The sequence below is a fragment of the Semicossyphus pulcher genome, unplaced genomic scaffold (genome assembly GCF_022749685.1).
Source record: "Semicossyphus pulcher isolate SPU_LCO1_2020_fin unplaced genomic scaffold, fSemPul1.0.p SCAF_7, whole genome shotgun sequence".
NCBI classification, from domain to species: domain Eukaryota; kingdom Metazoa; phylum Chordata; class Actinopteri; order Labriformes; family Labridae; genus Semicossyphus; species Semicossyphus pulcher.
Window position 1 is genome coordinate 15570018 of NW_027211748.1, and position 52052 is coordinate 15622069.

Below are 52052 nucleotides of genomic sequence, written 5' to 3' on the forward strand. Positions count from 1 at the left end.
TATAATGATCCATAATAACATGATAATTATTTATATTTCTTTTTAAGATTTTTTTTGGGGTCATTTTGCCTTTAGTGATAGGAAAGCTTGAGAGAGACAGGAAGTGTGGGGAGAAGAGTGGGGAATGACATGCAGCAAAGGGCAGAGGGCGGTGAAACCTGCAGCCGCTGCGTTGAGGACTGTAGCCTCTGTATATGTGGTGCCTGCCCTCCTGATTGAGCTAGCACCCCATGAAATTGACCTGTTGTGTTGAGTAAGGCTTTGAATTTACTTTCCTCTAAAAATCTTCAAATTTGAACATTTAAACTGAAACTTTCTGTTTGGAAATAAATCTTAAAATGTGATAATCGTTGTAAAAAAAATAAACGCCTAACTGCTGCTGATAAAAGACACATGATACCCACGTTGATCCCCGTCCCTCCCTTAATCCTCTTCACTCGGTAAAAAAAGCAAAATAAAAGTCTTTAGATCTTCTCATCAGTGTCACTTTTACCTGAAACTCAACACCACGGCTTGGCTGCACTGAGGACACAACACATTCAGCACATTGTGTGATGAAACGTAAAACCTTATATCAAGAGATGGCATCTAAATAAATGAGGTAACTATCAGGACCACCCTGATGGATCGCACGGTAGGTGGAACACTTTAATTCATACAAACAAACATTCCTGAGACTTACTAATATAGCAAACAGCCAACAGAGACTAACAGGGGTGCAATTATTGCAGCACGTTATTAGACAGGTATGTTCGAACTGTTTGCATGCTGTCGTAAAAGTAACAGGAAGCTCAGGTTATCCCAGAAAGTTATGACACCTGAACTGTGTCATGTTTTTGTTGTGTTGGAAAACATGGTGGAAAAGGTAGACAGTCGTGCCAAGAGTCAGTCGAGTAAAAAATTCCACCATCTCTCTCTAGCTTAATATCGACTCATTTTCATCTGCCCTCTGTGGTTGTTTCTAAAAATACTGAAGGTGAACAGACAGGGCGCTCACTGTGCCATTCTAATAACAGATAAAAGATTAAACACACAATCTTGGGCGAACCCGGGAGGTGTGTAATACCTTGGCTCCGTCGGGAACAATCACACACGCTCATCTGTACCCAGACAGGCGTGTTTGTACGAGACAGAGTGGCTGCATTTTAAGTGTCTCTTGGCACCATCACTAATAATACCTGCTCCGCTCCAGGTGGCTTCGCGTGCTCTCTGACACAAGCACACACACATTTGTATGAACAAAGACATGCAAACTATGATCACACGTGTTCTCAGGGCTGTACGGCGGTTTGATAGCAGCTGTAGGAGTCAGGTGGAGGTTACCTGCCTTGTTCAAGGATCAGATTGTTAATATGATGCAACTGACACATTGTTATTTTCTCCTTTATCACATCGGTATGATTTATGCCCCTAGTCATGCTTGTTCTGTACATGTATGTGTGTGTGAACATACTGTATCTGAGAGCTTGCAGTGAATGCAGGTCATGGCCTTGGGAATCTTTTGCATCTCTATCTTCAGACCGGCCTGAGGTGAATGCAGCGTACGTCTCACAGTTTTTATTTTCATACAGAGCAGCTGAGCGAAACACAAAAGGTAACTCGCTGTAATATTATAAGAAGCGATGTGCCGCTCGTGAGGAGCATGCCAAGTTCACAGCAAGCAAGGGTTGTTGTGCAGGTGTAGTGGGGAGCAGGTTAAACGCCATAATGCTCGTTAATATCCAACACATAATTTCTGCAGGTTAAGAAGCAGGGGGCAAAGTATGGAGGCAAATTGTGGCCAAAAGTTTTTTCAATTTCAAAAACAAAATTGTGATTAAAAAAAGAGATAAAAAAGTGTGTTTTATTTAGATTAATTATAAGGTTTAATTTTTGACATTTATTAAATAATATATATAATATAATAATAATATATATATGAAACAACAACACAATATATATTAACATTTAAAACTGATGTTACTAAATTACCAAACACCAGTTAGGTCATCATAATATAAATAAACATAAAGATGTTTTTTCTACTAATTCTAAACTGCAGTAATACTTCTTACTGCATGACACAAATTTTATCCACAAATGCTTGTATGAGTAAAAAGTAAATGAATACCTTAATTTGATCCTAAAACTCTATTGGTTCTTAGCCCAAAGGCATAATCTAGCATTAGAGCCTCTGCATTGAAACCCTGACCTTCTCTTTGAGCTTTACTGAAAACAATGAAACCAAATCATACTGAGAGACCTCTTTTTAGATGGAACTACTTTCTGCTGAGGAACTGGTCCCAATGAAAAGGATACTGACTCTGGAGAGAAATTTTGCTGTTGATTTCATTTTTCATTTTTTAAAGCCGTAGCAACACAAACAAAGAATAAACGGATCATTTGTTGTATTTGGTGACATTTCAGAGACGCCAAAAATTACTTGATACTCCTGTTGGTGAGAAAATGTGCTTTATATTTGGAAAGCATGGTTGTTGTGCTCATAGACTATAAAAAGATGGACGACATGACAGCTCCCTAAATATTAAGCCAAAACATTTCGAGCGCCCCCTGCTGACTGGCTGCAGTATAGCTCATAAAGCCCGCCTCCTCCATGTTAACAGATGGGACATGAGTCAAACTACAAAATCAAAATACATGCCACATACATTTTTTAAAACATGATTTCTGTCATTATAGGTTTTCTTATTATGCTGATTTACATACCAAGTGTTTATTTTTTCTGACAAGTTTAATTTTAATTAGTTATTTGATGCTGTATAAAGGATGATTTAACAGCTCTGTTGAGCTGATCTGTTCCTGATTAGCAGAGTAGAGGAGGAACGGTGAGAGGAAACTTAACTAAAACAATCACTACAGTCAATGAAGCTGTTTTTTCCACTAAATTAAGTGTGTGTTTTGGTTAGCCCAAGTGGCTGCGGCGGCAATCTCTACTGCGCAGACTCTGGCTCCAAATGACGTCACCATCGCAAGATGGCAGCGCCTATCACGGGGGCTGTTTTGGCTTCAATTTTGTACAATGGGAGCAGATGGAGACGCGTCGTCCATCTTTATATACCATCATTGTTTGCGCTTGTCCCTTTAAATCTGACTTAGTTATATTTCTCTGTTTGATTAGTGTAATTTCATGGCCATGCCACTGGAACATGCTTCAGGATGCTTTTTTGAACGTTAACGGTACAATAAATGTCTCTTTATCCACAGTAATTTTTGTTTGGTGTACAATGAGCTGCCATTCTCTTCCTGCACTAACATTTATATTCCTCTGAATTTACTATATTTGGTGTATTGAGTGACTTTGATGCAATATTGATTTTATTTGATTTCTAGTAGAGTGACAGTTTAACGTTAAACTCCTGCTTAGAAAAACATTGTGGACTACGTACTTTTCCATGAGTAATTAGTAATTATCTGACCTCACTCACATGCACACACACTCTTAGAATAACACCGAGGAATATGTGCAGCTCTAAAGTTTCAGTTCAACAGTCAATAGCTCGCGCCCAGTCTACCATTTAATTACCTGTACAGCCGAGAGTCTGAATAGTCTCTGTAATCAAAGTGACATTAGCCCTTTACATGCTGCACTGCACCACTTGATGTTACCTCACCTCATTCACTGTGTTTATATGTGTGTGTGTGTGTGTGTGTGTGTGTGTGTGTGTGTGTAGGTGTGTGTGTGTGTGTGTGTGTGTGTGTGTGCTACAGTGAGGGCAGCGGGGGGTTGCAATATTAATTTTCAGCTCAAATAAACCTGCATGAATACACCTCTCACACACCTCCCCCCTGCACCACTTAGTCTATACGTCATACACATAAGGGCACACACACGCACACACACATTCTACGCTGTGTTTATGTGCTCGTTGCAGCATTTATTTTTAGACCAGAGGCAGGATATTGAGTTTCATTAAACGTCCCAGACCCCTTTTCTTTTCCTCCCCAACCTTTCCTCCACCTCTTGCTCTCTCTCTCTCTCTCTCATACACACACACACACACTCAGTCCCAGGGGCAAGGTGGTGGTGGTGGTGCTGGTGTGGTTTCCTGCTTGTGTTGTGACGTGAGGCAGTTCTGCTCGCTGGTAGAAAGGCCTCTTTGTGTCTGACCGTCCCTGCTCCCCCCCCCCCCCCCCCCCTTTCCCCCGCTGACAATTATTTTCCCCTCCAACCCTCAGCTGACAACTTGGTGTGTTAAGCCTCTGTCGTCATCCTTCATCCTGATATTTGAGAAAGGAGAAAAGAGGCAGAAAAGAGAAGAATGAAAGAAAAAGAGGCAGCAACTGCAGGTTTAGATTTCAGCAGCTGCATCTTTCATTTTCTTGACTCAAAGTGTGACGCCGGCTCATAGTAATGCCCTCAAACTGTTTGTTCTGAGGCCTCTTTTCATAGTTTTATTTGCCATATTTACCAGGCCAGACCAGGCCACCCAAAATGATACGACTTTCATTTTAATTTGTGTTATTTCACAATTTCATTGTATTTATTGCGAAGCCGTCAAGGCGAAGACCGCAAGGCAATTTCCATCCCCACACGACAAGGAAAACATTTTGCATTTTTGTAACGCCCAATTTTGAATCACCAGCCAGTTTCTACAACAAATCTGTCAGCTGAGTCCAGTTGCTCCATTACACACCGCTGGCCCCCGCCTCATGGGGCCCCCACACAAATCATCTCATGTGGCTTTTGGGGCCAGAGCAGCAGCAGCCGTGTCAACAGCCATACTGGTGCAGTTTGAGCAAAGGACAATTCTTCTGTCCTCGCAAACATTCACAACAGTTTTCTTCCACAGAACATGCATCATCGCCAAGACAAACTACCACAGATCATTAGCCCTCCATGCCAGACCTCTGTCTTTTTTTTGCTGTTTTTCTCACAGTGACTTGCAGCAAGGATTTCCCCCCTAAGTGACTCTGGCTCTCTGTCTCCCTCTTCAGGAACAACAGCTTCGACTCTCATGAGATCATGCAACTGATATATGCATCATGCACGCATCATCATTTTCTTCTGATTTCACAGCTGCAGTCCCATCCTTTCCTGCAGAGCCGAGGAGAAACTCCCCGGTATCCAACTCAAGCCTGTGCTTTTAAATGCGCTCCACCATGAAGCTGCCACACTCATCATGTTGGTGAGATTGCGACTAAAGATCTGTGAGTCCTGCAGCACATGCAGCTCCCCTGAATCCCACAGTGAGAAAGGCTTTGGCTCACCATGAGTGAATTTGAGTGATTGCTATTGATTTTGATTTCAGTCCACAGCAAGCTGCAGTCAGTGAACTGTCTTTCAGCAACACATTTGGTCTCACCCTGCAGGAGACCATCCAACTGTGTCTCTAGCTGGTCCAGAGTAGCAACATATTTCCAGGAAAACCCTGAAAGAAAATTCAATTTAATGCTGCTTTCCAATTGATATTGTTGTGTGCATACCAATATTAGCATGGAGGCTGAAAAGGTTGTAGTGATTAAAGCATTGCAAAGATGGGGGCACAACATGTGACATGTGTTACATAAAATGAGCACCAACCTCAAACGATAGAGAACCTGATTAAAAATGGCATTCACGTTTGTGTCCATTGATTCTCAGGGCATCAGAAACATATGATCTGTCACGACCTTTGGGCGTCTAATTCAGATGCACAAGGCTTCCTTTTGTTTCTTCAGCGGTCTGCTTTGTAAGTTTGGTAAAGGTTATGTCAAGACAGTGAGAAAAGGCAGAAGGAAAGGACCCAAAAGCAGACGGTAACAGGCTGACTTTTGTGATACACAGGTTTGTTGCCCATTGAAAACTTCCTAGCAGGTGATGGCAGGTAGGCAGAAAGCAGGCAGGTTGGTCCAGGTAACAAACACAAGAAGCAGTAGAGATGGGAGGTTTCAACTCTTTTTACTAAGTCGAGTTTGTGAGTCACTCACGAAAGAGAGTCGGGTTTTCGAGTCAGTTACCCAAAGCTTGAATCCCCCACTGGCCCAAGCGCCCATCGAGCATGCACACTTCCGTCGCCCGATCGGGCTAACTTCCCGTTTTAGCACTCTGCTAGCATTAATGAGATTAGATTTAATCATGCAGCTCCTCTAGACCTTCTGAATGTTTTTGGAACTAATTGATCAATTTCTGATAGTAAAGCGAGTCTGTTCGTGGGGTTCGTGACGCTCGTTTTCCCATGATTGTGTGCGGAAAAAATGCCTTTTGTGTCCTGCCGTGTTGGGATAGCGTACTGAGTGGGTGATTCAGTGAGTGATTGGTGTAACTCGAGTCAGACCTTCAGCTCAGGGCAGGGAGCGATCTCCGGGCGCTGGACTAGGGGTCTAAGTACTAAGTACTGAGTTGAAACAAGCACCAAAGTGGTTGTTTTTCTCACAGGGCTCGGCTTATACGGTGGTCTCACCTCAAATTGGCAGTTTGCAGTGGCTAGTAGCGGGTAGGAGGGGTGAGTCAGTGAACGAGTTAGTGGAGATAAGGACTTGTGACTCTCGAGCCAGTAAAAAGAGCTGCTTGTTTCGAACGATTGACTCATGACTCGCACATCACTAAGAATCAGTAGAGTAGAGCATGCAGGAGGAGTAGTCTTCAGTAACGGTGACTGTTTTTGGGTTAATATCACTGTAAACTGTACAAGGACGTTTCCATAATTCAACCGTACTCGTAGAAAACATAATACTGGAAACTAAGGCGAGCAGTAAAGACTATAAAGCAGCCAAACAGTTTGTGGGTTATTGAGGGTTACCTAAGAGTGGGACATAACAATTCACACATTCACTCTTCCCGGACAATGTTGGGGAACTTTCAACAGTGCATGTGTGAAAGGGGCTTCATTCACAGTCTCCTGTGCAAAGGTCTTCTGGTTGCTTCGCCCATCCATTGCCTGAAACCACTGCCCAAAAAGGACCGTCTCTATTGAAGATTTAAGATGTGGTTAAAAGCATGGTCTCTCTCATGCAAACGCGGCGTGGTACCTGTGTGTGTGCAGATAAGCCGAGGGCAGAGGCACAGGAACATTTCTGTCTCCTCATTGTTGCACACATATCCCAAGTTTTGTCTGTTTCTGCACTTTGTTAAGCTTTGTTTTTATCCATAAGCCAACTTTTCCATCCAAGTGTAAAAACTTTTGGTTTGTATTTTTTGATTAATTTCCATCAAAATATTAGACGCACAATGTGAAAATGTGCACAAAACCAGTTGGATGGAAAGCAGCTTCCAGGCACACTGAGCCCTAGTCATAACAAACACTGTGTCACAAAACAACTGATGTCTTAAAGTGTTTTCGAGATGTCGAGCCATGAGTGGAAAACCATTACTGGTCAAGCCAAGAGATCAAAACCGCTTTTGGCAGTAATTTCAGGTAATTGCTTTGCACTTTACGCCGAGGCCACTGAAGAACTCGAGCTCTAGAGAGGTATTTCTTCGCCAGAGATCCATCTTTCATTCTTCTGGAGGTCGTGTAATGTGATGTCGAGACGGCAAAGGTCTGACGCAGTGAGAGTTTGAACATGATTGACTGTCTGTGTCTCCCCCTCAGTGATTTATTACATCTGTTGACCAGGTCACAAAATGAGCCCTCCAACTCATTTAGCGTAAATAGGACTCTTACCAGCAGGCACTGACAGGGGAAATAATGGCTTTGTCAATGTGGCATTAAAATTCATTTTATACTCTATTACACCTTCAGCTTACCGTCAAGTGGCGAGCCTTTAAACAGGATGGTAAATAGCAGCCAGCACTTCTCTCCCGGCTTTTATCCCAAACATTTTTCATCATAGTCGTTGTTACATTTTGTAATCTGAAGATTAATTTCCTGCAGGAGCACAACATTCAGCCAGGTGAAATATTAATCATGTACTAGAAGAGTTGATGTTTTATTGAGAGGCAAGTGAAGGTTTGATGAAATCTGAAAGTTCACTAGATAAAACTAACACTTTGAGGTGTTGCTCAACAGACAGATTAACGCTTGATATGCCTGAAAGATCAGCGTTATCTGTTCTCTGCTGCTCATGCTGCCGTGTAACTGAGAGGGAGCTCTGCTTTGGAAACAAGTGAGATATCTTGGTTGAAATGATGCCCAGAGAAACAAGACAGGTGCTATTTGTCTGTCATCAAGTGTTGGCAGTTAGAGTAGGGACAGCAGGGAGGGGTGACGAATGATGATTTGAAGGTGTGTGTTAACAGATGTCATGACCTCAATCAGAAGACAATGACCTCCACCGCAGGTTAAAAAAACACATGAGCAACCTCCCTGTTAAAGCTTCTACATTACAGCTGCACTATAGTGATAATAATTATATTATCCTCTCAGCTCAAGCTTTGACTTTCAAGTCATTGGTTTGGTTGTACACTGGTGCAAAAGGTCACTGGTTTTGTTCACTATTATGCCTTGTACGTTTGCTTACTGTTCAGCAAATGGACAAAATAACAACTAGTTGGCGGACATGTTGGGTCATTTAGAATCTGGACAATGTTCTTTGTTATTTTGGACTTTCACTTGCAAGGACCACACCATCAACAGGATGCGATTTAACAATTTATTGTTCAGTGAGATTGATGCCGAACCCCCTCAGGGTGCTGAATGCGAACGAGGAGGAGAGGGGTAGGTTTTAATTATGGAAATGCTGGAAAATGCTGAAACTTTGCTATGTAGCATCAAGAAAAGCCAAGTACATACTCCCTTCAGTACTTCTTCTGAAGCTCCACCAGCAAATTGTTGAAGGGAAAGGACTCCAACGCCTATCCAATAAGAGGCAATATGGGGGGATCTGGAGTGTCTAATGCCCCAGGGTAAGCTAGCCACAAGCACTGCTTGTTGCTCTTGGCTGTGATCAAACAATATATTTCTGGTTTCTTGGACCCCAAGTGAAAAATTGCCTGCAGTCACAAACATTGAGCAATGGGTCTGTTTTCATGTTTAAGTAAAACGTGTTGGGGTTAAAGTCAGGCCTCTGTGTGTGCCAAGTTATAACCCTAACCATGTTTATAGCCCTTTTTACATTGCAATTCTGCCACAGCGCCATAACGAAGCTCCGTCATTACGCTGCCTTTGTGATTTTACATTGGACCAAAGCAACGCAGCTGTAAAGCCGCCCCACTGTGTGTTTTTACATTGCGTTCCGGCGTTGCGTTACTACCTCAGATGCCAGCTCAGAGGCAGAACGACTTCACCCCACCATTTTGCCTCTGTGCGTTTTACATAGAAGTCGAGGCGTAACAGAGGTGTAATAATCCTGCGTTGAACTGGCAGTGTAAAAGGGGCCTGGACCAAAAGAACAGAAAGTCTTATGATATAATTAACCAATTGTAGAGAGTATTAGACGGTCCTGCTGAAACATTGTTACAATCCTTTTGGTAATCTTATCTTAGGCAAAAGTCCCCAATTTGATATTCATTACAGTCGATCGGTTTTGGAGTTTTCTGTCCAGCGAAAACAGAAATGACTGAGGTTAAAGCACACTCCAGACGCAGTGAAGGGCTGGGAGGGAGCAGAACAGATTTGTACTTTAACCTCCTTTTTAAACCGTACATTATCACTTTCCAGCGTTGTGTTTGTGGCTGTAGAGAGATTACACCATCACTGAGAAAACTGGTTCATTCATTGTGTTGCTTGCTATTGATTTATTTCACAATGCTGGCTCTCATCTTACTCAATGTGCGCCATGTGCTTTACACCACAAAGAGAAGTGGTTCAACAAGAGAGATGAGTCTTCAATGAGACTGCAAATCGGAGATGGTGTAACCACTGAATTAAAAGCCTCGACTCAACCGACTCAAGTATGACGAAGCCTTTGATGGAGGACGAAGACGGAAGGAGTGATGAACTGAGCAGAAGGAAACATTAGCTCTGTCATTGGACTTATTTTTCGCATATTCAACAAAAGACAGATAGCCGTGGTAGACATGGATCATAACACACTCAACAAGATTACATTAAGCCTGTCTGTTGGCTCTCGTAGCACAACGAGCGGGCTCTGTTAATGTCCTGATCAGAGTTTGTTTGTGGAGACACTCAGCAGGAGATTGGCTCTATTTATTTTGAATGAATGAGGCGAATCCCAAATAATAGCTTTTGTAACACATTTAACACTGAACTGAATATCCACCAGGCTGTGACAGTAAGGCTCTACTGGTTACAAGGATGACCAAAGAATTGCAGCCTGAACTATAGTCATACATCTTACGTGTTTAGCAAGAGTTTCCTGCATTAAAAAGCTTACTGAATGGTTAATGGACTACATTTAAATAGCACTTTAGTCTTCCAACCACTCAAAGCTCTTTTATACTACTGTCACGTTCACCGTTTCGCACACACTGATGGCAAAAGCTTCTATGCAAAGTGCCAATCTCCAATGAGGAACTAAATACATTCTTACCCAATGGCTCTGCCTTTGGGAGCGATTTGGGGTTCAGTGTCTTGACCAAGGACACATTTTTACATGCTTGTAGCAGTCAGGGATCACGTCACAAACCTAAGGAGAACGTTAATGGACGGGGTGAGGCTATACATATCATTATGTGCAACCTATGGCAACCACTTCGGCGAGCTTCGAGCCAGCTGTAACTGTCATTGTAATTTTTGCAAACTCACTACTGCCTACTAACGTTAACGTTACTACTACTAATTACTACATTTCAAGCTAGCTAAGTTTCAACAAGTTGCCAGTAAACGATGGCAGAGACATGTTTTGTTTTAGCAACGAGGGGGCAGCTGAAAATTTGCATAGTGGGCAGGGACTATGCTGATTCTGGAATATTTAATGAGGAAGAAGGAGGAGATACACATACTTAACACATGACTGGAGCTGGTCTTTGATACCTATACTAAAAATTAATTTTCTTGCTTACTGTACTGATCAATCCTTTCAACACCTTTGGTCCACTTCGGTGGTCATGTTGGCTTACCTACTGTTCATGGTATCCCTCTGATCTGTAATCACTATCATGGAATTTGTTTTGAAAGGTCCCAGCTTTCTTGAACTTTTACTAGAGGTGAGATTTGCCATTGGCAAAGTAATGAAAGGTACCTGGGGCACTGATTTAGAACAGCAGTTAAATCGTTCGTCCAATGTACAGAGGCTCAATCCTCGATGCGAAGGCCCCAGGCTCGACTCCCACCCTCAGCCCCCTGCCACGTGCCGTCCCCACTCTCTCCTCCCCTGTTTCTGACACTATCCACAGTCCTCTCTCTAAATAAAGTCATATAAGGCAAAAAACAAATATTGGTACCCATTTAAATGTTGTCAAAGCCACCTTTATCATCTGTTTTTTCAGATGTTAAATGGGCCATGTTTGGTGATGACTACCCAACCAAACAGGCACATCCATGGGTTATTCCTTGTTGTTATTTGGGGATTAAAGCCTAAAAGACTTTGTAAATGAAGCAGACAGGAGACATATATTTACAACTCAGTCGAAAATAGAGTTCATTGCAGCACAAGGAATGAAAGTTTTACTGAAAGGTGCAATTTAAATGATAATACTTGGGGCATGTCGAGGAAACATAAAAACCTGCTTTCAGAAAAACAATTTTCATGAACAAATCAACAGAAAAATGAAGCCAGAGAACTGCATCAAACAAAATGAACAGAAATGGAATAGTTGATTCTCTGATCTGAAGAACAAACACAAATAAACATTTGTATTCTGGTTATTATTGAAGGTCAGTTCATTTCAGGGCAAAGATTTTCTCTTTGGTAGAAAAACAATCAACCATCTAATTCTCTTCATAATAATGTTCAGATAGAAATATTGACTTTTCAAAGATGTGCAACTTGAGCCTCTCCACAACCCGCACGTGACTTTTCTTTGCTCTTGTGACAGAATCGTTTAGAAAGCCTGGGGTTTGCTTGGAACAAACAGGTGAATAAAATGAGTGTTGCACTTGCTCATACGGACAAAAAGTGATGGAAGTGCTTATATGAATAATGGAAAACCGAGCATGAGAGAGAAATCCTCGGCACAATCTCACAATCACTGCATGAAGTGGGGTGACTGATTGTCGGTCTTGGGAAAGTTACAGATGGGGACCCACAGCACAGACACAAACAGTCCCAGAGCTACGTTGAACAGGGTTTATTGTGACAAATTCTTTCTTGAAAGGTGTTTTTGGCTTGTACAAATGAGGAGATCCTGGGTTGCGTGAGTGGGGGGTTGTTGGGGTGATTCAGGGGCTGGCCGGGTTGCAGAGTTTGAGGTCCTGGAGCTGGGCGCTGGCAGTACGGAGATCACGCAGGGTAAACTGACGATCTGGTTAAAAGTGGAAGACTGAGCAGGGGGTTTATCCTGTGTGAGTGTGTAGGTGGCTGGATTGCAAATGAGTGGCAGGTGTGCAGGCGTGATTGGCAACGAGGTGTGTGGATCCAGGCCCAGCTCAGCGGATGAACACACACACACACACACACACACACACACACACACACACAGAGAGAGAAGGAGAAACAAGGGGAAAAGAGACTAGAGGGGTGTATGAAGCGAGATTAGAGGGTTAGTCGTGTCTGTTGAGTTTAAACCCGGGGTTTTCAGTGTCACAAAGCTGGCTCTCTTTCAACCTGGATAAATCACCATGGTAACTTACTCTGCAAAGCTAACCTAGTTGGGACCAGGTTATGTTCAGAGTTTCGGCTTAAAGTAATCTGTAAAGCGTCACCCTTTCATTACTAACTATTAAGATGTACTACGCGGGTAATATCGATCCTCAGCTGAGGTTATGTGTAAATGTAAACTTTTGGAACAAGACGTTACACATGTAAAGACACAGAACCAAGCCGTGCAGGTACCGGTGCACATACTGTATGCATTGCATCATGGAGCCTATGCATTCTCGGCTTGCAGCCGTAGGTATTTATCACAGATTAAATCAAATAACTTAATTCTAATTCTATTTTGCAACATCAGGTACTAAAGTCATCACCACACATTTTTCATAAAGTGAAAGAAACCAACCTGACTGCAGTCCCTGACTGTACTTCTAAAATCATGTGTATCATTGTTACAGTTTAACAGTTGCATGTGTAATTACATTAGAAATAAACGGGAGGCACTGAGACCATTCGAGTGCTGAAATAAATACATTAATTTATGTATTAAAAGAATACATTTCTTCAGCACTCCTCTCTTGCCTTTACACAGCAGCAGTGTTGGTTTTTACCGTTAATAACTTTTATACTCATCAACGCTTCTCATTTAAACAGTCTGACTGAAGCAGATAGCCGGTGATCGCTCCTTTTTGTGCAGAAGAAGCGTCAAATGACGCGTAAAACGCCCCTTTTTCTGTGAGCGTGCACCGAGCCTGAAACTAATGTGCAAACAACACAACGGTAAGCTAAGGCTCATTCCATTTCTTTAACAGGATTTTAGTCCACAAACTATTGGAAAAGTAACTTGGTTTCTTTGGTTAGTTTTTGAAATACAAAGACAAACAAAAATTGTCAATTGGAAAAATTCAGAACCATCCAAGAAGCAATATGTGCAATTCCCTTTATTTTCATCAGAGGAGGTTGTAACAAAAACATCTCTCTGAATAAAAATGTTTATGACGGAATGAATGAATTAACAGACTCAACACTTTAGTCTCAATGTCATTTATCATAGCTTTAATTTTAAACCATTTTTTGTCGATTGCATGATTACAGTTTGGCAATTAGAGAGGTAAAGGTGCTGTGCATTGACAATATAACACTATATAATATACACTATATATTATTATTACATAAGATGGACTCTGGCTGAAATGAGGCAATGAGGGAAGCCCTTAGCAGACATGCATCCATACATTTTATTTACTGTTTTCCCGTGATAACGAGTTAATTTCAGTGGTTTTCTTGAGATCTCCACTTATTTACGCTCACAGAGTGTAACATAAACATTTGTGCAAAACCAACTTACATATTCATGGACGCACACGCGATAAAAAGAGTCCGTCGGCGATCACTGATGTGTCCGTAGAAGGTGCAGTGAACAAGCCCAGGCATGTCTCCCTCACTGCCGTGTTTAGGGGGAATGCTGCATTCAGGTGCGCTCAGAAATGTCACCTTTTGTAAAATGCCTCTTCCGTCAAGCGTGAAGAAGGGTGCAAGATGTCTGCGGTATGGCACTTTTTGACCACTACAATAAGAGTAGGCATGATATCAATTCCACTACAGGGGAGACCTGATGTTCTCTGCAATTAGGTGGAAATCGGCAAAAAATCCAACACCGTGCATCCCTACTTTATTCTTTATTATAGAGAATAGTTTTGCTTTAATTATACGTGTTCAGAAAGGCTGCAGTATCCACAGGAAGAGAATCCATACAGGCTAAATGCGCAAACAGATGTGTCACAAAGAGCACACTTGAGCGTACATGAGTCGCCTGTGGCCTTTCTGTTACAGACTGAAACCTTTTTAGTGAATCAAACCACCCACATTGTGACGGCTCGTTGTTATCACCTCTGGTGCGCAGCGTGGGCAGATCTTCTGTTCAGGACTGGTAAGTCGTGATTGTCTTTGTATTATTTTTAACAATAGAGGCTTTTGTTTTGTTACGTTTTTCATTGAGAACCACAGGACCGCTTTGCAACATCTTCCCTGACTGACAAAAATATCTGTGTAGCAGTAGTTCCACCTCATCCGTCAGAGATTGTGTGTTCAGTGTCTTTCTCCTTAATCGCCTCTCTTACAGAATTTCTTCTTGGTATGTGGTAGTTTAGTTTGTACCTCAATCTTGTAACAAAACTAATGCAGGGTTCAGACTACACTACAGCCCAATACTATAGCCTGACAGACATAGGGTGACAATAAGGACCATGGCAGTAGGGCAGCAACAATTTGATCACTGTTTTTTGTTTTTTTTTGAACAGTGAAAATGAAGATCTCTTTTGATGCCATTGTTTGTTAATTTTGACCTTCTGGTGGCACAATGAAAAGTCAGGCCATCATCAAAGTCATAATTTGCTGGTTATTGCTCTATTATAATGATAGGGCTGATTTAGGTCTCCAGAATTTGGAGCTTAAAGAGAGGGTGTTAAGCTGTTTCACATTTTAAGATATATATAATGTTACAATGTTGGATGTCCAGACTAAATGTGGGTGAAGTTTCAAATCTGTAGGTAAAAGTATGTTGGGAGCATATGGGGAGTAATCCCCAGGCTTCTCAGCTCAGTCTGCAGGCTCATGAAGTGCAGCCTCAACCGACTTTGTTGAGCTGGCCAATCAGAAGAAAGGGACAGAGCTGACTGAGTCGTTTCAGGCAGAGGCTGTATGAGGGCCTGCACAGAGAGAGTTTTTTTTTTACTGTAGATTATAATAAGCTTCTCCACAGGTATCACAGAGTGAAATATGAAGCTTGAAATTAGCATAATACCCCCCCCTTTAAGAAAACCTTGTGCTCGTATGATTGTTCTTGTACTTTTTGCATGACCTTTTATTATGACGGTCTTCCTGTTTGTCTTCATGCAATAAATTGAGCTTTGCATTAGTTCATGCAGGACACAGAAGTCATACGCCCCAGCTGTAATAAGCTGACAGCCTGCTGATCAAATCATCATTTCTAATCAGTTACACACCAATCACAGCCGCTTCTCACGACAAGGCGGTCCATTTAAATGCACTCATCCCTGCAACACCAATGCTGCACACACCGCTGCAGCTGGTGGCAATGCTTTGCCTCCACCACCCCAGCCTCCTCCTTTGTAGTGTGAAGCCTTTTGCCCACTCAGTATACCCAGGGGGTTCTTACACAGCACTGCCTGGAAAGCTATGCTGCTGGGCTAACCCAGAGAGCAACTTAAGAGCGGAGCCATCACCGCCAAGCTTAACTGTATTTCCATCTGGCAATAAATGGTTAAATCTATGACCACGAGTGTTCCTGACTGAACATAAACTATATTAGCTACATTTATTAACTTTTTGTTTTACCATTGTCATTTACTATGACTGTCAGAAAAGAGCTTTTACATACTAATAATAGAGTAAAAGTTATTTGAAGCCACTTTTCTCTACCAAAGATGATTGTTTGGCTTGGTTTACGTAGCAGAATCTAATGATTTACTTAGATAGTCAACAAGGCTTAGAAGACAAGGCCTTATTTTAATTTAACTTACAACATTTAAAATAATGCTTCCAGGTGTTTCCCAGGTTTAAATTGTTCCAGTACATTACTCCCCATGTTCCCTCGTTAAAAGAGAACTTATTGTAGACATGGTTCCACATAACCCTGAGAAATAATCCACACATCACTGGTGGAGAAGAGATTTGTCATTTTTTCCCCACAGTGACAAACCTCAGAAATGGTCTATCAAAAAATAGAATGATTTTATTCGTCCAAATTCAAACACTGAATTGCTGAACAACCAGAACAGACATTGAGCAGAACATTAATGTCACAGGATGCGTAAATACAAGAGAATACTTAATATGAAGCCGGAAAACATACATACTATTGATCTGACCTTGGTCTTAATGGATGTACATTAACCTCTGTGGAAGAATTGCAGCACATTTAGCATACATTAAAAAGCAACCAGTTGTCATTAGCATTAAATTAAACATGTTAAGACGTGTTTTCCAATAACATTCAGATGAAATTAAATGGCTTTGCACTTAATGAATGAAAGTCCTGGTTCATTATTGAGACAAAGTAAACACGACTTGATTTATGTATCTGTGGTACTGTGTACTGCTGAAAATGCAACATCTTTAGTTACATAAAGGAGGCCATAGTTAATGGTTTGTCCAGCTCTTCTGCGTTAATGTTATTTCTATTAATGAGCACTTTTTTTATACCTAAAAATGGTTAATTATGGCAGCAAAAAGCACTCAGGTTTCCCTTTTCAAGACACTTTGATGTTTTTTGAATGGAGCCCTGATGACTGCAAGTCCCACAGGATCTACAATTCAAATGAGTATTACATGAGCAGATTTTCTATGGGCCGTAATTTAAGTTCTGATTTTGAATGTTGCTGCGTGGGACGGACAGAAAAGGACTGCACATAGAAAGTGGAGAGCTGGCTGGAGCGCTGTACAAATAATAACAGGCTGTATATCCATCGGCAGACAGCTGCTCCATGAACAAGCTCTCCATCAGAAGAGGGGACATGAAGGCCATACAGGTATTTGCTACCGTTCACAATTTAGTCCGTCTGACAGGCAAGGCTATTTCTTGATGTGACAGCTGGATTAATCTACTGAAAATGCATGTGTATGTGTGTGCATGTTTCTGCAGCTTTCCTGTGTTTAGAAAGGTGTGAATGTTTATGGGTTCGACACAAAACCCCGTGACCCCTGCTGCTGGCAGCTCCCACTCATCACGCCGGGAAAGCGGAGAAACTTCAAACTGGACGATGACTTGGTTTCACTGGAATCACAACTATATGTCTGTGTTATCCTGAGCTCACTTCGTTTTCACAGCTGGTTTAATGTGCTGACAGGCAAACAACAGAAAAGCATCCTGTTCTTTATTCAGGTGGACGTTTTGTCACCATCTCAAATATAAACTTGGACGGAGAGGTATTTGCTAATTGGCCCCAATGTTAGGGAAAGAAAATGTTGATTAAAATACAGTGAAGAGACAATATAACATCATATCAAATTACATTTAACAATGAACTTTGGCTGACAGGAGACACTTGTATTTGTCTTGTTTTTACATATTTCCATATTAGTAATTGCCAAGCAAGATATGATTTGCATTTTAAGAGAACACTATTCACACAAGTTAAAATAAGTCCAATACAATGCAAAGCAACAAGGCAATGTGTTACAAGGACTGTCCATATGAGGCCGAAGACAACGTGTTTGAAAGCAGGTGTGCGCTGAGGACGTAGGTGAGGACAGCAGACGAGCAGCCCTGCCTATTCCCTGAACAAAGTATCCAGAGCCGTCTAGACAGAGAGTCGCGTCAGTAGAGGTCCAATATGCTCCATGGCGGATCATGGAGTCGCGTCAGTAGAGGTCCAATATGCTCCATGATCCGCCATGGAGCATATTGGAACTCTCTCTCTCTACCGCTGTGAAAGTACCGTCACTCAGTCAGTCACTCACATACAGACCCGTGTGTAGGCCTGACCCCGGTGGTAAAAAAAAAAAACACATCACCAACTCCACGCATCAAGGCTGCTGTTTGTACTTTATGTCTTAGTCAACTTTAAGAGTTTTAGAGGTGCTGGTGGGGAGATTTTTGAACTTCAGACCGGGCCTGGCTAGCTGCTTCAACGTGATTCTAGTCTCTATGCTTAGTTAAAGTGATAATCTTGAACGTTTTCATTTATAACTTTAAATGTCTTTTAAGTCACTATCTATTGCCGAATGAGGTAACACAATGGTGATCTGAGCCTATGGCCCACTGATGAAAGCCTTTGCATTTGCAGTATACATTATTATTGCAGACTGGGTGTCTGTGTCAACATTCACGGGAAAAATCACAAGCGGCGCCCAGTTAGTGACGCGTTTCCCATCACCCAGCAGTGGTTGGTCTGCCAGAGAGGGTAGGCGGAGCTAAGCGGCTGCTTTTTCGGTCTCTGCAAGTGTTGCGAGTAAACAGTAATCTACTATGGCTGAACAAAAAAAGAAAAGATCGATGACTACAGATTCAGCAAGTTATTTTTATCGCCATTAGGTGCCACCAAATAGAACAAAACTGAGAACTTCGAGATTATGTCTTCAAGCTAGTCACCGCTTGACTCTAGCTTCAAATGTACTGTCAGACATGAGAGATGTGACATGAGACATGATCTTTTATATGTAACTCTCTGCAAGACTTAAAATAAGGCTTTACTCCAAAATTGCCAAAATTCCTTTTAAAAAACAGAACAGTGTTCGCTGTTTCCAATAAAGACACAAAGTGTCTCGAGGTGAATTCTCTTTCTCTTGGAAAAAATGTATGTAAAGCCACGTATATAAAACTAGACTTGTCCATAGCGATCTAATCTCCAGTATCAGTTGCCCATTCAAAATGCACTTTCAGCCCGCAGTCATTTACATTTGTTATCGCATTATATCATCTGATGTCCAAATGCGTAACAGTTTATAGCAAAGCGGCAGGCCTTGTCAGCCATGATCTTACATGGGCGAGGACTCTCGCCAGCAGCTTTCAGACAAAGTGTCCCTCTCTTTTCATCAGATGTGTACAACTGTCCTCTCTTGTTTGGCAGTGATGTTTGGCTGCTCGATAGATGATGTGATGTGCCAACACTGCCTGGCTTTGGCAGTAAAACAGGTAACATATTGTGCACTGTTAGTGTCCATCCACATTATGAGTCTGTGTTTCCCCTTTATTTTGCTGATTAGCTGTATTCATGAACATAGCTGAAAATTATCTGCCAAACACAGAGCAGCCAGTTGTATAAAGACTTTCACACAATGAACACTTACATTATTATTTTGCTTCTTGCAACGATTTCCTCTGACACAAACAAAAGTCTTATTCTTCTGTTTTCTAATTCTCCTTTTCAGTTCAGTGCATTGTTATTGTTGCCTTCCTCTGCAGCGACAAACTTGATTTCAGCGTTGGCAGTCCTTGAAGCCATGCTGCTATCTCTGACTTTGTGCTTGAACAGAAATGGAAATGTTTTCCTGAATGACTTTTGGAAGGTGGCTCCCATGAAACCATAAACTATGGGGTTGACTGAGGAGTTGGCGTAGGACATGCAGTTGGCCCATGTCTTGATCTTGTATGTGGCGTAGTTGGGTCGGTAGTTTGGATAGAAAGACTGGAAGAGGACGAAGATTTGAATAGGACCCCAGCAGATGGCGAAAAGAAGGACAATGACGACCACCATCTTGGAGACTTTGCTCCTGATACTGATAGTTCTTTCAGACAGGAGGTTGACCTGAGGAAGAGAAGAAGAGGAATTTTCTTAAGTTGAGTGGAAAGTGAAGCAAAGTTGACACCTTGCATTTTTTGTTTAAAGTTGACCACTTGACCCTTTGTGCAGTCTGAATTTTTTCGCCACTTACATCGATGTACCAACAAATACTTGCAGCAAGCTAGCTAGCAACCAACTACTTCCTTCAACTTCTGCGTGTTTGGGCTCAAAGAGTAAGCACATATAGAACTCTGTAGCACAAAAGAGTGCCTCTCCAGCCTGTTGTGGAAGAAGATCTCATACTCAAGTAAAATTCACAATATCACAGTTTAAGCTCAGTGTAAAATTCATATTGCAGCTGTTTTGCTCTGTACTCAGGCCAAGCCCCAGAAGCTCACATGCTGTTCTCATGTTATACTGTTGTATACAGGTTAGCAAATCATAAAAACATAGGAAATCTGACAAAGTGCTGTCATTTTAATAATTCTCAATTGATCAAAAACTGAAAGCCAATGGATGGTGAAAATCAGGAGGGGCATCTGTCCGTATTCCAAGGTTATACTTGATGAATGTGTCATGGTAGCGCACATAGACGCAGCAGCTTACGGCTCTCCTTTTGGGTGCTTTCTGTTAGTGTGTGCATAAACGTATGTGTTTGTGTGTCAGAGCCACGGCTACTACAAACAGCGGAGACACAGGAGGCAGAAGCAGGGCTGCAGAGCCGGCGTTCTTACAAGGCTAAAGAGATCCATAGCCAACAAAATGAACAAACTGAGGTTACAGATTGCTACTGTGGTTCTTTTTTAAATTATTATTTTTTCCTCTGCATCGGTAAGGACAGCCATCCAATTTTGTTGAACTGTAGTCGTGCACGACATTTGCAATAAAGGTCCATCTATAACTCAATAGATACAAAAAGACACTAGCTTATGTTAGCATTCAACTACTTTCTAGCTAGTATAACTATCTGAAAGTTTTTCACAATATGACAGCAAAAAATAGTATTCAATGTTGTGTTAGTTAACGAAAGTAATGTTTGCTACAATGAGTTGAATGATGTCAATGCTGTCAGTAGCTAATATGTCACCAAATATATGTTATCTTGAATAAAACTCATTGTCCCCGCTGATTATCACCATCCATTGTCTTTTCAGTTGCAATTGCCGATGAGTGTGAAATGAACAGTTTCTCAGATTCCCAAATTTTATACAGCTTGCAAACCTGGAACAAGCTGTACAACACTATAACAGCATTTGAGCTAAATGGCTGTCGGGTGAACATGGTTTAAAGAAATAAAAGGAACTACAAAGTTCTCTGTGGGTTTGTTGTGATAAGCACTCCTTTGATACCTAGTTATTATAAAACGATTGAACACAACTTCTTTAAAGACTGGTGCTTCAAAAGACATTTTCAAAGACAGAAAACATCAAAAGCAAGATAACGAGCGTTGCAAAAGGACAGGTGGCTTCCCCCGTGTAGAGAAGAGAAGACCTTTTAAACTTTTTAATTAGATGACAATTAGTAGCGAGGGCAGTCAAGTCTTCGTACAAAGGCAAGCAATTAGCACAAAACAAACTTTGTCCTCACCTGATAGTTGTTGTCTACGGGCTCTACAGTGGGCTGGCCCACCCTCTTCACCATCAGAGTGTAGCAGAAGGAGATGGTGAGGACGGGCAGCAGGTAGGCAGCAATGAACTGGTAGAGGATGAAAGCCCTCTCATGAGTCTTAGAGGGGAATCTCTCCATGCAGTACTGCCTCGGGCCGTACCAGTAACCCTCTTCTATACGCTGGTACATGAGAATCGGTGTGGACAGGATGAAGGAGCCTGGGCAGGATGAGGACAATGTAGAAGAAGCTGACATCATGCACACTGGAGCCCCTTTCTCACTGGTCAAAAAACCCGCTAACACCCAGCTTAGTGGGAAAGGTTACAATTAGCATTCAGACCCGGGTCAAATGACTCTGCAGCAGACCTGGGTAATTATCACCTCGGCTCCAATCGGCAATGAAGGGAACACAAAACCCAGGTCGACACGTTAATCTCCGCCCCCTTTCCAGCGCGTTGCTATGACGCGCATTGACAACAAACTCTGCCCGTCTCCATCCAAGCAGCACTCGAACATAGTTCCAAATTTTTCCGGAGTTTGATAAACAGACTGAATGAGTAATAGATACAACGAAGACCTAACCACCATAACATCTTCACTAGCCTCCATGCTACTTACCAAAGACTATAATGTAAGTTCTTTGTGCGTACTATTGTTTACTGACCCGGCGCGTTTGTGACGCCAGACGGTGACCCAGCAGAAAAGAGACCGACAGGAGTATACTCCACTGTCAATGGGAAAAGAGACAATCGGCATTTATCAGCAGGTCTTCCCGGGTCTGAAAAACCTGCGTCAACGCACTCATTTTGGTGGGACAGGGGTATATGTCTTTTACCGATTACATCTACAAAGGGTCCTTATTATTATTCATTAAATTTGTGATTAATTAAAAAACAAAGATTAAATGTACTTAGAAAATATAAGTTCAAATGAGCAGGTCTTACCAATCCAAATGCAGACGCTGACGATCATGGCTACTCTTGGGGTGCGGTGGCGGAGAGATTTCAGAGGGTAGACTGTGACGTAACAGCGATCCCCGCTCATGGCTGTCAGAGTGATACAGGTGGCTTGGACTGTCACCTAGGAAAGACAGAATGAAATGTAATGTGTTCACCTATTTTATCTTTTACTCCCTTGTTTAAATGTTCAGATAAATTTTCTGTAATACCTATTCTGTCTTAGAACCAGAATTTTCATTCTGATTTCAAAAGCAAGTATATTCTGTGAGAAATATAATCCCATGCTGGTAACACTTAATCCTAGATTCAAAAAGACCCCACTATGTAGATATTTGGTCTTCAGTAATCACTTGTTATATCATGTAGGCCTCCAAGGAGCAGTGGCGGAACGTTGTGTGTACACATTTAAAACACACAAATTACAGCCTACCATCTGTTTTTACCATGTCAAGTTTGCAATCCTGGTAGCTAGCGGTACCCAGCAGCCTACGTTTATGTTGATTGTTGTGAGGATGGCGGCTGATGGTGCATGTCCACGACGAAGCGTTAGCAACAATCAAGTTAAACAGCACAGCAGCATATTGTAAATAGGAGGCATTGTAGTGGCTCGGACCCGGAAACAGTTTAATGTGTAAATGTGGTGTCTCCCCGGAGTCACCACATACCAAGCGGATAGCGCAGATACCGCAAGACAATAACAAACCTCTCTCTACATTTTATACTGGTGTTTTAGTCGCACTGGTATACAGGATGCAGCCAACTTTTTAGATGAAAAAAAAGTATTAAGAGTGCATCTATTACACCGAATTTTACGGTAATTTTCCAACATATATCAATTATCCAGTTGAAGGGCACTTAAGAGGGCACTTGCCCCCCCTGCCCCCCTCCTGAGTACACCACTGCCAAGGAGTAACGATACAATGTCACTTTTCTTCAGCAACACGTAAGGGTTTGTTGCCTTGTTTTGTAGACCTAACGGGTCACTGCTTTGGTCTAACACAAGCTTAAAAGATCATTTTAAATTGTTTGTGTGGTTTAATTGCAACAGAATGATCACCCTGTTTTGACGGTGTCCTGTGAAACCAGCCTTTTAATCAACCCTCATTAATGAGCGAGGAGTTCAAGCTGCTTTTTTTCCCCTCTACAGACACGCTCCAACTTTCGCTAATGAGCTCTTGTGTTTGTACAATGAAGAGCATGCGTGAAAGGAAACGCGGCAGAGGGAAAAGGTGCAGGAAGACAGAGGAAGCCGAGGGGAAGCCGCAATTGAGATAAGTGTTTTTAATTACAATATGCAGAAATAGTTCAATTTGATTTTTAATAGGGTTCAATCATGTTTGAGTTAAACTGTGACTCATCAGAGGAATGCTAATTATAGCTTAATGTGGTATTCATGTTGCATTTGAAACGTTCATGTACTTTGAGAGTGACTCATACAGAATCTTCTCTTCTTAACACAAGAAATGCACAGTATACGACACATTTCACCTTCTCACTGCTGTTAAAAGACTTAATTTTACTTGAGTCTCACAGTCATTACGTTCAAAATGTTTCTTTCCATACACCTCACGGTAAAGATATGTTGCTAATTTCAAATCTATGGTCCTTGAGGGGTCGTCTTTTGTGTTTTCTGTGGGTAAACTTTCCCATATTGCTTTAACATATGTGCAGCAGGGTGAGAAATGAGGTGTCATAAGTTCTCTCTATGCTCTCCTCCAAATAGGATCTAATTTAGTCCCTCTTTTGTCTCTGTATCTGCCTCTCTCTTTTGCCTCTCTGCGCCTCTTATCTGTGACTGCGAATCCAGCGACCATTACCCTCTGGAGGTTTGGAGCACCACATCAGTGTTTCAAAGGATAAGATGAGAGAGACAGAAAGGGGTCACGATGAGTTCAGTGTTGAGGCCACAAAGGATGCGGGTTCCATATTCCTTCGATTTTTAAGACGCCAGGCTTATTAAGAGCACAGGACCTTATTATCTTTAATGCATAATGTCTTTTTAAGGGGACGGACTTGGGTATTGCAAAGAGAATCATCTCTATGTCTTCTCATTCACCTAAATTAGATGAGCAAAGATTGAAATATGTTTTGCAAACGTCTGATTATATTTTACATAATCTTTCATAAAATGGTTCGATGCATGTCGGGGCCGGACTGAGGGATGCCATGACTGTGACCGGCGGTGACTCAGAGAGCGGCTAGTCAAGATGAGAGTTTGGCCCCCTTTTCTTTTGCTTGGTGGATTATTTTGTTATTTGTCTTCATCGCACAATTACTGAACTGAAACCAAAGAGCTCTACTTTAAATTTGAAGAAGCATCTGCTAGCTAAACACAGCTCCGCTACACTGGTGGCGACGAAGAGCTTTACCTACTGTATGCCTCTGCCCAGTTCACTGTCACATTGTTAGCTGTAAGAATAAATAGCTGTAAAGGTCATATTGCGTCTGTCATTTCTGTTATTAGGCTGCAGAGTTACAGATTATGGACCGTAAGCTAGGCTGTGCAACAATGGTAGAGTCAATGTTCAAAGGCAGACGTGCAGTAGGTTACACTGCATCCTGACAATATAACCGACATGCGCCAAGAGTCGCAAAGGGGTTTAATTTTTGGTCACGCAAAAGTAATGTAATACATTACTTTTCTCTGTAGGTAACGCAGTAACGTTACCCAACACTGTCCTTAACAAACATGATATAATTCATAAATGATTCTCAAATAAACTATTCCTGTAATCTTTCCTATTTAACACTTGACACGTGTTTTTGAAACAGCTGAAGTTGGACAATAAAGTCGTGTTGTGATTGTCACTAAAGGTCATCACCCAGTAAGTCGTCCTCTGAATTATGAGAGTGGGTTTTAGTTTATTTTAATTCAGATAACTCCACCAAACATCGTCTGAACAGAACATTCACACTGCTTTGATCGCTTTCCGTCTGCTGTCTCGGACAGCTCGTCTATAAAAACGGCCTGAAGTGCCATTTTTTTTCTCCTTAAACTTCAAAGATGAAGTATAATAAAGAATAAAACATCAGAGGGAATAGTATAGAATACTATGTTATAGATGTAAAGAGAGCCTCTGTGTATCTTTGAAGAAAATGTATCACTTATTCAGGCAATCACTATAAATATTCATAAAATGTTTATAATGGACGTAGTTCTAATTAGTGGGCCAACTTCATGTAGCTTTGAGACCGGTTGAAAAGTGGGGTTATGAACGACATTGATTTGTAGCTTTAGGTTGTGAACAACACATTCACTCTAATAATACTTCCGTATCTATTATTTCTAATTAATTAATTCTATTATTTTGAAAATCTTCCAGATGCTCTATTTGTCTGACCTCCTGTACGGCACGATATGCTCATTGCAAATTAATGCATCTTTAATAAAAAATAAGCAACGTGCACAAGTTGTGGTCATTGACTCTCACAGCAGTTATATATAACTTTGCTGGCTGTTTCCCTTTGGTTGTTTTCATTGAACTGGCACTACTCAGATTAAAGGCCTGTATTATTTGTGCAGGAATAATGCATCAAGGCCGACCAGTTCTTGGTTTAATCATTAAAAACCTAATGACCCTTCTCTCATGGACAAAAATAACAAATGGCTGAAGGTCTTCCTTCATTGAAAACTATTAAAATGTTCAGCGCACATGTGGGGTGAGTCATGGCTGAAACAGAGAGGACAAGGTTTGTGCTCAGTGTTCATCTTCAGGAGTCTTTGTTTCACCAAAGAAAAGGCCACAAGGTTCAGGCTTCCATGTTAGATGAACATGTCTCCATCTTTTTCATTAAAATGCTTATTAGCCTCTCTGCCTGCCTTCCTCTCTTCTTTGCCCGTCTCTCTCACACTGACATTTTACAGTTTCATGCTCAAATGAGCAGTTACGTCCAGTCACTCTGCATACAATAGAAAACGTCTTCTTCCTTTTGAGTCCTGACAGATTGTCTCCTCCTCCCTTCCAGCTTCAACATGAAAGGTATACTTTTAACCCAATCTTCGAACAAAAGGGAATATTAAATTTTTTTCAAATTTTAGTCAAGCTGATTTTCTAACCATCTTTTAGAAAAGATTTTGAATTAATTGACTGAACGGGAGCTGTGGCAACTCCAGCAACTCTTTTAGATCCTCCATGACAGTGTAGGCCTTTCAAACTAAGAGGGTCTATTTAAGAGTACATCTTTAGAAAACACTTATTATTACTGTAATTACAGTAAAGCGGAGAAGCACGGCCCTTTAAGATCTGAACTTCACGCCTGCCGATGTCACATGCTGTGTTTTTAAGGACTTTTTAATAGACTATTTTCTCTGTAAAAGCTGCAGCAACAGGAGCGACAGGATGTGACCATTACTTGGCTTCTCTTTCATGAAGCGATTGTGCAGGAGAGAAGAAAATGCATGTACTTCACGATGCATAACTTCACTGAACCTTGTCTGGGTTCTCTGCAATGGTTAGTGAGATGAGATGAGAATCCTGCTGTTACACTCAAGTCTGCGTTTAGCGTTTAGCATCTTTCATCCCTCAGCTTTACAGTTTTGATCTAATCTCTCCACTTTCAACAAAGCAGGAAGTTGTTTTACAGTTGGAAAAAACTCATACATCCACTGTTAGTTAACTTCTTTGCACCAAACAGCAGACAAAGTTGGCGACTGGCCGTGGAACATAGCGGAGCATTAAGCACCTAAAGAGCCAGACGTTTCCTTCAGGAAACGTTGGGTTTGTAACAGTGTGAAAATAGCTGTAAGAGTGAATATTGCATCAAATAAAAGCAACAATGGATTGAGTCAGAGCTTACTAGAGACAACACTTCTTTATAATTTTAATAGGTCGAGCCTCGACCTTCTTAAATGGATAAAAAAAGGATGGCTTTGACACACAGCTGAGTAATGAAATCAGTGCATGTTAAGGCCGCTCCTGGAGAAGGGCAACCTAAGTCTGATGCGTCATAACTGTGAGTTCTTTTTTTAGTATTATTATAAAATGCATATATTAGTGTCATATAATTGAGCATGAGTCATGTTTTACCTGCTGTAGAAAGGCGACAAATTTGCACATGAAGTTGCCAAAGATCCAGCCGGGGAGAGGATAGAGGGTGGCAGTGAAGGGGACGCAGCACACCAGGAAGATGATGTCAGTGGCAGCCAGGTTTGCTGCACAGAGAGAAAACAACAGATGATGACAGGTGAACAGTCTGCAGCACAGTGAGTTACAGATAAAGTTTCTAAGGTTAAGACAGAGAAGCTTAAAGGATTTTGAGATAGCGTCCGACTTTATATACTTTTAGTCATCCATCAAATGGCCGTGCAGCAACATCAATGAATCGCTTAAGTAATATTTGTCCTTCCCTCCATTACAGACATTTTTTCTGATTTGTACTCTGACAGAGAAGATTTGAAGAAGATGCCTCATGTTGCAGAGAGGAGCTCATTTCATTGCAGCCCAAAGCAGGAGCGTAATAACCGAGAAATACCACGTTCATTTGAAGAGGGGAGAAGAATAGAAGGAAAACGTCACCCCTCTGAGCTTTGAAACCTCTGCTGAAAATACATCTTTGTCATGATGTGACAACACTTTGGTTAGAGTCTGGTGAGGTTAAGAGAAAGATCGTGGTCAGGGGGCATTCATCACCATGATTACTATCAGAAATACAGGGTTAACAAGTTGCAACGATTGTGGTCAAGCCTTGAAAACAAACCGTGTCCACACAGTTAGTTGGAAACACACGTTCAGCACAGTCAGCTGTCTCATTCGTTAACATATGATGTTTAACCATTATTCTAACCAGACTTTCTTTCTTCATGGTCTTTATTGCTCTATAATGGCCCCTGACTTCCTCCTTTACCTCTGTCATAATTCTCATGGCCACTAGGGGGCTTGTAGGTTGAACATTTTTACTTTTTCGGCAGCCTAACATTGCCAGACCAATTTGCATATGTGGATTCATCTGAAACCTCTCAGTTCAGCTTCATTTTCCAAGGCATGATATCACCATGCGCAGACCAAAATGCCTTTGGAAGCCAGAACCAATCAGAGCAACAGAACATGTGACGTAGCGATAGGATGCTAGGCTAGCTAGTTCAAACACCTAATTGATATGGCTTCCTGTTTTTCCTAATGCACAGATGTTTGGCATGACATGATTTAGTAGCCAACACTTGTACATGACATGAACTAATAATCACTTTGTTTAATACTAAGTTTTGACATTCTAAATCTAGGCGGCCATCTTGTTTTTCTGGATTTAAAGTGCTTTGATTGGCTCAACCGGATTCAGGTCCATGGAAATTTGTCTGAATTAGGATGAGGGATGGGATAATTGTTTTATCCATCCATCCATCATCTATACCACTTATGCTGCTCAGGGTCGCAGGGGGGCTGGAGCCTGTCCAAGCTGTCATTGGGCGAGAGGCGGGGTACACCCTTGACTGATCACCAGTCAACCACAGGGCCGGCACATAGAGACAGGCAACATTTCACTCTCACATTCACGCCTGGCAATTTAGAGTCACCAATGAAGGAACCCACACATGCACGGGAAGAACATGCAAACTCCACACAGAAAGTGTCGTCCACTTCGTCCGAACCGGGCTTCGAACTAGGAACCTTCTAGCCGTGAGGCGACAGCGCTAACCGCTGCACCACCGGGTAGACCTGTATTGTTTTACCATAGCAAAACAACTTTGGCTTGTTTGGCTCTTTGACTACCGTTCAAGTGGACTTGCTGTTCTAACATTCATCTCCAGTAAACAGTCTCATATTTAAAAAGTCCTTTTGGTTTTGGACAGGTGGTTGGACATTTGACAGGCATTTGAATAAGTCATGATGCACTTTTTTAGCTATTTTTCTGACACTTTATGGACCAAACTATTTACTGTATTTTCTCATTAAATGGTAAGTGCTAAATGGACTGGACCACTAATCAGCAAACAACTCACATTCACACACCGCAGGCTATGCCTCTAGGAGCAATTTGGGGTTCAGTGTGTAGCCCGAGGATACGTTGACATGTGGACAGGATGAGCTGGGGATTGAACTGTCAATCTTCTGATCGGAGGCAGCCGACCGTTCCTTTGATCCACAGTGGCTACAATACAAATTCATAAGAAATGAAAATATTTGGCACTATAGTTGAGGCTCTAGACGACATCCAAATACGTAACCACCCGGATAGATAATGGGAAGAAATGAGATGCTAATCATCAGACCCCTCCATGAGAACCAACTGGTATAAAATACGTTCATGTAAAACAGGGGTCTCCGACCTTCTTTCATCTGAAAGCTACTTTGAATAAATGGAAGTGGCCAAGAGCTACTTGCATTACATTGCTGTGATTGCTGGTGGCGCCCCATGTTGATTTGTTGACTGAAACGTTGGTACCACACATGAGGCACACACACTTGTCCTTCACATTTGTGAATACAAACTTTCCCACTCCCCGTGGAAATAGTATGTTTTCTGTTTTTGGCGTTGCCACCTACATCGTCCATCATAAATCTGGCTAAACAGACGATTAGCACCAAACTCCTCAGCTAGCGTACAGCATAAGTGACCCGACCTGTCGATGGAGGTTGCTGCAACAATGCTGTGATTGGTTAGGTTCAGACGTTGACAAACTTGCCAGGAGCATCACCGTTCTTTATTGACAGCTGGTAGGCCTATCCTATTATTTTGTATTGGAGGGGGTCTGTGTATTTGTGTATTTGATTGAATTGAAGTGGGTGGAGGCGTTCCAGTTGCATTTATTGTCGTCGGAGTCTGTGAACCTCTTGTTGAGCTACTAAAATCCAAATTTTAACAACTTTAGATGCTGGAGTGTAATGAAGTGTCATGTCTGTGTACTCTGATCCACTGTGTCATCATCTACCAAAAGTAGACCTGTTTTATATCGTGCAATCCAGTGCAACTCCCACGCTGTGAATTCTGCCAACCTGTAAAGTTTGTTCGAAACTTATTGACCGAGGAGTTGTTTCTGTCTCCACCACAAAACTTGTTTTTGTCCGACTATGCCTGGTGTCCCTCAGAAGCTGCTTGTTAAGTGGGTAAATAAAGTGTCTGATGTCAAGTACAGACTACTTCCGAATCAGCAAGTGTTAATTTGATGGTGTGCTTTAAGTCGTTATAGAAAATCAAGCCCTCAACTTTCTGACCTGACATCAGGTGGAACACTTCACCTTCCCCTACAGACTCTTTGAAAAACACACACTTATTTAAATTCACATTGCAGAGCCAATATCTGCCCAGCACACCGAGCAGAGATTCACTGATAACCTTGGCAGTCTCATCTTGTCTTCCTATTTCTGTTTAGTCTGTCACAGTGACAAACACACCACCCACTACCTCCTATTTGTTTTACCAGCTCATCTAATCATATTACAGTGGCTGGACCATTATGTCCAGATGGTGCATTCGCTGATCTAATGTTGCTGAATATTAAACTGTTTCCATGATGTGGCCTCGGGATATTATCCAAGATTGAATTCTTGTCACGTCCCGATTGCAATATGCAAACACAGTAACAAATGGTTTCTACACTAAATCACAGCATCGCACGAATCACTTGGCCTCATTTACGCATCAGGAGACAAGCTCATTTACATAAATGCATCTATGAGACCTGCATTCTTTATTTTATGTTCTATGTCCTTCTTATTACAGACTTAACCTCAGTAAATCAATCAGCTTTTGCAATGCTTCTCAAGAGACATGTGACCACATAGATCTTACATACGTGCTGTAATTGACTTCAGCAACACAAATCAATCAGGCATCGAGTCAGTGTGCACAGAAGACCAAAGGAGACACAGGGCAGGCGCATGATGGATGCACTCCTTTGATTTTTCTTGTGTTGCTTGATACAACGGAGATTAGTGCAATCTTTCAAACATCTACTGTAAACGTGTTTCCAGCCTCCTCGTTATGTGTCCATTTCTGAGATCAAAAACCTGGAGTAAGCAGAACAGTCGAGGAAGAAGGTAGACATGACAACAAAAACGAATTAGGCTCCACTGAGGTGGAACAATCATGGATCCCTACAAAGAAATGTAATATGGAAACATTCATTATGAATATAAACCATGTGATCTAAGAGAGTGAAGCAAAGAAGAGGCACTCTGCATACTCTCGTTGTGCCCCCTTCTTCTACAATGGTTGAAGATTGTGTCTAAATGGCAACCCTAGATTTGCATACTTTCACACACTGGCTTTTTCTCTTTTACCAAGGACACCGGTGTTCCTGACCCACAAGAAACTGGGAGTCAATATTGGTTACCCTAACCCTAACCCTTACACATTATTTGAGCTCAAATCATAATCTTTACTAAACCTAACCTAAGTACTTTTGGTGCTTTAAGTTAACCAAACTTTGCAGGTGAAACTCAAGTTAAAGGTTCAAGAAAATATTGTGGTTTGGGCTTAATGATACGCCAACTTCAAGTTTGGTGTCAGTTGGAGTCAAATAACGGTTTGCTGGTAAAAGTCATTTAGTCCAAGCACAACCAATTATGTTAAAAGACTTTGTACCTGTTTATAGTACAATACACATTAACAACAATTACATCTAAAGTTTGAGTTGCCATCTATTATAAACCCTTGTTTAATGAGCAACGACTTGAGAGTTAGTGCCACCAAATGTTAATGCATTTTCACACCGAAACATCATCTGCATAGAGGCAAACAAGCACAAGCAAGCAAAGCCCTTCAAACTCCTGAACCCTTAGGATACAATAATTGACTGACTTTCCCCACCTGTTACAAGCGCCCCTAAGGTATCCAGTCTTTGCAATCAAATTCACCTCTGAGGACAAAAGTGAGAAAAAAGTCATGTACTAATTGGACACATGTAGAGCGAATACATCACGCTGAGCTTCCTCGTGAACCCCTGATGTTCTTTTGAACTCACTGTTGGCATGCAATGAAGCGTTACTGCATGAAAGAGACATGCATCAAAGAACGATACATTTGAAGTTGATGCACGTGGAGATCATGATAATACGACCATCTCAATCTCTTTTTCAGAACTCTGATGTACAAGCGTCCTTACAGTAATCTAACTACTCACCTATGTAGAAGTTGGTCGCCGTCCTCATTTGCCTGTGTTTGGAAATGACATAAATAACCAGCGAGTTTCCCACCAGTCCGACCAGCATGATGAGGGCGAAGAAGAGAGGGACCAGCCAGGCGTCCGTGAGGAAGGGGTGCTGATCTCCTTCCTCGTCCTCGTCGCCCGCACGTCTTCCCAGAGAGAAGTTTGCGCCCGAGCCGTTGATCCAGACCTGCTCGGTGGAGTTCCAGAGCTCCTCGGAGGAGTACATCGTGTCGGGACGGGAAGGTTAATTGTGAGGAGAGAGAGGGGGAAGACACTGAGTGTAGCAGGCTGCGTGGGGTGTAGAGGAATTGGTGGCAATTAGGAGACAGAAAAAGAACTGATTGGTAGTCAGGTGCCCTCAGGCTAAAGAAAAAGTGGTCAAAAAGGAGAAGAGAAAAGTAGTGCTGTAAAGAGGTGTAAGGTGGGAACAGCTAAAGAATGAAAGCAGGGAAAAGTTTGCAAGTTGGCTGTAAAGGTAGAGAAATGGAATGACAAGGTGGCTAAGAGATCCCTCAAGTTGCATAAATGTTCATTTTGCTGCAGCCCAAAGCTCGAGCAAAATAACCAAGAAACTCGATGTCTTCGCGTTGAGCATAGAAAGCAAATGAGAGAAGAGAAAGTGCTTCTTTTCTTCTGATCTTGTCGGAAGAAATTTGCTCCTCTGCTTCCAGCACATCGCCCCTGAGAGCTTTAAAGCATGCTGTGACTTGCCGGATAAGCCAGCTTGCAGGCAGCCCTGTGGGGATTAGTCCACAAGAAGATGCGGTGAGTATTCTGAGAGCAGTCTTCTGTGAACCCGGTCATCAAATACCCAAAGGTAAACAATCCACTGACTCGCAGCTTCTTTATCCTCCAGTTTGCTTCCACCTCTCTTTGTTCCTCGGCTGTTGAGGTTGAAGTATTTTTTTACTCCGTGCCTTTAACCTTCCACTTGATTTAAAAGCAGACACAGGCTTGTGTGGGAGTTGAGATTTGCCCTACAACCCTAATAAAAGTAACGCCTGACAAAGCGCTTTGTATTGATACAAAAAAAGAAAAAAGCTTGAGCATCATCCGCTGTTCTGCAGGCACAGCCAGGCTGTGAGTTATATCTCAGCGAGAGCAGCCTTGACTTTACTCGAGCAGGGAGCAGAGAGCGATGCTGACGGCTTTATAGTACGAGCGAGAGCAAGGACACACAGACGCAGTGGGGAGAGGAGAACACACACACAGAGTGAGTCTGAGTGCACGTGGGCTACAGTCTGATTCTGGGATAAATAGGTAATGTCAGGGTCTCTTAGCAACGTTATCCCTCAGTCCATCTTTTCGGAACAATTTGCCAAAAACCCCCTTTCTGTCCGTCTCTCTTCTCGTTCTGTTCTACAGGGAATTACATCAATGTAACTCCTGCAGCGTACATAGATGACATACCTCCACACAGCAGGAGCGCAGACATGGGAATAACAACAGTGTCGTCATCAGGTTACATATGTCGCACGAAACAACGATTTAAACAGCATTATCTGTGATTTCGTTGGTTATATGTTGGTGCTGAAGAAGACCACCTAAGAGACAATCAATCACAGTGAAACACACGAGCTATATAAGTCACAGTCTGTCTCCCTGTTCCTCCTCAAAAGTCACACTTCCCATGGTCACCTGCTCTTCTCCCCTTCTCAGGTGCCCTCTAACTTTCCCTCCTCTTTACATCCACACACCTGTTCCCATCAGCCAATCAGACTCCTGACCTTTCCCACCCGTCCTCACCTGTCTCCACTTCACTTTTCAATCTCACTCTGTATATACTGGACGCTTTCCAGTGTGTATTTGCTAATTAAAGCTCCTGTGAGGAAGTTTGTGTTGATTTTGGCGCCCCCTGTGGACAAAGCCGTACCTCTTATCTCTTTGCTGATTTTGTCCTGTACATGTTTAAGTGGTGGTTTTGAACAAAAAGTCTCGTCCTGCTTTCTTTAACAGTCATATGAGTCACTCACTTTACATTTTTACCCTGGAAAATGTAAACAAAGGCAGCGTGCAGTTAATCGCTTCATCTAACACCTACCCCCCGCCAGCCGCTTCAGGCATTAAAAATAACTAAATAGAAATAACCGATGTTGTCGCTATTGGTCTGGTTTGCTTTTAGATGCCGATTGTCTGTTTTCCCATTGCTAGTGGAGAACACTTCTTTCAGTCTCTTTTCTGCTGCGTCTCTGTCTGACGTCACAAACGCGCCCGAAACGGTTAGTAAACAGTGAAGATGTTACGGTGGTTCGGTCTTTATTGTATCTATTACTCATTCAGTCTGTTTATCAAACTCGGCGGCAATGGATGCAGACGGGCAGGATTTGTAGCTGACATGACAAGGAGTTGCAGAACTTACCGGCGGAGCATAGCATCGCGCAGGAAAGGGGGGTGGAGATTAACGTGTCGACACGGGTTTTGTGTTCCCATCAATGCCGATCGCCGAGCCGATAATTACCCAGGTCTGAATGCTAATTGTAGCCTTTTCCATTAAGCAAAAAAGCTGTGTGTTAGCGGGTGGGTTTTTTGACCAGTGGGAAAGTGGCATAAAGTGGCTCATTTGATTGTGAAACCATTAAATACGTTTTATCCCACTTTTTAAACTAAGTGTTTAACTTTTGACTGATGACTGACCGATGACGGATCAAAACAACATATTTCATACGAAACATAATTTTGACAGCTTTTGTTAATGCACCCAAACAAAATCTGCAGAATAATGCGTCCTCCAAATCAAGATATTCATAAACCTTCTAGAAGGGTGCTCAGTGCAAATTACTGATTTACATATGTATGTTATGCACACATCTGGCCAGCATGTACTGCCAGATGTGACTACAGAGGCACCAGATGTTCAAAGCTCCTCCCAAGATTCAAAAACCTGACCAGAGGGAACGAGAAGAATTCGTACCAGCCGACCAGAAGCAAAGCCGAGTGGGACCGGCAGGAGCGATTTCATGTCTGGGCCCACTGACGACTGCTTCAGGCAGGAAGCTGCACATGTCGTGATGGACTGAGACAGCCTCCGTTCTCTGGGGTTCTGACGGCTTCTTGCCCGTCTCCTAAAATGGAATAATCTTTAAATAATCCATATTAATAAGAGGCGGTGTTTTTCACAGGTGCTGTTTTGTTTATCGTTTCACTCATTGTCAGCCTGATCACTTTCCAGAAATGTGTTAATCATGTCCCATATTTCCCTGAACTGATTAATTATGTCTCTAAAGGAAGGCAGGACTTTATTTACTGTAACCACGTTTCAGGTGTAGGGCTGTCCACACCTTGGACCTCAGAGAAATAAGATCAGATAACATAAGATACAACTTTATTAATCCCGAAGGAAACTATAGTGCCAGAGAGCTCAAAAAAATACTGTACAATCACTCTCTGGGCCTAAAGAAGGCACACAAAACAAAGGTTGTGTGTCAATCCATATGACATCCTGAGATGGGAAAACTCTACATCCTTCACCTCTGCAGGTAGATGGACCATGATGCCGAAGGAGCCCATGACACCTGCGGCGTTACAACCTTTTCCTGAGGTAGTTCAATAACTGACAGCTCAGGAGCCACAACAAAAATTCCTGGGAAAGAGGATGTGTGACCACGCCCTGTGCCTGTGGCGGCAAGTCAAGCCGAGCTGCAAGTTTGTATTTTTTTCCCTCAAGAATTATCCTCATCCTGGCTGCGTGCGCTCCCTGCAGGAGTGAGGAAAGAAGTAAGAAGGGAGGAACATCATATGAAAGAAAAAAATATTGTACTTCTGTGCAAGTTGTTTCTGAAGTTGTGTCATCATTGTGAATTTGACCGGAAAAGGCAACCTGCTTACATCTGGCAACATACAGCTGATATACAGCTACAAGGTCTTGCTACAAGGGCTATTCAAGGTTAGGATTGTATTTTGTCTTTAATGTTAATCAGAAAACCAAAAGTTACACAAATGCTAAAAATTACACTTGCTAACCACAAGGATGTAAGCCTGCTAATGTTAGCAAAGCTTCTCTGTGCCTGAATGCAACCTTTCAGGGCAGCTAACATGGCTGTGGACCAGATTCCCAAAGAGTAGGCCGCAGCCCCCTGGTGGGCTGTAAAGGTACTGCATGTGGGCCAAGAAAGGGCATTGACCATAAATACATTGTAAAAAAGTTGTTTTTCAGTTTTCTTGCACTGATTTTTACATATACAGGTTTTGCACTCCACTCCCATACATGCCAACTTTTATATAGAAAATTTATAAAAATCGAAATAAGTAAAGAAAAACTTAACTTACTTACTTAACGTAACTTAGAGTAACTTACTTAAGTGTTGAGTTTTTTGATTAAAGACTTTTGGGCAGTTTTAAGGCATTCTTTAGTTATGAAAAGCTGCTCTAGACTATTGTCTTGTTACCTTTTGACTTTACAACAAAACACCTCCATTTGTGAAACGAGTATCACTTAAATATGGTTAAACTAATCTTAACCACAGTATATACATAATAAGTACAATCTTTATGAAAAACAGAGATTTGAGTTAGCTGTTTGGGTCTGCAGCAGATCCTCCAGTGTAACAATGATACTGCCAGGAAAACGGGCCGGCTTGGCTCGCTTGTAGGCAGTGAAACGAGCATGCTGCTCCTCAGCCTCCAGCTCTCTCTTCTCATCCAGCCTCTCTCTGTGGTCCCGGGACTTGTTAACCCAATAACCAAGCTTCAGTTTGTCCGACAGTCACTGCAGCGCAGCGCTGGGTTTGGAGGTTTTAGGTTTGTCTTAAGACAAGAGGAGATGAAAGTTTAACGTACTAGAAAGATAAATATAGAGCCAAAAAGAGTTCAATATTAAATGAGTAAAGACATAAAAGTTCACACTGGTTCTTTAAACTAATTTGAGTTTGAAAATATAATGTAATAATATTTAGATTAATGAAGCACCTTAGGACCCAATAGGTTCATAAAATAGGATAAATGAATATAATGACAGATGATATAAACCTTCAGACTTGGGGTCTTGGTTGGCAGAAAACAGGAGGTAGGTGGAGCTGTGTGGGTGGGGCTTCTCTACGTCAGGCTCACTGTCTGCTTTTTGCTCTCCAACCCAGTTGCTGATCAGAGTTTTGTTTCTGCTGTGTGACTTTTCGGCCTTCAGGTCAGAGGTCAGGCGAGCACGGCTGGCTTTGTCTCCCACCTGTGGCAGACGACGGAGCTCAGCCTCCTCCGCTGCTCCTCTTTCAGAGCACTGATGGTGTCCTCCTCCACCTGCATCACCTTTAACCACTGAAGCCTCTCTTCCTTCAGCTGCTCTTGTTGGCCTTCTCTGTATCGGCCCTCCTCTCTCTGTTCGGCCTCCTGCCTCTTCTTCTCCTCCTGATATTTCTTGCTCTGTCTTCTCAGACTTTCTTCCACTTTGTCTCTCTCCTTTCTTTCTTTCTTGAGCTTCTCCGTGGTCTCAAGGGCGACTCTTTCTCTGCGCTCCATCTCCACAGCTCTCATACATCTCATCATCATACATCTTTCTCCTGACCTCCTCTTTTCTCTCCTCTGGGGTCAGTGTCATGAAGCTTTTCAAAAGCTCTATTTCGTAACACGGGAACTTTCTTGGTTGTTGATTGTCTTTCTGAACTGGTATAGGTTTGTTTTCTGTACTCGTGTATGAGTCTCTCTGAGATGTCTTCTCTCACAGTGAAGAGGTCTCTGACTTCTGATGGAACTGACTGACCTGCTTACAGCGTCACAGTTAGCATTAAACATGCTAACTGAGCAGTGTTCTGTGGAACTCCATATAAGGTCATATACTGTATAATACTGATTATAGTTAGTTCTGATCAAGTAATCTGATTGGACAAGAGGCATGCCATGAGTGGCGATGGAGAGAACAACAACACTGGGACTTTTCACATTGTGTATCACTCCACCTCAGCCAGATGTTCTGAATACTGTTAATTAACATTACAGCAGACTGCGTATGTTTACATTGATCAAGCTGGCATCTCTGAATCACACAGCAGACTCTTATTTCACTGGCTGATGATAAATGAAATCAAACAGATAGATGTACATCATACAAAGCAGCTGATCTGTGGTAACCTGTAGACACAGAGGGCAGGAGAATGTTTGGGTTGCTTGGCAACAGAAGTCCAGTTTCAGTTAAACGAGTTGAGTTGATGGAGCACAAAACAATCGGTAGTTGATTGTTACTTTCTACTACTAATAGTATTTGCTGCTTGTTTAACTGCTTGTATAACGGCTGTGATGATATTCAGTACAACATCACAACCTCGAGTGTGATATTGCTTAAATATACTTTAGCCACATGTTGTTAGCCTTGCTAGCATCATGGCTCTAGAGCTGTAAATGTTGGCCCAGTTGGTGCATCACTTTAGTCAACACTGAACTGCTGAGAATGAATTGCCCTGAACATTTGCCCGGATATTAAAGTTCTCCAGAAGATGAAGCCTGGTGATCCCGTGTCACAGTGTGGTTAAATATAAGTGAGGGCATGGGGGCCCTCAGGCAAAACTGAGTTGTTACCACTTCCACATCTGACTATTAAAGTTGAGGCTGAAGCTAAAAGATGGTTAGCGTAGCTTATCATAGAGACAAGAAACGAAGAGCAGCTGTGATGTTCCATAATTAATACTTTCTACCCTTTGTCATGAACAAGGTTCTGCTCTGAAAGGAGGGAAACTGCTGTAGAAGGTGGAACAACAGAAGAAACCTGTGGGAGGTGCAGCTTCTACTTTCTGGAGGTCGCAAAAAATGATCTACTGTAGGTCTGCCTGTTCCTTTTTGTGGACCAGACCGACCACAGGGATGAAGCTACAACTAAGAAGCCATTTTGGCGGAGGAGAAAAAACACGACAGCAGCACACTTTGGCCTGTTGGAGAGCCTGTTTCGAAATGTTTACTTTTACATCTCTGCACACTTACTACATAGTTGAGTTTCTACTCATGAACACACACTCAGTGCTAGTTCAGTTTGTCCAGGCCATGTTACACTCTGTTTGCTAATGCGTCACTCAAAACAATGAACGTTGTTTTAAGCGGCCTGTTTTGATAGAAGAACAAAGGCAATCATGTTGGAGTGGCAGTTATCAATTGTAGGGATAATGACACTAGACAATCACAGGTGAAAGGAAGCCTCTTGTATGATAAGGTGGGTGTTAACATTCAACAACTGTTTATCAGTAATGCTTGCACTCCTCTACCTGCTCCACTTAATGATGGGCAATTTATAAAAGTGCGTGCATGGTACTCACTTTTACATAAGTTGAAACACTGATAAGTTATCTTGTTGTTTGCTTTGAGTTTTATCTTGCTGGAAAGTCTGACTGCAGAGAGCAGCAGCTTTTAGGGTTGACTTCTTGATCGCCATTTGATCTGAGAGCACCAATCTACTGTTCAGACATTTACTGAAGGTTTTATTGAATAGAAGATAAAGTATTGCTCTTATCCATCCATTATCTGTTCATCCTGTACAGGGCTGGGACCGGTTCCATTCAGTGTACACCCTTGACGGGTCACCAGTCAGAAACAGACAACCATTCAAACCAATTAAAATGATTAATAAACCTAGCAAGGATGTTTTTGGACTGTTAGAAGAAGCCAGAGTACCGACAGAGAACCTGTGCATGCATGGGAGAACATGGAAACTCTACACCGATAGGCCCCCATGGCATAATCCGAGACTCGCACCAGGGATCTTTTAGCTGTGTAATAATTTTATGGAAAAATATGTATTTCATTTTTCAGTAGCTTCCATGTCATGTGACCTAGTGTTCTCAAAACAAGGTCAAGAGGTCGAATAAGACACACCTAATTTTATTGTTCTTAATATTTTATCTGAATATTTGTGTGGAAAAAATTAAAGTATCTTTTAAAAGCTTCCATGTAATGAGACCTAGTGTCCTCAAAGCAGTCAGATGTTAATACTGACAAAACTCTGAACCAACCCCTTAACAAAGGGTATCCACCTCCAGCTTAATGGACAGAGCTTCTGTCCCTTGCATTGGAGATCGCTGGTTTGATTCCTATACCTCTCCCAGAGCAGCTATAATATTCCCCTCTCTAGTACAGTCATGTTGTCACGCTGGTTTGAATCCAGCCCCCGGCAAAGCAAACAACAACCTGGGACCTGCCTTTCTTCAGATTATCATAAAGTAATGGAAAAAAGATATACATGAACGAGTGAGTACTGCTTGGCGGCAGGCTGGTGTGATAGAATAGAATTTTCTTTACTGTCATTTTACATGTACAACAAAATTGAATGTAACCTTTCCCAAAAAAGAGGTAATAAAAAAAGTAAGACTATAGAGTAAATCGTACAAAGTAAAGCAGTAAATAAATGGATGAAGTAAAACACTGAACCTGTACGGTCGACTCGCAGCATTAAGATTCTTGGTTCAAGGCTGGCGGGGCCTTTCTGATTGGAGCTTGCTTGTTCTCAGTCTACATCAATCGGTACTGGGTAGTTTCATTCCTGAGTGTGGAGTCTGGATATAATATTTATAATATATAGTACTCACACTCACACACGGTGCACATACACAGCTGAGGAGGAATAATGAGAATATGGCGTGTGGGGAATTTTAAGAAGTTCTTATTGTGCGAAGTGTCTCGTGTGTGTGTGTGTGTGTGTGTGTGTGTGTGTGTGCATTCGTGATGACCTTTTACATCAATCCCAAAGGATTGTTCCTTTTCACTGAAGGAGGAGGCCCTTGTAGAAAACTTGCATGTTAGGGAACGTGTGAATGACAGAACAAAGAGGAGAGAGTGAGAGATGTGACTGGCATGATAATTTTGTGGAGCCTTGTGCCGGACTGTCCGGTTCTACATCCCTCAAGCATCACAGCAGGTCAACATCTTTGTCGTCCAATTACTCAATGTCTGACTGATCAGAATGATTTATATCTGCTCGTGTTTTTTTTGTCCTTGATTGAACCAACAATATTTGTAGTATGATTTATTTGTGTGGGCAGAACTCTGCTCTGTATTGAACAAAGTAATATGAGTTTAAACCATCTGTGCGTTTGTAACCTATATTTCTGTGGGTTTTACATTTGAAGGCTATTTTACATTACAAACATGAAGGGATGTCCCAATCAAGTTCTGACAGTCCGACAGTTACTTAAATGATCATTAGATATTCTCACACTTCTGACAAATCTTATTATACAAGCTTCTACGTCCAAACAAGATGTTCAGAATTCAAAACTATTAAGTTTATTCGCTTCAGTTGTAGATATGACATGAATGGATGTTTAACTTGGAGAATGTGACTACTGTTTGAGTTGTTGGAACTATAAAAACACTTTGTTGAGAACAGTCAACAGCTGCAGGGAGAATTTTAACTGGACAACAGATATGAGACTATATAGAGCTGATATGACCTCCTGCTGGTGATGTTATCAAGTGATGACCAGCACCAACTTAAATTAGATGTTGGTGTTGAACATTTTCCAAACTGCCCTTTACCTATGTTAAATTCAAAGAAGAGAAGATGGATTTGTTTGTGAGAGAATTTTTTGAATTTATGCAACAATGACTGCAATTTTCCACTGGCACTCTGCCATTAAAACCACTGGCCCAGAAATCATTTGTTATTTTGGTATTATTTTTACGTCTAATTTTGTTTCTCCTTATTACTGAATATTTGTTAAATTGTGGAACTATTATAAACTCCAGACCAAAATAATCATATGGGCGTAAATAAAGAGGCTTCTTTAACCACACTTGGTTCAGCAACTCTGACGCCCGCATGAATAAGTAGTAATAGCTGCAATTGCGTTACTTATACGGTATATTACCTACCATTACTGACACTGTTCAAATGTATGTTTGATTAGCGTGATCAGCCTGTGACAGTAACTTTTAGAAACGAAGTCTCACCGTCTCCTACTTTCTGTCGGCGCACACACAACCTCACGCTGTGTGTGCGCTGCAGATGTAGCTGTTAGAAGTAAACAATGTGCGGCACGTCCGCTCCGTGAACGGTCTGTTTATGTAGCCACAGCTTTAACGTGCACTGGGACGAGGTGCGCTGATAACAGGAATACACACACTTACAGACACCTCGTGTAACCGCCCGTTTGCCTCGATCACCCGGCAGACACATGTTTACAGTTTGATGACACACAGACTCTGCGTACACAGCGGTCAGTTCACTCTGTGCTCTCATTAAAAGCTGCACTAATGTGATATCAGACAGACTTTACGGAATGTAATGCACTGTAATGACATCCCGGCTCCCATCAGCGTCATCTAACGATGATTTAGCTTCTTATTAATCTCTATAAACAGACATCCGCATGCTAACAGCTAACAATCTGTCCTAGATCTAAAATTCAACTTGAGATGAATTCCCTTTGACTCTGTGTCACGAAAGCCTTTCAGCGTTCAGATTTCCCCACTTCCTCGAATGCATCAGATCGATCCGAACTCCGTTCAACAAACAAGCATTTTAAAAGTTTTCTTCTCCTCTTGAGGACAGGCCTGACAAAGCTTGAATGATGTTGAAACTTCAGCAAAGGTAAGACCCGTTAATAACAAGTAAATCACAAGAAAACCTGTAACAATGCAGCACGCGGAAAAGGGAAGTCTTGACGGGACATCGTTTATCGCTTACCGCCTGGCACGTTCGGCACGTGTTGTCTCAGACTATAGCCGATGGGATCCAAGATTGATATAAAAGCAACTATCAGGATCTTTTGTTTTGAGTGGATTTTGGCGCCCCCTGTGGACAAAGTATGTAGTATGAAGTCCCATTTAGAGCACTCGTAATCCGGATTTGTTAATCCTTAAAAGTTAGTGTTTGGATAAGGTTGATCCTATCCAGTTTTCTTTGAACAACCCTGATAAAAGTAAGACGGATTACCTGATCCTGATAGAAAAGAAGTGGATGTCCAATTCCAAATAATTCTTATCCGGATTAAACGTTTTGAACAACTGGGCCGTGAGGTTCCAGTTTTTGGACTATAGTCACCGAATAATAAGCCATGGGATTTTATATTCTTGCTGTTAGCCCGACAGACACACAGGCACACAAACACTTTGTTTCAAAGCTGTTTCCAAAAGGTAGCGATTTGAAAAACTATTCTGCAAATGGGCTTCACTTATGCAGCACTTCAACCTTAGCTCACACACACACCATTTGGGGTTCACTCAAGGAAACTTTAAAATGTGGACGGCAGCAGCTGAGGATCAAACCACCGATCTGAGGGTTAATGGACGACCCAATCTACTACTATTATAGAAATGTATGAAATGTATTAATTATAAAAATGACAGTAACAAGAGAAAAGCATTAAAAAAGAGCATAAAAAACCTCAGCATGCGCAGAGCTCTGCTTCACAGCCCTGCACAGCATTTATTGTGTGAGCAGAATATCAATAAAGGAGAAGTCCACCTGGAGTCTGCCTTTTTCTTCCTTCTTACTGGATGTTGCATGATACAGCACAAAGATTAGGAACAGAAATAAGCAGCCAGTAGTCGATGGCAAGAGGTAATCAGCCACATAATCAGCCAATCTTTGTATAAAAAGAAATATGATGAGGTCCAAAATGTCCCTTCAGTAATAGAAAGAAGTGAGCAGATGAGCTGGAGGGTGAAATCTGTATCAGAAGAAAGAACTGAATTCCAATCAGGACCACTGCAGCGTCCCAGACTGGACGGAAATAGCCTGATCTGTTTTTGTCAAAGCAGAGGATGTGAAAGAATAGCCTGGGTAGTTTCATAAATGGACTAATGTCTTTTTTTTTCTTTTCTCAAGGTTCTGGAGAACAAAGTCAAAGATGTTTTTGGGCTGAAAGCAGAAAAACGGCACCCTGGCATCTTCGTAATGGACGCTGAAAACAGAATCAAAGGGTACATGGTATTGTGATTGTTTTTGCTTTAATTCCAGGCCGAGATTTAATGAAAAAAAAATCAATAAAAAGAAGATACATGAGCTGAGCTTTTGAAGATTAATCTGATACTCGGTAGCTTAATGAGGTCCTGGTTTGCTGCAGCAGCTATGTTTAAAGAGGGGGTATTATGCTGTTTCATTTTAAGACTTACATATAATGTTACAGTGTTGGATGTCCAGACTAAACGTGGATGAAGTTTCAAATCTGTAGGTAAAAGTATGTGGGAGTAATCCCCAGGCTTCTTAGCTTAGTCTGCTGTGAATGCCATGTTTCAGGCAGTTTTTTCTACATGCTGCACTTTGTGACATCACAAGGGACTTGTAGGGGTGGGGTTTCTTAAAGGGACAGAGCTGACTGAGTCGTTTCAGGCAGAGGCTGTACGAGGGCCTGCACAGAGCACCAGTGTAGAGAAAAATTACAAGTCTTTTTAACTGTAAATGATGCTAAGCTACTCCACAGGTATCATAGAGGGAAATATGAAGCTTGAAATTAGCACAATACCCCCCCTTTAAAACAATCATTTTCATTAGTTATTGATATTTTTGTAATCAAACAGTACCAGTAATTAAATTTACTGTTCGATGCCTCTCTGTCAGAAAGTTATGCAAGCACAGCACCTGGTTATATATGCTGCCATTTCTAAACAGGTGTTGAGAGAAGTGTTTTATATAAGACTGTCTAGTCACGATAAAACACAGTATTCGTCTGCAAAACAGTCGCTCACTGTATTCAACATTTATTCTGTTCCTGTCAGCACTTAGAGAGGAATGATTCACCCATTCAGATGTAAATGTCACTGACACAAGTCTTTTTGTCTCTTAGTTGAAACATAGATACCAGACAGCATCTGTAAGCTTTTCTTAAAGAGGCTGTTGGATTGTGAAACTGTCTCACGTCTGTCTGACAGTCACAATTGAGAGGAAGGGAGACATTACTTCTGTGACTTTACACAATAGGCCGAACAATCTAACTTCAATATGTGATAATAAGCGCTGCAGAGGTGAGACAGTGAAAGCTTGGCTGTATGTGGCCTGCCAACTTTTTGTCTATTTCTGCTTCTGACTTACCACTAGTAAACAGCACCCAGAAGCTGCTAAGTAAAAGTCTCAATACTGGGAACAACCTCATGAGAAGTCAAAACAATAAATCTACGTCAGACATCAGGTTACAAAAGACAAGCGTTGGAGCATTTACGTATGCTGTTAACAGTTTTACAGCTAACACTGCTACTGTGTAAAGTGTCTTGAGATAATTTTGGTTCTGATTTGGCGCTGTACAAATAAAATCTGTATTGTGTCACAGCAGCACATCCGCTTGACATTTCTGTTTTGAAACATCTGCATCGTGATGACGCAGGTTTTTGGTTAAGGTGTTAACATTATTCAGTCACACAAAACAATCAAAGATCTTTCCTTTGTTGATCTGAAAACAGATTTATAAACAAATTACACACAAGTAATATTTTAGATATATTCTGCTGATGATATTGTTATGGCTGTATGCTTGCCTGTTCTGTTTGTCCCTTTTCCCCTTCTGTTGTCTCAGCTCTGCGGGTGAATCTGATTTGTAAGGAGGTGCACCAGGCCTGGGAACAGTAAGACAGCAGCCATGACATCAGACGGGAGGCTTCTTGAGTGGGGACTGCTGTGTCGTGTGTTATGTTGATCTTAAGTTAATGATTTTGTTGTTTGATTATCCTTCAATAAATCCCATGTATTTGAGTGTTTTAAGGTGTTTCACGTGGTTCTTCAGGGTCAGATTGTGGATAGTTGTTAGCCCCATAGGGCCGCCTTAGGGTGGGGCATAACAGTTAATACTCATGTGTGATAGTGTAGCTAACCACACGAGTCTCTGTGTTTTGGGTGGAGAATAATCTGTATAGCACATTTTAAAAGGTCACAAGGGTCACACTGAATCTGTTCTGATACATTGCTATCAAATGTTTGCAGGCTACTTTTCTGTTGCAATTGCTTTCTGGGTTTGTGTATTGTTGACTTGTTTGGTATCTTGTAACAAGTTTCTGTTAATGCATTAGTTTTGGACTTCTGCATGTTTATTATAGTGCTCTCTTTTGTGCCCCTGCAGCGCATTAGCATTTGTTGGCCAAAAAAAAAAAGTGAATGCCTGTGTGGGATTATAATGCTTGTCAGATAGTTGAAAAATACTACATAACGTGTCCTCAATCGTTGTTTTTACCTGGAGTTTATTAATCGTTTTCCTCATCCAACAGTGCTACAAGTGCTACTTAAAGTGTTTAGTCCCCTTTAATGTTTGGCGTATCCAATTAACACAGCTAATAGGAGACATTAAATCCTTACATGCTGGCTTAAGCTGAGAGATACCTCAAAATAGCTTGTTATATATTATTAGCATGGTACAGATTTCTCTCCAAAGCCGTCCTGTTCTTCAAAGAATCGATTCGAGTCAGTCTACACAACTCGCAGTGTTTGATCAGTGATTCTTTTTGATCAGTAATTCTATTTTATCAATAGAGGAAGCTAACAATTGATGCAAATGATCCCCAGCACAGCAGTGTCTCTGACCCTCACCATCCGCCTCTGGAGGCTCAAAGCATGACTTTGGCTAATCAAGATCGTTTCAATCAGTCATGACTGATGAGGCGCGTCGCACCCTCACCGCCTGCTGAAGACAACAGATCAATTTCTCGCTAATCTCGGTCTCAGATCGCTCTCTCAATCGTTCTCTTACAACGGATATTCCAAGCTTAAGACGGCTGCACTTTGAAATCTAAAAGTGTTCACGGGCCCACCAAACATCTAATCACACAACTCTGATCAACACCCGAGACTAAGACTTCCAACATATTCTTATTTAAAAAGCAGCTCTTTCTATATTAAAATAATAATATGGAAGATTTTCTTGTAAATAAATGTCTGTTAAGTCACTTTCTATCGCTGAATGAGGTAACACAATGGTGATTGAGCCTATGGCTCACTGAATTTGCAATATATAGTATTATTACAGACTGGGTGTCTGTGGCGACATTCGCAGAAAAAATCACAAGCGGCGCCCAGTTAGTGACGCGTTTTCCATCACCCAGCAGTGGTTGGTCTGCCAGAGAGGGTAGGCGGAGCTAAGCGACTGCTTTTCCTCTCTCTGCAAGCGAGTAAAGAGTAATCTACTATGACTGAATAAACAAAGAAAAGATCGATGACTACAGATACAACTTCAAAAATAAGTGAAAATCCAAAGAAAAAGAAATAAACTCGACGCTCAGATGAAGGCAAACAGTCTAAAAAGGAAAGCAACCGTCAGCGAGGAAAATCAAGAGTTACAACCGGAGCCAACCGTGGACGTCTGGTTAAATTGGGAAGTCCCACAAATACCATTTATCGCCATTAGGGGCACCAAAGAGGACGAAACTCAAATCTTTTAATGTCTACACTCATATTTTCTTTTGCAGCTTTCACTGTAAAACAGGTTTACTTCATGAAATATGGCTTCACATGATGGCAACTGAGCGATGTCTTAATGGAGGCAGAACAAGAAAACAGGTGTTAAGAGGGCAGACGGCGAGCAGACGACGGCAGGAAGTAAACTTGAAGCTACTTTAATAACATACAAAGCTGCACAGACAACATTAGCAGAAGATGACTCATTCTTGCTAAAGGAAAATTACAGGAAACGTTGCACCCTCTCCCTCATCATCAGACTGCCCAGCTGAGACGGATCGATAGCTCTGGCTTCTCTCTGCCTGCTACTCCCAACCACCAGAACTCAGGTAAATGATGTATTGACGAACGTTATCAAAGCCGAAGGGAGTGCTCGGTTAATTAGACGTTGGAACAGATTTATAAATTTCACACTGCAGGTTATTCATTAAAGCTTTGGTTTGTTATGCCACCGCGGCCTGGTGGTTGATTATACGATCAGATGTTCGGATCAGGTTTTCAGAACACACAGAATTATGCAGCAGTGATTTCGCCTGACTTTTAGATGTGGTGCATCTGAGACGGCAGATAGAATGAGGATACATTTTCAATAATTCATGAGACTTTTTATTATACAAAAACTACATTTACATAGTTACAATCGTATCTATTTGCTGCATGCTGTGGCCTTCATCCCTCAGAGCTTTATGAATAATAACATGCATTTGATATCATGTGACTTTAATAAATTGCTACCATTGAGGCAACACATATTCCAAATATATATCCAGTATATCATAATGTCCAGTTTCCTAAGCTTCTCCATAAGCACTATATGTTTCAGTGTAAACCTTTAAATACAATATATGGCCTTCTTCCATCATAATGTATCAGATTGTATGATATAATGTTCTAAGACCATCATGCTAATCATTCAGGGCTGCAGTACTCAAGTCCAGTTTTGCTCTCTGTCAGACACAAATATAATTTTTCCATGTTCTCTTAAACAGCTGGCGTTTTCGGATCTGATTAAAGGAAATGCAAAAAGCTTAGCTTGTTACAGTAAGAATATTTTGTGTTTGTTTAACGTAGATTTTCCTGTTGATATACTGTTGATCATACTTCTTACATCCCACAAGAGAACTGTAGAGGGGCTAAAACTGTAATGCTTTCAACTGTTGCTCAAAACTACGGAAGCCCTTAGCGGACATGCGACCATACTTTTTATTTACTCCCTTTTCCTGTGATAACGTCAGTTGCAAAGGCACGAAACAAACTTAGAAAAAGGCTTAACTTACCGAATTAGTGTGGGCAATGGCAGCATGGCGTGTCCTGGTCTGTAATATCACAGTGACCAGCCTGTTGTTTTGTTTTCTATCACCAGAAAATGATCCTATTATCAGGAGAAAATAAGCTTTGTTATCTTGCGACAATGGGCCTAAATGATCCGTTATAATGTCAAAACCAGCTTTGTTAAACCGAGATAACAAGAAAAATAGGTCGAGATCTCGAGAAAACAATCGAAATTAACTTATCACAGGAAAACCAGCTTTGTTAATCCGAGATAACAAGAAAAATAACTCGAGATCTCAAGAAAACAACCAGAAATAACTCTTTACCACAGGAAAACGGAGTTAATATTATGTATGGAAGCATGTCCGCTAAGGGCTTCTGAAAAAACAACACTAAGATAACATAGTTAAGAGAACTGGATGTGCACTTTGTGTGTCTTTGAGTCTTGATTTTATCTCACTAGTTGAGTATAGAAAGGGATTTGCTCTGAGAAACATATGAGGCTACAGATAGAAAATCCATCAACGTGCTTTGCTTCATCCAAGGTAGAGTAAAAGAAATGTATATATATATATGAGAACGTAAACAACAAATGTAATTTTTCTTGTATTTTCCTCTCAGAGGCAGGAAATGAAGTAACAGAGCAGCCTGAGCTGAACAGATTGATTCTTTGAAATTTGAGAGCAGCGTATGTGAGCACAGCTGATTACGCCTGCAGCTAATGAAAAACATTATTTTCTGCTTATTCCTGCTTATTATTGGGACTCAATGTACTCTTCTTTTTGTGTTTGTGTGGAGAAGCGTAGCATCCAAACAAACAATTATAGACCCGATGAATCACAGAGACAGGAGTGGGGCTGCCTGGGGAAAAACTCATGTGCACGTTGCATCCTTTTAAGACCCCTTATGTTACGCCTAACACCTTAAACACAAACGTTTCAACACATGTGAAGAGGTGAAAAACTCCCACAACATTCTTGTTATTTAAAGTATCCATATTCTAACTCACTGCTGTAATATTTGTCTTCACCGTGCATCTGTTACATCACTGTGAGTGTATCCACGAAAAAGGCAGAAACATGAGTTTGTCCCAGAATACACGGGTGTCAGTGTGCATGTAAACCCGCTGAACAGGCCTACATAATAGAGCTTGATTATTTAAAATGGAGAATTATGCTTTGTGTCTTGTCTGCTTTATTAACCCCTGGCATTTGTCAGCATGTTAAGAGGGGGACATTTGTACTCAGAGTGTGTCCGCGTGTGATGGACAGGACAGAAGAGACAAATGTGAGAACACAACGTGCTCCCTCTTAATCCGAGGTGGATTGCATCACTCATTGGACTGTGATCATAGCGGGTATGAATGAATCACACATTGGTCACCAATTTGTTTTTTCAGCATCCTCATCTTGAATTAGAATAGAATCTTATCTCATCTCATACATAACTGTTTTCTATTATACAGTCCGCATGTGCTGTTTCCACGGCAACATTTACATTATTCTATATACGTATGAGGGAGCGTGAGGATGCACACAGCACCACAAATAAAGAATACAGCCGGACTTGGTTTTGGGCCGGTTAGTGGGATGCTACATGCATGAAAACACATTGATTGACACCGAGGCCTCTGGGTAGGTTGATGTGCGGAAATGTGCCCTGAATGTGACCTTGTCATTTAGGACAATAAACCAGGTTTTAAGGCGCGTGCATTGACATTAGTACTGTAAGGTGTCAGTTACTAAATAAATCTAATGTTCTGTTTTTATGTAATGTTCAGTCAGGCATACATAATCATAGTTAGCTGTTTTCTGTGTGGATGTAAAAAGGTGATGCAACATGATTTCATTGTGGATACGTCAGAGAAGACGAGCTCTGCAGTTCTAAGCAATCAAGGTAGGTCTGATTACACAACAAGGCCGTGAGAATTCAAATCATGGATTTTAGTATGTTTTTATTTCTTTAAGGAATTTGCTTCATGGAGACAGATACTGTCATGTAGATTTTATGCTAGAGTATAAATGACAGCAATTAAGCAATACCACATAACAGGGAGTGATGTTGTATTGCGTATCAGCACTGCTGTGATTTGGTTGTACAGCCTCTTGCCAAAGATAATCACAACAGTGCTGATAATCAGTATAACATCACAATCTGGAGTGTAATATTGCTTTTATACAACACTTATACAAGCGGCTAATAGTCGTAAAAAGTAACAATCAACAACTATTTATAATTTTTTTGCTCCACCAACTCATAAGCTGTGTCCCAATCCAGGGGCTGCAGGCTTCGAAGGACGTATTTGAGGGCCAATTGAATTACAGAAGCTGTCGCAGGAGGCGACAGGAGCGACGTTTGGTGACGCAAGGGTAGACCAGACCGTCTCATTTCAGTTCGGCTTTAACGGTCTGAGCATGCTATGAATGGAGCATCCTCCGTGGACCACCTCCTTCGAAGGCTGCAGCCCCTGGATTGAGACACAGCTATATAGTTCCTCATCTTAACTGAAACTAGAATATTGCCAAGCAACCCAAACATTCTCCCTCACTCTCCTACTTTTATTTGTGTGTTTAGCTGTGTCCCAATTCAGGGGCTTCATCCTTTGAAGGACTCAGGCTAAGAAGGACGAGTCATTTGACTAACGTTAATAACTTACGCTGCGTTACTTAACCTAATATTTAAAAAAATATTGTGTTTAAGAGTCCGGCATTTGTTTGAATTGGCACGCAATGAATCTTGGGATACATTGGGTCATGAAGAAAACACCCGATGGATGCTTCGTGGCCCAGGAAAAGGAGGACGCATTTGTCGGGTACATCTGAAGGAGCCTTCGAAATGAGATAGCCTTTGACTTCCAGATTAGATTATTTGATTGTAACTAACTGTTGTATAATCAATATTAACATTCAATCACATGAATACTGATATGTGAACGGTGTCGCTCATAGTGTTTCACTTTACTCCTTTAAGCTCCGTGGTTATGAATAGATGCAAGAAACATCAAGAGTTATAAATAAAACACATCAACTATATTCAAGATGTCAACAGTTTTTGATGGATAAAGTCCTTTTGTGCAGAAAGGC

The 52052-nt window shown here is 41.6% G+C and overlaps 1 protein-coding gene across 1 annotated transcript; it reads right to left on the bottom strand.

Annotated features, from left to right (window-relative positions):
* Positions 1 to 19400: 19400 nt before the first annotated feature.
* Positions 19401 to 32637, bottom strand: kiss1ra (KISS1 receptor a). Its single transcript, XM_069684364.1, has 5 exons — positions 32385 to 32637; positions 27352 to 27476; positions 22310 to 22445; positions 21345 to 21583; positions 19401 to 19781 (listed from the first exon to the last, which is right to left on the bottom strand). The coding sequence occupies exons 1-5, from the start codon at positions 32635 to 32637 to the stop codon at positions 19401 to 19403; spliced, it is 1134 nt and encodes a 377-aa protein (XP_069540465.1).
* Between the last annotated feature and the right edge of the window lie 19415 nt (positions 32638 to 52052).

Bases quoted from the DNA above. Each gene is read 5' to 3' on its own strand.
- kiss1ra (XM_069684364.1), bottom strand. From the start codon at position 32,637: ATGTACTCCTCCGAGGAGCTCTGGAACTCCACCGAGCAGGTCTGGATC. The intron at 22,446-27,351 runs GTAAAACATGAC...TGTCTTTCCTAG, and splicing joins TTGTCGCCTTTCTACAGCAG to GTGACAGTCCAAGCCACCTG. The intron at 21,584-22,309 runs GTAAGACCTGCT...CATCCTGCCCAG, and splicing joins CAGCGTCTGCATTTGGATTG to GCTCCTTCATCCTGTCCACA.